The 72,089-nt window shown below is 45.2% G+C and overlaps 1 protein-coding gene across 1 annotated transcript; it reads left to right on the top strand.

Annotated features, from left to right (window-relative positions):
- Nucleotides 1-34,044: 34,044 nt before the first annotated feature.
- On the top strand, nucleotides 34,045-43,551 carry LOC134535760 (uncharacterized). The gene is made up of 2 exons (XM_063375000.1): nucleotides 34,045-34,137; nucleotides 40,638-43,551. The coding sequence occupies exon 2, from the start codon at nucleotides 41,224-41,226 to the stop codon at nucleotides 42,619-42,621; it is 1,398 nt and encodes a 465-aa protein (XP_063231070.1). The 5' UTR covers nucleotides 34,045-34,137; nucleotides 40,638-41,223; the 3' UTR covers nucleotides 42,622-43,551.
- Nucleotides 43,552-72,089: the final 28,538 nt, after the last annotated feature.

Genomic DNA, 72,089 nt, shown 5'->3' with positions numbered 1-72,089 from the left:
GTCACAACAGTGGGAAAATGGAATATTACTGGGAGACAGTGGATATGGATTTAAAAAGTGGCTTATTATACCAAATATCCCAGTACAAATACCTCGGACAAATGCTCTTACAAGTTTTCTTCGAGCCTTTAAATCTACAAGACGACTGGTGGAAAATGCACTTGGTATTTTAAAAGAGAAGTTCCCATGCCTTAATCATCTGAGAATGCAGCCAGTGTCAGCATGTAACATTATCTTGTCTTGTATAATTGTGCATAACATTGAGAAACGCCTAGGATCAGAGGTGTGTGAACCATATGAAAACGATGAAAATGTAGAAGGCGAGGATGGGGAAGCTCATGAGGATGTTGACGCAGCTGATCCAGAGGCTATTGCAGTATTGCAAGAACTGATACATGTGTTTGAACATTAAGTGGTTTCTTTGTTTTTAGCCATATACATATCAATGAGTTTGCTTTGTATCATGCACTGACATTTCCATTATAATTAAATCAACAAATATTTATCCGCTATTACAAAAACTGAAACGAATAATTAGGTACAAAATATACATAACTATTAAAAATTAACGTAAGCTTCTCTTGAAATGTCCGTTTAATTATTTTGGTTTCATTACACAAGATTATATACATCAGATGTTAATGTGTAGAACATATATATTAGTTATTTTTACATGTATTGTTAACAATGACAATAGCATCTTCAATTACACTGTTTGAAGCACCAAATTGCAACATTTCGGTGTTAACAGGAAATATTTTTGAATTAGTCAAATGAGCTGTAAATTCAGATGACGGAAGGCCTGCTTCTTTCTCCATTTTCAGTAACTCTAGATCCATTTTATATGTTTCTCGTTTTGCTGTTTCGAGTTTCTGTACCAGTAATAACGTTTGCAGTTTAATTTTTTTTGTTCTTAACAATTCATATTCCTTCTTTGCAGAGTTTATGTTTCTTTTCCTTGTGTTGCCACCTGTGCTTGCAGATGGTGTTTGATAAGTACCGCTCAAATTGTCAGATGCATTTGAACACGTTGGTTCAGCAACACCATCTGCATTATTTACAATAACTTCTCCAGTCTGATTTCCTAAATCCTCGTGGTATGCGAATGTAATTGCAGCAATGTCAGTCCCAGAAGATTCAGGAGCCATTATTCCTTCAAGAACAGGTGATTCTTTTCCAATAATGTCCATGATAATATGATCTGACTCGTCATAAATACATTTCTTCCCACCTGCACTTCCCGTCTTTGTTCTGTTATCTTTTTTCTCCTGGGCATGAAAAAGATTTAGGTTTTAGTAATTGAATTATAATATACATCCTATATCACTTAGGCGTGTTCCATTGCTAGCACAGGCAGATACAAAAGATCTAATTTTTTTTAATTTTTTATTTTTATTTCTTAAACCATATTAATTAGACTACTGATGCCAAATATGAAGTGTCATACTATATTAGCGGCTACTTGTTGCAAACACATGAAGGTAATTGTTAATTCTACCTACTCATTGAATATCGGCTAAACTATTGATAATATAAGCAATATTTATTAAAGAAAAATGCCTCTTTTGTTACGAAAATGAGTAGCCTGTAAAAATGTGCATGTGGCACATGTTTATTTTTTTCCGATTTTCGTAGATTTTCTGTTCCACAATCAAAACAAGCTAAATGTTACATGCAATTTGTACACAGAGACTAATCTAACATAACATCACCAAACATAACCTAACTTAACCCAACCTAACATAGGTTTATTTACATTAGATTATGTATGCTTACGTTAAGTTTGTTAAGGTTTGGTTACTTTTGGTAAGGTTACATTATGTGACGTTAGGTTGGTTTAGGTTATGTTAGGTTAGTATCTGTGTACGAATTATAAGTCCATACATTTCTTTTGCTTGTGGAAATTAGAAAATCTACGAAAATCTAAAAAATAAACATCTATAACATGCTCTTTTTGTCTCTCGCGACAACTTTTCGTAACAAAAGAAGCAATTTCATTAATACACCTTGCTTCTATTATCAATAGTTTAGCCGGTATACCATGAGTAGCTATACCTAAAAATTATTCACATGAATAACATGCCCCTGTGTCCATACCTAACCTATTAATAATCTGGTACCCATACAATTTATACTTACAATCGTTCTCTTGCGCCAGTTTTGCCATGTAGTATCCCTAAGATACTTCCAATCCCTTGTAAAGGCTCCGATGGCTTTCGCTTTTTCAGTTACGCGTTTCCATGTGTCCATTTTCTGTTCATGTGTCAAACTGCATGCAAATCTTCCAAACAACACCTCCTTTTCCTCACGAATGAGGTTTAAAATACTTATCTTATACACACTGTTCATTGTACTGTATGTGTGCAGGTTATATATGTCGCATAAATATTTTACTGCTTACTTTGTTGTGGTACAAATCGATTGTTCTTGAAAAGCAAAGGTATGGCAGGGTTCGATTATCGCACGCACCACTTGAAAGCCAAATCATGTTTTGACATACACGTGGCCGCGGGCGATCACTAAACAAACATCACTAAAAAAAAATTTTGACCTACAATTAACTGTCACATACGGTCGTGTTTATGAGACAGTTGTTTTTAATTGTAGCTATTTAAGATTATTTGCCTGCCAACCTCTTTTTATATGAAACGTACACTTGTAATTACAAATTGACATATTTGTAAATTTTGACATAATTGTCGCATATGTCACGCCTGTCGAGTTTTATGAAATAGGGCCCAGGTAGGTCCCTGAGCGAGGCTGGTCTGGACGCCCCGACCTTCCTCGCTTTAGGAGACATAAATGCTAAACACAGAGAGTGGAACAGCAGGCGAGCCACACCGAATGGTACAATTCTTTATAACCACCAACTAAATCACAACTACCAAATTCATGCTCCCATGGAGCCCACACACGACACAGGGCGTGTGGGGGTTCTCCCAGATGTTCTAGACATCGTTATTAATAAACGTGTGAACTCGGGATTCGAACTCGAAGTTGTACACGACTTAACGTCTGACCACTTCCCTGTTCACTTAATTTTTGACGACGCAAATGTCGAATCGAAACCACCTCGTAAAGTCAGGGATTACAAAAATGCAGATTGGGTTAGTTTTAAAAATTTTTTTGTCATTAAATCTTTCAGAACTTGATGAAATAAATAATAGTGATAATCTCAAAAACGCTATAACCAATTTTACCGTGAAAATTCAAGACGGAATTAGCCAGTGCATCCCAGAAAAGGAGGTTAAGTTAGTGCATGACGAGCTGCCAGCATACATTTGCGATATGATATCGCAAAAGAACAGACTGCGCCGCGAATACACACGGCGACGCACGCACATTATCAAACGCAGAATCAACGAGCTTCAAACTGCTATATCAGATGAACTCTCGTTGTGGCGTAGCAGCCAGTGGGAAGCCAAAATCGCAAAGCTCAATGTACAGGACTGGAGTGCCTGGGCAATGACTAAGCGAATTTTGAATAAATTTGATAAAATTCCACCCCTCCAAACAAATAATGGACTTGCATTTCTTCCCCAGGACAAGGCGCATGCTTTCGCAAGCACCTTAGAAACAGCATTCCAGCCCAATTTGCAGCCTAGTGACAGGCCATTCACAGCACAAATTTACCGCGAACTCCGCGCTAAACTGCACCAGCCCACTATCTCTGAGCCTCTCCCCACCCAGGCCCAAGAAATTAAGCGCGCTATCAAGAATATGAAGCCGCGAAAAGCCCCTGGGAACGACGGCATACAAGCAGTTGTTCTCAAACAGCTTCCAGACGAAGCCTTAGAATATCTGGCTGAATGCATTAATGCAATGCTCAGACTGAATATTTTTCCCTCCCAGTGGAAGGAAGCTAAAGTAATAGTCTTCCACAAGCCGGGCAAGGACAAAACACTGCCCCAGAATTACAGGCCAATAAGCCTCTTAAGTACTGTGTCTAAAGTTGCGGAGCGCATAATTTTACACAGACTCAAAGTACACATACGCGAACAAAACTTGCTGCCAAATGAGCAATTTGGCTTTCGCAGTGCTCATTCGACTACCCACCAACTGGTCCGTCTTACCGAAGAGATAACCAGCGCATTCAACGTCCAAGACTACGTAGTTGCTACGTTTCTCGATGTAGAAAAGGTCTTTGATAGAGTTTTTCATGCAGGGCTCATACATAAAATGTATGAAGCAAACTTCCCGGATTGCTACACTAAACTCATAGCATCCTATCTAGCAGGCAGAACCTTTAGAGTGTCATCTGAAGGGGCAACGTCTGACCTAAAATTAATTAAAGCCGGAGTGCCGCAGGGCAGCATCCTAGGCCCTGTACTATTTAATATATATGTACGCGACATGCCTCGCCCCGCACACAGACTAGTCAAGCTAGGCTGCTATGCAGACGACACTGTACTGTATAGCAGATCTCATAACCTACAGCTAGCCACTACCAGGCTCCAGACTGCGCTCACTGAAATTGAACACTGGTGTACAGCCTGGCGCATAAAAGTAAACACGACCAAGTCTGAGGCGATTGTGTTTACACGCAAAAACCTCCCGCCAGCCGACAACAGGCCGCAACTACGCCTATTTGATGAGCCAATCCCTCACAAGGACGTAGTTAAATACCTAGGAGTCCACATGGATAGGAAGCTCCTGTGGAGACAGCACATTGACATTAAACAAACCCAAGCTCAGGTTAGAATGCGCGCATTATATCCTGTAATGAGCAGGCGATGTGGCAGCACAATCAAAAACGGATTACTGCTCTACAAAGCTCTCATACGCCCGATAATCACGTATGCAACCCCAGTCTGGGCTACTGCAGCGTACTGCCATCTAATAAAACTGCAGCGAGTTCAGAACAGGTGCATTCGAATCGCTGCAGACGCCCAGATATACTGTCCAGTAGAGAACTTGCACAGTGAAACTAACACTGAAACTTTGCAAGACTTTTATATCCGCACAACCCAAAATTTTTACGATAAATGCGTAAATAACTTAAATCCGCATATTTCCTCCCTTGGAAACTATGATCCAAATGATACACAGAAGTATAAGCTGCCGAAATCAATCCTGGCGCACCGCCCCCTGATTGGCCGAGCCTGACAGCCAATCAGCGCACGTCCCCCTCCAAACAAAACCAGTTCTCGCGTCACCCAAGCAGCTCATAGAACATGCTATGAGTAGAGCCTTCCCACTAGGCTTACACGGCGCCCACCAGTCAACACACTATTACACGCACGACCAACCTGTTTGAATGCTAATTCAAAATGGTCGAAGCATGTGGGTGGTGGTTCGGCTCCCAGGAGCTCACTGCCTGACATGTTAGGGCTGACTCTCTATGACTGATGGGCATGGCCGGCCTGGTTGGTTTCACCCCCAGTGCTGGTTGTGTTTCTGAAAGACATGAGATTTTGAATTACTGGCTACTGCTTTCGCATAGGCATCTAACCTGCGAGGTTTCACTTCAATTCATGGCTTATTTAAATAATTAAATTATTTAAACCCACACAAGGCAGCTCGAAACTTAGATTAAAATTTATTTAAATACTCGGAGGGCTGAGTAATTTAAATAATAGTAAATTAGATGCTACTCTGCTGTGCCGCCAGCTGTCAGTGCAAATAAACACCGTTGAAGCTGACCTTGCCAACGAGTGGAATGCTGCAGCAAATGGTGGGTGCAGTAGGGTGGTATATTATATTATATTACATTCTATTTTAAGTATAATATTAAGTATTAATTAATAGGATTCCGACCGTGTGCCTGACCACGTCCTGCGGTGCAAATATGCAACATTGGACTAGCCAATGATTGACATGCCCAGGCTGGCAGCATCATGTGTCGGAATTAAGGCCCCCACACCCCCACTACACTCGTTGCGCCGATCGCTGAACCAGTCGTGTTTTTGACCCAGCGGGGTTCTAATGAAACCAGTCGCGTTTTGGCCCATCGGGGCTCTAATGAACTACAAACATGTGCCCTGACTGACCCTTAGATTAAAGCATATTCAGTGAGCAGCCTCACTACTGAATAATAGGTGTCTGACCATCTGCCTGACCACGTCCTGCGGTGCAAATAAGCAACATTGGACTAGCCGATGATTGACATGCCCAGGCTGGCAGTACAATGTGTCGGACATGCATGACCGTGGCAGCTGGGGCAACCTGGGTGCTGCGGCCATATAATTATAATTATAGTTGTAATTGCATTTTTCTCTCTTTCAGCTAACCTGGCTGGCTGGCAGCCTGGCGGGAAACGACGAAGTCGCCCCCTAAAAACCAGTCCAACCAAAACCAAAATGCGGACAGTAATGTCCAAGTGCCCGCCCTTGCTTAGTAGACATATTCTACTCTTCCAACTCTTCTTCCTGAGCCATCCTTCTACTCCCGCTACCAACCAGCATGAAATTAATGCATGAATTTTTTCATCCCGCATGTCAGTGCCCAGGGTTTTCCCTGTGTCTATGCAGGTTTTACCTAGGCCCAACTTATCTAGTATAGTCTAGAATAGTCAAGTGAGGGGAGTTAGTCATGGCGCCAATTGCTGCCATGGCTGGCCAATCCCCCTCCTTAGCACATATGCATGTTCCCTTTTCTGCATGGTACCCCCTGCATGATTAGAGCGTATAGGCTTCGGCCTGAGACGCACTTAGAGTCTCTCCCTAACCCGGACCCCTCCCAATACACTTAATTTAACTTAGGTTAGGAAAAAAAAAAAAATTCAAAAATGAGGAGGCCTGGCTGCAGTGGAGAGAGTATGTCTCGAGGAACTGCTCTACGAGACCTTCAAGCCACAGCGTGAATTGAAGAGTTGCAGAGAGCCACATTAGTGCTGCACAGCCCGCCGAAGCTTACCTGTGCGCTTCTAAGCGTGTAGGGGTAACAGCTGCACTGCCGACTCACGACAATACAGCCACCAGCAGCACTGCTTACACCCAGGGTGCAGCACCCTTTGGCCTAGCCGCGACCCTGGCTAACTAGTCCCAGGGAAGCTGTCAGTGGGTGAGGCGAGTGTAGTTAGGCTGCAACTGACATCTGACAACATGGACGCAACAACGTCAGCGCCGCAACCGAGAGACACTGGCGATGGCGAATGGCAGACTATGCCTGACAAGCACCTTAAGCGAAACCACGAAGCAATGGACGGCCAGGACGAAGGCCCTCCGCCCCCTGCGCCCGCGGCAGCGACCAAACCCGGCCGGAACCAGATCAAGCCGCTGTATGTAATTGTGGACGCCACCCACAATTACCCGGCAATCTACCGCGCCCTGAAGGAGTCCCTTCAGGACAAATTCACTGTGTACAACCGCGGCCGTGACCAGCTCCAAATACAGACAGCGAGTGTGCCCGAATACCAGACGGCGATCAGGCCCCTTAAGGCCATTGATTCCCAGTTTTCTGTCCTGCAGAAGGACGAAATTCCCAACAAGTTCATTTTCGGGGGCGTCCACAGGGAGATTCCAGCCGAATTCATCTCCGAAACCTTCTAGGACATGCGGCTGCCTGTGCAGTCGTTCTGATTCCTGGAGAACAGGCACACACGCCAGAAATGTGACAAGCTCGTCGTAGAAGTCCCTCAGACTTGCGACAGCGACAAAATTCTTGGCACCCGAGAATTCGCGGGCATGAACATTAGAGTGGAGAGCTACCGCCACCCGGAAGGACCAAACCAGTGCAGCAACTGCTAGCATTTTACCCACGTGGGTAGGGGCTGCAACTCAAAGCCCGTCTGCTGCTAGTGCAGCGGTCTGCACCACGCCCCCGAATGCCCGCATGGGGCCACCGCGAGTATGTTCGCTTCGCCAATTGTAAAGGGCAGCATGCAGCCAACTACCGGGGCTGCTCGGTATTCAAGGCCGAGTCATGCTGCCATCTGCCGCCGCAAACACGACGCGAACCTTGCAACCCGCGCCAGTGCTCAGGCCCACCAGGACCACCCAGGCACCGCCCCTGTGACCCCCAACGCCACCTCACCTGGGGCAATACCTTCCCCTAGCCGCGCAGAACAGGTTTGCGCCCCTCACGCAGGAGCCGGCCTACCACGAGACTGACTGGCCAGTCTATGCCAACGACTATCGGCCATGCCGACAGTATCAGGGCCAGCCCAAACTGCACTCTTCAAAAAACACACGAACGGCCACAAGAAAGGCAAGGGCGCTTCCCGCCAGCCACGCGACACACCTGCGCCTCCCGCACCGCAGCCACCGACCAAAACGCACAGCAAGCAGCAGCAGCCCCCCCCCCTCCTGCTCAGCCGCAGCAGGCCTCACCTGCACCTGCCGACGCAATGGCAGTTGACGCCACCCCTGGGCCATCATCGGTGCCCCAGCCTACGCCCGCGCCCGTACCAAAGCAACAACCAGTGCTAGAGGATTTCCTACAGGTCTTGAAGATATCTGAGATCTTCAAGTCAGACCCTAACCTGGCCGCGACCATTATGCCATTGTGCCCACTCATGGCCATATGATGCAACCCGCAAATGGAGCTGTCAGAAAAAATACAGGCCACAATGGGTTCCGTAAAGCTACTCACTGCTCGCCTCAGTTTCAGCACATAATTCCGGTCCGAACCAAACAATCGGCCGGCAATACTAGTCTATACAAAATCCTTTACTGGAATGAACGTGGAATTAAAAATAAAATACCAGAATTTACTTATCACCTAAATAACTGTAAAATTGATATCGCAGCAATTAATGAAACATGTTTGCACCAGGCAGACCGATTTACTATACTTAATTTTGTCATACATAGGCACGATAGGGATAATGGCGCCGGACGAGGAGGCGTTGCTTTAGCTGAACATAGGCGCATTAAACATACAGAATGCCAGCTCCCACAGTTCCCTAATTTAGAAGCTGTAGGCATTAACCTGGTTATTAATAGGCAGCAAGTAAAGCTAATATCCAAATATGCTAAGCCAGGCCGATCACTCACAGTGGCAGACCTGGAGGCTTTATATAGTATGGGTCCGTGTTTCCTGGCTGTCGGGGACATAAATGCTAAGCATATAGATAGAGTGGAACTGCAGGCGCACTACAGCTAAAGGTAGACTGCTCTATACACATCAACTTAACAGAAATTATCATGTGCATGCTCCCTCAGAGCCTACTCATTAAACAGGCCGAATAAATTGTTTTCCTGGCATTCTGGACATAGTCATTAACAAGCATTTTAACACAGGTTTCGAGCTTGAAGTGGTACATGAAATGTCCTCATACCACTTTCCAGTTCACATTATATTTGACAATGCGAACACAGAAACCAACACGCCCCGCAAAATTAAAGACTACCACCGCGCCGATTGGAGGGGCTTCCAAAATCACTTAATACATGCCTTGACTGATGCGACAGAGCTTAATATCACTACAGGCAACAAATTATAGGCAGCGATAGCTGACCTCACAACAAAAATACAGGATGTGATAACTGCGTGCATACCAGAAAAGGAGATTAATTTAGAGCACAATGAACTGCCAGCATACATCTCACAATTAATAGCACAAAAAATCCACCTACATAGACGGTACACAATACACAGGCAGGCCGAAACCAAGAGCCGAATAAATGAATTACAGACAGTAATATATGAAGAAATAGCCCTCTGGCGCGACCGCACATTGGAAAACAAAATTTCTAAACTTAAAATCCAGGACAATAGCGACTGGACTATGACGAAACGCATACTCAATAAATCACAGAAAATTCCTCCCCTCCAAACTGACACAGGAATAGCTTTAAAACCAGCGGACATGGCAGAAGCCTTTGTACAAACACTAGAAACTGCATTCCAGCCGCACAACCAGCCTTCCGATAGGCAATTCACTGCACACACATACAGGGAACTACGCACTAAATTACAACAACCAGTGATAGTGGAACCGGCTCCCACCTTCGCACAAGAAATTAAAAGGGTCATAAAGCGAATGAAACCCAGAAAAGCACCCGGAAAAGATAGCATCCAAGCTATTGTTTTAAAACAATTCTCAGACGAAACACTGGAATACTTATTTAGCCGCGTGTATTAATGCAATATTAGTATTACAGCACTTCCCTACGCAATGGAAAGAGGCAAATGTCATAGTCTTTCATAAACCAGGGAAAAACAAATCACTCCCGCAAAATAACAGACCAATAAGTCTATTAAGTACGCTGTCAAAAGTAGCCGAACGTATTATATTACACAGGTTAAAAATACACATATACGTGAACACAACATTCTGCCCAACGAGCAGTTTGGTTTTCGCGCAGCGCACTCTACAATACCGCCACTAGTTCGCCTCACAGAGGAAATAACTAGCGCATACAATGTCGAAGATTATGTAATTGCTACATTCCTACATGTTGAAAAAGCATTCGACAGAGTCTTTCACGCAGGTTTAATATACAAATTGTACGAAACAGGCTTCCCTGATTGTTATGTAAAATTAGTAGCATCATACCTGGCCAACAGAACATTTAGAGTCACCACGGAAGGCACTAAATCCACACTTAAGCACATAAATGCTGGCATACCACAAGGCAGCATTTTAGGCCCTGTCTTATTTAATGTATATGTAAGTGATATACCCAAGCCAGAGCACCGCCTCGTGAAGTTAGGCTGCTATGCAGACGACATGGTTCTGTATAGCAGATCACATAATCTGCGCCTAGCTACGACTAGACTGCAAACCGTGCTAGATACGATGCAACAGTGGTGCACAAAATGGCGCACAAAAATTAACACCATCAAATCCGAGGTAGTATTATTTACACGAAAAAATCTGCCGCAACCAAACAGGCCACAGCTTACCTTGTTTGGCGAAAATATACCGCACAAGGATGCAGCTAAATACCTAGAGTCATTATGGACCGCAAACAACTATGGAGAAACCATGAAACACCCCCAGAACTTACCAAGAAATAAAAGGTAAAGGGAGGTGGCGTTGTAAGAAAGAAAAGGAATAGTGTGTGATGCTAGTTTTAACTGGCCAAATAAAAATCAACATCAACAACTTTCTCTTTCAAAACTAATTACAACACAAAACAGTTAAATAAAAAAAATATTAAAAAGGGAAAAACCAACAATATGCACGTATAAAAAAGCATTAACAGCCAAAAAAGGGGCCAAGGGCATTAAACTCTGAGAGGGTCCAGGCGGCTCCACTGCATTCACATGCATTTGCTTCAAAAAACAAGACCATACCCATCAGTGACTTCACTCATAAAGAAACCTCTTTCTTGTCCCTCCCCTGGGTGCACCCCTAAAACAATTCCCTTGATCCCCACAGAATTATTATACAAAAAAAATTACAATGTTATTATAAATAGATTTACTAATCTCAGGTGATAATTTTAAATCAAAATTTTATAATAAATAAATATTTATACAACACAGTACTAAGTTTCAAAAAGGCAACATAATAGAATCGACTGGTGACATTCAACATTAACCAAAAACAAATACGAATAATATCTAAGATATGGTAATAAATAAGAATAATGGTTTAGTGGACCAAACCTCAAAACAAATTCATTTGTGCCTCAAAAATCTCTAGCGCAAAAATAAAATTTACACCACATTTTATAAGTTTGTACTCATTGGCCAGGATTTACAAAATCCTCGTATTAAATTTACTAACCATACTCCGCTGCACAGGACTGATAATAGTTCACCAGATAACCAGAAAATAAATAATATAAAAATATGATAAAATATTTATCATTAAAAGAATATATAACATATATATATATATAATTGATTGCATTTCACAGCACAAAACCTTCATTTACCAAGACAGTATTAGACAGCGACGTTATCAGAACTATAAATTATAAATTCAATTCGCAAAGTGCGTAAAAAGATACTGATTTACTGGGGTGTACCCTGAAAGGCTCAAAATTTTACAACAACAAAAAATTTAAGCAACAACAACACAATTTAATATATATCAGACGCGCCATCGTAACCTCCCCAAAAGGGAAAAACAACGAATACCTCGTCCAATAAGCGACGATCGAAAACCCTAAGAGAATCAGCAAGTCTACAAAAAATATATAGGCCTATTATATAATTACGACGAATATTCCCAACACAAAAAGCAAAAAAAAAAAAAAAAAAGACTTCCAACACTTACAGTTTTCTAGAAGCCTCTACAACGACGAACAGCCTTTAAAATTGCATCCCGCAATTTACTACTGTTTGCACAAAAATTAAGAGCACCAACTCGAAACCTGAAGTATCTTGCATGCCTCAGTAGATTTCACCTTCCTCACGCCACAGACCCGTTGTCAGAAGACTGCGGACAACTTTAGAACATCCCTTCTAGTCTTCAATCGCCCCAGTAGACATCTCCGTGCCCCTAGCATAATCTTGGTTACCAAACTGTTATTGGAAAAATTTTACAATAAATTGGACTTATAATCTCGTAGCAGATACACGGGATGTACGCTCGTAGACCCATTAAATGGGACACCACAACTTTGGCCTATTCTCGTACATTACCAACACACACGTTTGCAAAACGTAATTACGTAGATCCGTATTACAGTATTTCAAAACAAAAAAAAAAGGCTGCACAATCTCGGACTCCATCAACACATTTCCTTGATGATGCTCGTCGATAACTCTTCTCCATCAAAAGTTCAACAGCCATCCATTTTAACCATTGCTTGCTGAAACTAAGCTGGCGCTCCCTCAAATTTTTCATGGCAAGACTTGCCTCTCTCACGCCGCTTTTCCAACTCTCCTCCTCACAACACCTCAACCTCGTCACACCAAAGTGGCCGAGGCGACAAGACTAACCACTTCTCCCAGCAGTCGCCAGAGAAACCACTTCTCCCACAGCTGACCATACAGTTGCCAACCCAAAAGCCGCGTGCGTAAAAACCGCAACTCTTCAGGGATTACAAAACTCACCGCCGTGCGGCGCCACCAGGCAGAAACCGCAACAAAAATCGGCGTTGGCATACAAAAAAGGAACGCGTCCACTAACCGCACGCATCATCAGTCAACCAACAAAAACACAAAGAGAAAAAAATGGAAAAGGGGAGGGACACTCAGAATGAGTGTCACAACCACATAGAAACCAAGCGCGGCCAATCCAATGGTAGAATGTGCTCACTCTACCCAATAATAAATAGGCGCCTAGGAGGCACTATGTACAACGGTTTGGCCCTGTATACTGCCCTCATTCGACCCATAATTACATATGCAGCCCCTGTATGGGCTACAGCAGCCAACTCACATCTACTAAAATTGCAGCGAATACAAAACAGATGCATTCGTATCGCCACAGACACCCCCAGATACAGCCCAGTCGAAGCTCTCCATAGGGAAACGGACACGGAGACATTACACGATTTCTACATCCGAACTACACAAACATTTTATGATAAATGTGCAACAAACCAAAACCCACTTTTTTCATCCCTTGGACAATATGACCCATGTGAAATAATTAAGTTTAAGCGACCGAAAATGGTACTCGCGCACCGACCACCGTAGTGCCCTGTCATTGGCCGGACCCTACGGCCAATCACAGCGCGCATACGTGGCCACCCAGCCGCGATCGCCACAGCTTAACCAGTTCTGCACAAGCACCCGGGCTGAGCAGTCACGTATTTTACAGTGTCGTCGTGCATGAAGAGCGAAGAAGAGGGGAAGGCAAAAGACGGATGGGTCGAGGCAGACGGCTGCCTCCAAACCCCCCCCCCCTCAACCCAAGGGTTAAAACCCCGGGGCACCACGGGAGTCAGCGCACGGTAACGTGAATGATGCCACGCCACGTGGTGGCCTGTGTAGCACATGTAAATCACAGAGTGTGCGTGAGCGAGTGTGAGAGAGAGTGTGTGTTTATTGTTACGTGTGTGCGAGAGTGTGTTAGAGAAAACATTGAGTGTGCGTTTGTGAGTGTGTGCGTGAGTGTGAGGGTGGATTATTGATACGAGTGCGTGAGAGGGTTGTCTTTGAAAATGTGTGTGTGTGCATGAGAGGGAGTGCGAGGGCGGTGCTGAATATGAGAGTACGTGTATGAGAGCGTGGCTGCGTGCGCAAACGCCCCCCACCCCCGCACCGCATACTCCTGGCCGTGGCACCGGGAGTAGCACAAACAACAGCCAGCGACATGGGGCGCAAAACCAAGCAAAACGCGTCACGCTCTTTTCCAGGAACTAGTACACACAAATCAAATAAGGGGAAGCAGTCCCTCGACACCACTGCGCCACTCAGGGCACGCAATTCAGTACGCAGCTCCTCCGGCAGCTCCGACAGTGTGGACGTGGACGTGTCCGTTGTCTCGCCAGACCAACTGACTAGCGCAGACACTCAATCACAGACAAACCTGATGGACGAGGCAGACCTGCGAGACCTCTCAGGCCTGTTCGCAAAGACAATGGACAAAACCAACACAACCAGGGATGACGTGGCAGCACATGACACGCTGCCCGTGGCGGGCAGCAGTCAGGACAGTGTGCAGTGTGTCACTCCAGCCCCCGGCATCACCAACCAGAGGGACGTAAGCACGGGCCGCAAGCGCCCCCTCTCCTCCCCGGCCACCCCTGACTCGCCACCAGGTGGCTGCGGCAGTGCGTATCGGCAGACACCGACACCGACAGGACAATCCACACCGCGAATGACGAGCGACCAGGCCCCCGACCGAGCAACAGGCCTGGACGAATTCAAAGAGCCCAAACGTAATATCAGACAGCGAAACAAAAAATGCAAACCACAAGCGGCACGCAGCCCTTCAGGCGATGCCACAGACGCATCCACGACAACAACACAACCAACACAGACACGTGACCGCCTGTCCCTAAGCGCCGAAAGGTACGACTTTGAAGTTCATGACGGAAACTGCTACCAGCAGGCCAACCAACTTTTTAAAGACCACTGCAAAGCAGGACATACAGTGACACTGACAAAAGGTAACAAACTACGTATGCGAGTCACGACACAAGAGGACCACACAAAGATAAGCACGGAGCTGCGCAAAACAAATATTCCAATAGTCTGGCACCCGGCCGTACGTACCAAGCCAGTGTACGTAGTCATACGCCACGTGCTACCATGCGTCACTCCGCAAGAGCTGCTGGAGGCGCTGCAGAGTGACGATATACCAGCAGAGGACTTCCAACAGTTCACTAAAGGGAGGGGGGACCATAACTCAGGACAAGAGAAAGACCGGTTACCAGTATTCAAGTCTAGACGACCACAAAGGTTCCCGGTGGAAGAACTGTTAAGCAGGCACAGGATGGGCCACTTGCGATGTGCGTTCGAGCCGTACAAGCCACTATCACCGGACTTTCCGCAGTGCCACAGGTGTCAGCTGTGGCAGCATACCAGGAACGGCTGCAACATACCACCCAAATGCCTGAAATGTGCCAAGCCACACATGACCACAGAATGCACAAAACTGTGCACGGAGCCCACAACCTGTGCAAACTGCGGTGGGCCCCCACCTGGCAAATTACAAGCAATACCCAGTGTACCAGGCGCTGGTACAAAAATCGCTGAAACCGCGCAAACCAGCACTAGACAAGACGCAGAAAATGGCAGGACAAACAATAATTGCAGCACAAAAAAGGTCACGTGCATGGGACAGCGTGCACACAGCAGGCGAAACACGTGGGCGAGAGTCCACACAGTTTCGCGGAAGCGAAGCGAGCGCCCTCCCCTCCTGCCAGCCAGGTCACGTGGCCCAGTCGGAGGCGGAGCGCAGCGGCCACGTGGAAGGGCCCACCCCTTCCCCCCCCAATACACCCATCACAGCCCCTGCGCCGAGAGTGCCGAGAGAGGGGAGGGCCGGCCGGCGCCAGGCTGTCTGGAGGGCGCTCCGGCCCCTGCTCTCACGCGGCGCGAGCAGTGCGCGCCACAGAAGACCACGGGCGTGCCCGCCAGCACAGAGACGTCGCTGCTGGCAGAAGTACTCCAGATCATTGCTGAGCAGGACCTCCCAAACTGATACTATTTTTTGAGCCTCTAATGACACAAATAAGGACCGCAGACAGCGACGTAAACAAAACAAGTCTAGCACTCCAGGCACTGATAACATACTTTCAGGACAAGTGATGGCTGACGCAACACAGACTGACGGACAAGCAGACACGCGGACCAGTGGACAGCTGAACGTACTTTACTGGAATGCAAACGGACTAAGGACACAGCTCCGTGAACTAGGACAAGTACTGCACACGTACAGCATTGCAGTGGCACTAATCACAGAGACAGTGATGACACAGACAAGCCGTGCCAACCTGCCCGGGTACACCACGTACAGGGAGGACTCGGGGCGCGGCGTGGCGGTGCTGGTGAAGAACGGACTAAGACACTACCAGGCGCCGCGACCGCAGCTGCGCAGCATGGAGAGCCTGGCTGTGGTTATCCCCGCAGCTGGGGGCAAGATACTGCTGGCAGCGGTGTATCAGTCGCCAGGCAAGCCACTGCAAGACCCGGACCTGACAGTAATGACATCCCGCAACCACACTTTCGTGCTAGCGGGTGACTTAAACACTAAACACACCAACTGTCACTCCCGGAGCATAAACACCGCAGGCAGACGACTGGATGACTACGCTGCTACCAACGGCTACACAGTACTGGCCCCCGAGACCCCCACGCACTACCCGTACCAGGGGGGACAAGGTGACGTACTCGACATAATGATCACTAACATCACGAGTCACACTTTCCCCTTGACGTCACTCAGTGAACTGGACAGCGACCATAACCCGGTACTGTGCAAAATGACCACACAAACGCACGCAATACTCAACACAATGCTCAGACTAATACACAAAACGGACTGGACTATGTACAAGATGCTGGTGGATGACATTTGACTACCCCATGACGGACATAGTGACACAGGACGACGTGGACGCGGCCGTGGGATGCTTCACGGCCACAATCAAACAGGCGGAAAAGAGTGCCACAACATCGGCACCACCCCGGATGCGCCTCAGAGAGGAACACCCGGAGGTGGAGATACTGATAGGCCACAAGAACGCGGCGAGACACGAGTACCAACACACCAGACTGCTAACACACACAAATATGTACAACCGACTGAAGACAAAACTGAGACAGCTGTCACACAGACTCAGAGCGACTGAATGGGAGGAAAAATTATGCTCACTGAACAACAGCAAAGGAGGGGTGTGGAGGCTAGCCGCATCACTCAAAGGGGACCCGGCACGCCGGCCAATCCCCGCCATCCGTGGAGTGCGCGTCATGGCCTACTCTCCAGGGGACAAAGCAGAGGCCATAGCAGAGACACTAGAACGACAGTTTATGCCCAACGATGACCCACAAGACGACGACTTCACTGACGAGACCGAGGGGAGGGTCCACAGACAGCTCAGCAGACTGGTGGCGCCGCCCCTTGACGAGCAAGAGCACGTCACTTCAGCCGAGGTGAGGCACGCGCTCAGGGAGCTGCCGCCGGGGAAGGCACCGGGAGTGGACAGAGTGTCCAACATGATGCTGAAGAAACTCCCTGACAAGGCGGTGACCTTCCTGGCGCTGCTGCTCACAGCGATCCTGCGCACCGGGTACTTCCCGCAGGCATGGAAACAGGCCCATGTCAACACGCTGCCAAAGCCTGGGAAGGACCCGGTGTTCCCGCAGAACCGCAGGCCAATCAGCCTCCTGAGCGCGCTCAGCAACTTGGCTGAGAAGACATACCTCACTCGGTTGAAGTACCATGCGGCGGAGCTGGGAGTGATCCCGGATTTTCAGTTTGGTTTCCGGGAAGGGCACTCCACGGCTCACCCGCAGGCCAGGCTCACTGAAGCAGCCACCCAGGTCTTCAACGCCAGAGAACACATGCTCGCAGTGTTCCTGGAAGTTGAGAAGGCCTTCGACAAGGTCTGGCACTATGGCCTCCTCACCAAGTTGCACGACTGGCCGTTCCCGCCGAGGTATGTCCTCCTTGTTGCCAGTTTTCTAGCGGACGGTCCTTCAGAGTGAAGGTAGAGGGGGCCCTCTCAGAGCCCAGGCCCATCACGAGCGGAGTGCCCCAGGGGGCGAGACTCAGTCCCTTCCTGTACGCACTGTATGTGGCAGACATTCCAACATCACCTGACACCACGACGCAGCTCTTCGCGGATGATACTGCCATATACGCGACAGGGGGGACGTCGGGGGCCTCCGTGACGTCATGCAGGACCACCTGCGTGTCCTGGAGGAGTGGCTGGAGCGCTGGCGAATTAAGGCCAATGCCGACAAGTCAGCCTCAGTCCTCTTCACCCATCGCAGGCTGCAGCCCCCCGCACCTCTCACACTATTTGACACCGCCATTCCTGTGGCACACGGCCAAATACCTGGGCCTCAAACTGGATTCACAGCTACTCTGGTACAACCACATTCAGGGCAAAGTAGCACGGTGCCGACAGATGGTGGGCGCGCTGTACCCCCTCCTGAAGGGGAGGTCGCTGCCCGGACGAAGGCCCGCGTATACCAAGCCATCATCCGCCCAGCTATGCTCTATGGCGTGGAAACATGGGGCTACGCAGCCCACCACGTCATAAAGCCAGTTCAAATAGCGCAAAACAGAGTACTGCGACTCATCACCGGGTGCAGCCGATACACACGTACCACCACACTCCATGAAATCACCCGCATTTATAACATAGCACACACCATTGTCACACAAAATGCACGCTTCTACGGGAACGCAGAGGCCCACAGAAACGCCCTGGTGCGAGAGCTTGGAGACTACGACCCAGACGAGGAAGTATCCTACCGCAGACCACGACTACCAGCCCCTGACTAAGAAAGATGCAACAGGACAGACAACTAAATGACAAGACACAGTACAACACAGAGGGCGACAAAACGCATCACGCAAGAGCACAGGAGGGCGGGGGTCCCCCGCTGCGGGGGCCCGGCGGCAGGCACGCAGCAGGGGAAGACCCAAAGGACTGGACACCCCTGTTACAATTCCTGTGCGACGTGTGGTACCCGCGAGGGCGGCCGAGGCATGCCCTCCACAGCACAATTCGGCCGCGGACGCAACTCCAGGCAGCTGTGGCTATGGCGCGGGCGGCTCGCTTCAAAACCAGGCCGGCCAGCGCCATTTGTAAAGGCCAAACTAAGTCCTGAGGGAATAGGGGTGTCACAGCCTAAATCATGTCAGCGAGGGCCTTGCCCAGGCCCGCGGGGGGGGGGGGTGGCTGGGGGGGTCCAGCCTGGCTGGCCCCTCCTACCGCGCCCCCATGTATGTGCCTCCCCTGTGTGCCGAAACTCGACTCACAGACCAATACGAAATGAAATACGAAAACCAGCAGCGACTGCCAGCAGAAGAAGCACAGGTGCGAAAAGTGTGTCCCCTCCCCCCCCCCGCCCACCGCAGGAGTGTTACCCCTGTCACAACGTCACAATAAATCACAACCCACCATCATTCAAATATATCACTCACACAAACACACACAATCCCTCACTCACATACTCACAGTCACTCACACACACACTCAAACATCACAGCATGCAGCAAGCTAAATCCCCGCACAGGGATCAAAACCATTTCACATAAATTCCAAAACATAATACACAAACACAAAACAAGAGGTTAGGGGAGGCAGAACGCGGCCTGGGACTCTTAGCGTGCCCGTGGTTCGAGGCCAAAGACAGGCACTCGGGCCGGCGGCTCGCCAACGGCAATGATGACAGTATCAGTTCCGCGATGCACATGTCGCAGACTGTGTTGTCAGCATTAGCAACTGATCTGAGCCGTCACTTAGTTTTAGGATATAACTTAGTTATAAGTCTCAGCTGGCTGGCAGCTGGGTGGGAAACGACTAAGTCGCCCCCAAAAAACCACCCAAGAGGACACAACTGTGCAAGTGCCCAAACCCTGCATGGTAGACTCTTTCTACTCTAGCCAACTCTTCTTCCTGAACCATCCTCTTTTTCCCGTAGCCAACCAGCTCGTCATTAATGCATGCAATTGCATCCCGCATGACAGTGCACAGCGTTTTCTTTCTGTCTATGGAGGTTTTACCTGGGCCCAACTTATTTAGTTATAGTTTAGAGTTAAGAAGGGAAGTAATTCATGACGCCAATCGCAGCCATGGTTGGCCAATCCCCCAACAAGCACACGATGCATGCTCCCTTGTCTGCATGGCTTAAACCCAGCATGAATAGGCGTAAAGGCTTTGGCCTGGGACGCACCTAGAGTCTTCCCTAACTCAGATACCTTCCAAACAAAATACACTTAGTTTTAGTTAAGTTAGGAAAAAAAAATTATCTAACCGAGAAAAAGATGAGTTCCAACTGCACTTCTTTGGAGGACGGACGTCTCCAGGGGCTACTCGTCGAGAACATCGAGATCGACGCTTCAGCTGTGGCTAGCACATCTTAGGGCTACCCATTGCTCGATGCTAAGCAGTGGTTAGCACTTCTAAGTGCTACCCAGCACTCGATGCTAAGCTGTGGTTAGCACTTCTTAGTGCTACCCAGCAGTCGTGAAAGGTGCCTGTGTACTAAATGCACACAGGCGGTAATGGTTAGTGGAGTAAATTTAATTTTGACGACCGACGAGCTTGGCAACACCCGGGGAGTTAGATCCCCTGTAGCCTAGCCTGAACCCGGCTAACTAGCCACGGGGGATATTCAGTGGGTGGACCCGAGTGTCAGGAGACGAACATTGACATGACAAGCGAATCTGTCGAGATGGCAGTAAGCGAGGCCCCTTCAGGGCCGAGCAATGATGAATCCAGTGGCTGGACAGTAGCCACTGGCAAGCGTGCGAAGTGCCTGCCAACAAAGGTGTCCAGAGCAGGCAGTGATGACGAGGAGGGCCCAGCCCTCCGCCCCAGCACCCAACCGTCACGACCAAAACCGCCAAGAGGGCGCCTCGCATCAAGCCCCTGTTCGTCTTCCTCGACCAGGGGCAGCAGTAACCGAGGGTGTACAGCGCCCTTAAACAGGCTGTTACCGAGAAGTTCATGTGGCAAAACCGCTGAAGTGAGGAAATACAAGTAAATGTAGCATCAGTCCCCAAATACCACAGGGCAGTAAAAGCCCTGCAAGCAATCTTTGTGCAGCACTCCGTCCTCCTTCAGAGGAACGAAGTATCCAAAAAGTTCGTGTTGCGCGGGGTGCACTGCCACACACCATTCGAGTTCCTCCAGGAGTAATTCAGCGCCCTCAATCTGCTGGTCCAGAACCACTAGTTCCTGGAGAACCGGCAGCGACACGAAAAGTGCGATGCACTAGTCATCGAGGTGCCTCAGAGCTGCGACTCTGAGCGCATCTATGGACTTTGAGCGCATCCATGGTCTTGAGGAGTTCGCCGGCATGCTTATGCGTGTCGACGACTACAGTCGCCCCTCAGGCCCCTCCCAATGCAGCGTCTGCCAATGCTACAATCATGTTGGCAAGGCCTGCCACGCGGTCTCTGTGTGCCGGTGGTGCAGTGGACCACACCGCACTCCCAACTGCCACAATAGGGGAAACCTCGACTACAAAAAGTGCGCCCACTGTAAGGAGGCACACTGTACAAACTATAAGGGCTGCCAGGTCTACAAGAAGTAGACCCGCTGGCACCTCTCGCCCCAGGTGCGCAAGCAGCGCGAGCAGCAGTCTCGCCGCGACTTGTGCGACAACAGGCGGGCTGCAATGCAACCCCAGCCGTAACAGTCGCTAAGGGCCCCTCAGGGCTACTTCGGCCCCCCGAGGCAAAACCCCTCGGCAAAACCCCTCGGGAACCCTGAGGTACCCCCGTCCGCAGAGCTTCGGCGACTACCTGCAGCAGGCAGGTCGCAACTGATTTGCGCCCCTCGAGCAGAACTGCGAGCCCAGCCACAATGCGCTGTACTACCCAGTGCTGGCGAACAACCCCTGGCAGGGAAAACCAAGGGTTTAGGAAGCACCCGACGGGCCATAAAAATCGCCAGTGCAAGCCCCCACGACCCACCCAGGACAGACCCCGCAGCCTGGACCGAACAGGCCGCGACAGCCTGCCCAGGAGAAGCTCGTGGCAGCCAAGGCTGCACCAGCTCCGGCGATCGCACGACCGCGCTCACCCGGCCGCAGGTAGATCCCACACCTGAGGCAAGCATGGCAGTGGACGCAGCACCAGTGCTGCTAACTGCACCGCCTGCGCTTCAGGCGGCAGCCAGCCACGAAACCAGGCCTGGCCGACTTCCAGAAAGTGCTCGAGCAGTCTCGCACTTTTAACACAGATCCAAATCTGATGGCCACAATTGCCCCATGTGCCAGCTTATGGTTATATGGTGCGAACCATCTGTCTCACTAAAAGAAAAAGTCCATGCGATGATGTGCTTCGTCCTGTCACTGGCCGCGAAGCTCAATGGCAGCCCCTAGCCTTTTAAATAGTACTAGCAAAGTTTTCGAAAAAATATTATTAAAACGACTTAAAGAGCACTCCGACCAACACAACATTATCCCAGATAACCAATTCGGTTTTTCGGAGTGGCCACTCCACATCTCATCCATTAATCAAGCTTGTTGAAGATGCCACTGATGGATTTAACTCACGAGCAAAGTTTACAGTAGCAACTATGTTAGATGCGGAGAAAGCTTTCGACAAAGTTTGGATTCCTGGCCTAATTTATAAATTGGTTACTTTTATTTATGGGGCCGAAAATTTTTTGTCGCGATAGATGGGGCGAAGTCATCTATTCGGGTACTCACAGCTGGGGTAACACAGGGCTCCCCCCTCCCCTCTTCTTTATAATGTGTATACCGCCGATATACCACGCGAACATGCCCATGTACAGCTCTATGCGGATGACACTGCGGTAGTTTACCAACCCTCCAATTTAAATTTTGCGCTAACTATTGTCCAAAGGCAATTCACGTCACTTGAACAGTGGTACACTCGCTGGCGCATAAAAATTAATGGAGCTAAGTCTACCACTATAATTTTAACAAAAAATGCACAGTTCCTGATCGCGAACTAAAAATATTTAATCAAGGAATTCCATACGAAAAATCGGTCCGATATTTAGGCCTAACTCTTGACTCAAGTCTCACCTGGAAGCATCAAGTCAATAAAGTTTCAGGGATTACACTCGGCACTTTAAGAACCTTATACCAAATGTTTAAGGCCCCTCAATTCCCTAGAAGGAAAAAACTTCAATTATATCTACAAATAGTTCGCCCTGAACTTCTCTATGCTTACGAGATATATGGCTATGCAGCCACGCCACACATAAAGAAGCTCTAAATAGCACAAAATAGATTCTTGCGAGTAATTGCCGATTGCGCCTGGTATACTAGTAATTTAGAAGTACATCAGCTCATTAAAGTCGAATATGTTTCGGAATTTATAAAACGTCAAAATAGGTCATTTTATGGCCAACTCCCGGCACATCCTAATGTTTTTATAAATAATATCTCCGACTACGACCCAGCTGTCCAGCGACAATTTAAAAAACAACGACTTGCCTAAGCCAAAGCCACAGATATCCCAGTGCACGAAACACCAAGGCAAGAATAAACAACCATTGTTAGGACCAGCGGGGCTCTAAAATCGTACATACACAAAATTAGCAGTGTTGCCCGGCCAATTACTGTCCATGTCATTGGCGAAAGTATACACCGTTGAAACTGGTCTTGCCAACGAGTGGCATGCCTGGGCTGGCAGTGCCGAGTACTAGGCACACGCGCCCGGATCCTTTTGGCCCATGCAGGGCCCTAAATATATGCGTTCAAGCCGTCCACTACCCGTCCATTAGTCCCAGCTAGTTGTTTTCCCCAAGTATATTTTAAAAATAAAATTACAGACATCATCGCAGTGTTAATTAATACTATGCGTTATTTCCCTCGCCGGACTAAACCTACACGATTATATGTCTTCTGGGTCAGCCGGGTATGTGCGCCCTTGGAGCTTTACACTACACTCAAACAAAGAGATTAATTAGGCCACTTTTGTGCAAAACTATATACGCCTCTAAATACAGACATCACAACACTTCCATGCATCACTTAGCCAACTAACTGAGGGGAAAGGGTGACCTCCCCCTGCCTGACATCTATACTATTAAAAATAGAGAGCCAAGCAACATGCGACAGCTATTTTACTACCTGCTGGCCCGTGAGGCACTTTTAATCTTAAAATCGCACACTTTGCGCCCCGTCATCGTTTCCAATGATTGTGATGGGGTCGCCATATTTATATTGGCAACCACATAGCAAATTATGGGAACATAATAGTTCCTGGTATCGCTGTCACACGCTCCCGACCGAGCATATGAGGAAACGGCGCGATTCTTGTTAGCTCCGTAGATTCATCGCGACCTCGGAGCTGTTCGGATCGTCGGAGTGCGGCTCTGCCTACTTCTGCGCTTCGCACCGCTTCGCTAGCTCGTGGACACGAGGGTGGCAGCCGACCTGCAAGTTGACTTTAGAAAACTCGACAGGTCTACAGCCTAGCCCGTTTGGGTCAGCGGCGACCCCCCTTACACCGATTAGGGATTCGTTTGTACTAGACCACACGTTCTTAAAGCAGACACAGACATTCCTGTAACCATCCCTCCCCCCCGGTCCAACACCTGCACCCAGGGACCGGCTGAGGAAGGTGCCAGTGGCATGCAGGAGCAGGGAATGCCGGCCCTGTCAATCCCAGACAACCTACAGCCCGGCGCAGCCCTAATCAGTTACGAGGGAGGTACATTTCAGGTCCAGGTATTTACCCATACTGAAACTGACACCGCACCCCCAGGAGCACACGAACATGGACACGTCCATCTCTGTCCCTCCCACCTACTCCGCACCTGTCATGCTCCCCGCGAGCGACATGGCGAAGTTCAGGGCCTGGCTGCATGCCCAAGAGAAGGAGAAAAACGTGCTGAAGCAGAGAAAGGAAGAACAGGAAAAACAACTGAATGGACAACACAGCGAAAGATGCGGCGGACAACAGACCAGCAGTCAGGCCTCCTGAAATTACAATTCCGAATCGTTTCGCCACGCTCGCGAAAGCAGACGCTTCCAGAACCACGGCAGGGCCCTCCAGCGCCCCCCCCCCTAACACTCGTTCAGCTACAGCCAATCAGGATGCAGCTGCTCCCACCCCCATCACGCACCAGGCATGCCGCGGGCCTGCGCAAACGCGCGCTCAGGCTGGTCATTCCAGACCAGTCCCTGTACAGCCAGCTTGTGTCTCGCATGCGATCGCTAGCCCCAGGGGCCACGCAGATTTTTCTCGTGCGCGAGGGGATGCAGATTGCGTGCGAGCACATCCAAGCATACAATTCGCTAAAACAATACCTGGACTCGGTCCCCATCCCCTACTACACTTTCTGTACCTCCTCTAAGCTGCCTCAGAAAGTTGTCGTAAGAATGGCACACGCCACACCTATCGATTCAGTCAGGGAAGACCTGGAGGCACGCGGGTACACAATCTTAGATGTTTATTAGTTCCAAAAGAAATGCGCAGACCCTGCCGATCTCACCTAAACCTGGGAGGAACAACTACCGCTTTTCAGCGTCACCGCCGCAAAAAAAAAAAAAAACCTCCCTCGCCTCACGTGACTTACAACCATCAACATGACCCAAACTCAGCAAAAATCCAAACTGTGCAAAATGCAAGGGCAAAGGCGTGCACTAGGGGAACTCCAAACTTTGCCCTGAATACTTGAAATACGTGCAATTCCGACAGGACCTGGCATCTTCGCGCGCAGAACTAGCACAGCCTCTTGCACCACAGACAACTCCAGCTCACTACCATCTCCTGCCTCCTCCCGCACCCACAAGGCCAGTGCTACCAACATTCTCTTTCGCACAGGCGGCGATCAATGCAAAACAAGTCATTGAACCACAACACACACCAGCACCCACCCCCCTCCCATCATCCACCCTCCCACTCACAAGCTCCTTCCGCACCTCAAAGCTCCCTCGGCGACTGTGCTGGCATCAAATCCTCATGTCCGACCTATGGGACCTTATGAACTTCCTGTGTGATGCCAACTTCGCCGCCTTCATGGCACACATGAAGCCCTACATGCTCCTTGCCAACACAGCCACCGATCCTTCAATGAAAACCCTCCTACTGGTGCAGGCCCTGACAACATTCACCGGGGCCGTTTAATGGTAACACACACTCCTGCCTCGAACCCAGGTACCCTTTCCATCCTTTACTGGAATGCCAACGGAATAGTTACACAGCTGTACGAACTTGAGAGAGTTCTTGAGGAGTACGGAGTGGAAGTGGCCTTAATTAATGAGACATTTCTGAAACCTACAAAAAGATGCAATATTAAAAACTATATAACTTACCGCACAGATAGAGTGTATTTCGGAGAGGGAACATTAATTCTAGTCCACAACAGACTTCAACACCATATAAATAAAACTTCAGTAACCAGCCACATAGAAAATATGTCAATAAATGTTCGCACAAATACCGGCCCCATAAATTTAGTCGCAGCCTACAACCCACCAAATAATTATCTGCTAGCTTAAGATCTTTAAGAAATATTAAACCAACCATACACATTCCTAATAGCTGGAGATCTGATTGCTAAACACAAACAGTGGAAAAGTAGAATCAATAATCGCAAAGGAGCAGCAGTGTTCAGCGACCACTCACTGCATAATAAATACTTAGTCCGTGCGCAGACCACTCCCACTCACTTCCCCGGGGCTGTCAGCCATCAACCAGACATAAAAGATATATTACTAACTAATATTCCTAATATAAATATTAACCTAAAAGTCCTGCCGGAACTAGATTCTGACCACATGCCTTTACACTGCGTCATAGAAACCAACTTTTTAAAACACACAAATCCAGTACTTTGCTGAACTCCGGTCGTCAATTGAGATAATTTTGAAATAGAAATAGAGTAAATATTCGAAAATAATAATCTCTTAATAACATCTAAAGAACAAATAGACCACGTGGCAGAAATAATTCAAAATACGTTTTTAAACACTGTTAAAAAACACACACCACGTTTTTAAACGCCAATTTTAGACGCCAATTTCTAATGCATGCATTTCCGGAAGCTGACCTTCTATTAATTAACAAAAGACAAGCATGTCATAAATATCAAAAGTTTTGTACACTTAAAACAAAAATTAATATTACGCACTTAACACAACTTAAACACGAACTTAAAAAACTAAAAATACATAATTGGGAAAACTTTGTAGCGGAACTCTCAGAACGCATGAATAAATTTTGGAAAATGCAAAAGTACTAAGAAACACAACTAGTGAGTGAGTGAGTGAGTGAGTGAGATTGTGGGGGCGCGTCGGCAGCTAAGGCCATTAGCACCCACATATTTGTATATAGTAAACAAAACAAAGAACGACAGTTAAAATTGCCCCACAGGGGAAATGACAACGACCAGGTAAACAGATAAAAACTGGTAAAAAGTGCCCACAGGGGAATAAACAACATTCAAATAATAACAGTTAAAAATCCCGCTTGGGGAAAGACGATCAAATACAAAAGGCTAAAAAGTCCCGACAAGGGTAAGAACAACAATCAAATAAAAACCTTAGAATGAGGGAGTAACAACGACCAATTAAAAGATTAAAAAAGGTCACCACAATTAAATAGCACGATAAAATAAAACCAGTTAAAAGACCCCACAGGGGAAATGTCAACAAACACGTTAAAACAGAGTAACCTATCCCACAAGGGAATAGCAACAATCAAGTAAAAACACTTAAAAACAGAGACAGCTACACAAGCAGAATGCTCAGAATAAAAGGTTACTAGAAGTAAAATTACATGGACATCACAACACATTAAAAAGGCCCACAGTACGTAAGAAGTGGAGTACACAGCTCAATGGTGAGCTCCCCTCACTGAGCAATCCTGAAAGTGTACAGGAAGATAGAGCGGGCCTGGTGATAATGCACTCCAGAAGGATGTGGCGTACAGTCAGGGGAATGCCGCAGTGGTCACTCTCTGGCGGTGGTGCCCCCTGCAGTAGGTACCAGTGAGTAAGGCTGGTGTGGCCTATTCGCAGCTTGGTCATGATTGTGTCCTCCCTGCGAGTGAGATGGTCGGCGAAGCAATGGCGGCGTGGTGTCTCGCAGATGGAGCGGAGCTTGTTGTTCAGAGGGAGGGAATGCCACTCCCTCTGCCAGGCAGTCCAAACAATCTCCCGGGACGCCAGCAAACCATCGCATACAGGGACACTGTGTATGCTAGGCGGAAGTCCACAAGCTTCCTTTGCTGCTCGATCTGCAGCTTCGTTGCCAGGTATGCCTACATGCCCAGGTACCCACAGGAACTCAACCCGAGTACCCCTTAGTTCCACGTCGCGCAGTTTCTGGCGAATCAGGAAAAGAACAGGGTGCGAAGTCGATCCAGACTGGAGCGCCGAAAGTGCGCTCACAGAGTCGGAGCACACCAGATACCGACGGTGTGTGCCTCCACCGATATAACCCAGGGCCTTTAAAATGGCGTAGAGTTCGGAAGTTAGGACACTACAAATAGGGTGTAGCCCAAACAAAAAAAATTCCTGGCCGTAAATAAAAGAACACCCCACATTCCTATCCGAGCATGACACGTCCGTGTACAGGCAGTAAAATCCACAGAATTTGTCACACATAAGGTCTTGAAAAATCGCTCTGTACACAAACGGTGGTGTAGACGGCTTTGCCCATCTCGCCAGGTCGAGGTGTACCACCGGCTCATGTTGCACCCAATTTTTTTTCATGTTGGACAGGTGGTAGCATGTTATGCGGAAGCGCTGTGTTTGCCCAAGCGGTGTGTGCTCGAACACACGCCGGCCTGGTAACAGGTGGTTTCGCTGCATACAGTTCTAAACAAGGGGGGTGCAGAAACGACATTTGGTGGGGATGTGAGGGGTCGGAACGGACACGCGCTCCATACGAGAGTAGCAGGAGGTCTCGCCTATACTGCAGTGGCAGTTCACCAGCTTCCACATGGAGGCTCACGACCGGGCTGGTACGGAATGCACCGGTAGCGATGCGGAGACCAGCATGGTGAACGTTTGCCAACTGCTTTAACACAGATGGCCGTGCCGAAGAGTATGCCACACATCCGTAGTCGATCTTACTCCGGATCAGAGCGTGATACAAACGAAGCAGGGTCATTCGGTCCGCGCCCCAATCTCGACTACTCACCAATTTAAGGAAATTGAGCCCTTTGCCACAACGAACTTTCAGGTCTTTAATGTGAGGCAACCAAGTCAGTTTGTGATAAAACATGAGTCCCAGAAATTTTACCGTACTAGGGACTGGTATTACTGAGCCATATAGTTGAATCGCAGGGGCAGGGAAGAGACTGCATTTTCGGGAAAAATGCATTACCTGAGTCTTGGCAGGGGAAAACCTGTAGCCTTTAGAGTCCGCCCAGCTCTCCAGTCGCCGCACCGCAAGCTGGATTTGTCGCTCAGCCATGGCGAACGTGGCTGAGCAGCAAAAGATGGCAAAATCATCCACGTACAAAGCGTATTGCACTGGAGGGCAGACGGCAGACACAATGCTGTTGATGGCAACTGCAAAGAGGGTGACGCTCAGCACACTTCCCTGTGGGACACCGTTCTTCTGTACGTACACACGGGAGAGAGAAGTGCCATTACGAACCTGAAAGAAACGATGTTGCATAAAATGTGAGATAAAAAGAGTTAGATAGCCTCGAAGGCCCCAGTCATACAGTTGTTGAAGAATACTAAACCGCCATGTTGTGTCGTAAGCCTTTTCAAGGTCAAAGTAGACAGCGATAACATTCTGTCTGTGAAGGAAGGCGTCCTGTACCAGTGCTTCCAAGTTCACAAGGTGGTCGACAGTCGAGCGATTACGCCTGAAGCCACATTGGAGGTGAGAGGAGCCGCCACGCTTAAGGCAATTCACCAGGAGGGAATTCACCATTCTCTCCATGGTCTTGCATATGCAACTGGTAAGTGAGATAGGGCGGTAGTTGGATGCCTCAGATTTGTCCTTCCCTGGCTTTAAAATAGGTACCAAAATCGATGTACACCAGGCGGAGGGGAAAGTCCTGGATATCCATATGTTATTAAATAATTGTAATAAAGCAGCCTTTCCTGTCACCGACATATTCTTCAACATTGAGTAATGTACGCCGTCTGGGCCGGCCGATGACTGCCTCGAGTGAGACAGTGCATTCTCCAGCTCTGTGAGCGTGAATGGGAGGTTATAGTCTTCCTCGCTAGAGGAACGGAAGTCCACTCCGGCACCCTCGTGACGCGCTTTGAGGTTTTGGAAGGCGGGAGGATACCGCGCACTGCTCGAGACTTCGGAAAAGGCGTGGCCGAGTTGGTTGGCTATGTCCATTTCATTTAGCACAAGAGTACCATGTATTCGGAGATAAGGGTTTTAGGTGGAGGTATTGTGTCCATTTAGCTTCCGAATAGTGGCCCAAATATGCTGACTTGTGTTTTAAACATTTAATTGTGTAATAAACTCTCTCCAGGAATTGCGTCTGCTCTCACGAATGGTACGTAGTGCTCGTGCCCTGCAAATGCGGAATACTTCCAAGCACTGTTGTGTCAGTCGGGCCGTAAACCGTCGGAGTGTTCGCCGTCTGGCACGGATAGCATCACAACACTGGTCATTCCACTAGGGTGTGCGACGCCGACCGGTAGGCGAAGATTTAGGGATGGATATCTCTCCCGCAGATACCAACATTGTGGTGAATTGCTCCACCGCCATGTCCACATCTGGATTGAGGGTGGTGGGCACATGGAGGTTATAGCGGAATTTTACCCAGTCCGCTTTCTTAATCACCCATCGAGACAGAAGGTTTGGTGAGTGATTCGTCAGGGTCTCCAGAAAGATCGGGTAGTGATCACTTCCACAGAGGTCGTTGTGAACAGACCAATCAAAATGGGTGATCAAAGCAGGACTACAGAAGGACAAGTCAATGCAGGAGGAAGAGCCAGTGTCAGAGGTAAAATGAGTAGCAGAACCGGTGTTTAACAGGTCCAATATGCTACCTGTCAAGATTCCTTCGATCACTCGGCCTCTGCTGTCCCGACGCGAGGAGCCCCACAGCTCATTGTGTGCATTGAAATCACCAACAACAATGAACGGTGGTGGTAGCTGCGAGAGAAGATCCTCAAATTTAGCACAATGTAAGCTTTGGGTGGGGGGTATGTACACGCAGCACACCGTGATCAAGATGCAGATGTAGCTGCGAACCGCCACTGCCTGAATTGGGGAACGGAGAGTAATTGCTTCATGAGATGCGGTGTCCAGTGCAATCATACTCACGCCACTGCATGCTTGGTCAGCCTGCAGGTAGTCCACGCGATAGAATGTATGCCCTCTAATAGAGGGTGAGTCAGTAGGACGGAAATGAGTCTCTTGCAAGCAGGTAAGCAAGGGTGTGCGCGAGGCGAGAAGCAGGTGCAGTTCAGTGAGGTTGCAGAAGTACCCTCTGCAATTCCATTGGTGAAGAGTCATAAACATATTGAAGGGGGGTGGGAGGTTACTTATTTTATTTTCCCCTTATGTCTGTTGAGTACTGGTTTAAATGCATTTGATTCAGTGTCTGTTTCCTCAAAAGGGATGTCGTCAGATACCATCGCTGTATCAACTTCAGAAGTCAAAGGGGTAGGTTGGTGGGATGGCATGCAGCGGGTCGCCTTCCTTTCACCTGCACTGGTACCGGCTGAAGTGGGAGGAGTTGAAACCTTTGCGTTTCCAACCCGCTTCGGTTGAGACTTTCCTGTTGAGGCCTTTGTGGTGGTCCGCTTTTCCTGATTAGTAGAGAGGGCGCACTGTGTGCTGACTGTTGCTGTCCTGGCATTCGGGGGAGGAGTAGTCTTTGGTGAAACTGTCAGTGGATCAGTCTGTGTTCCCACGTCGGAAGTCTGCGTGAACGCGTCTTTCGTCAGTGGGAGGGAGGCCACTACCTTGCTAAATGGCACTAATGGCTGGGGGCCACGAAGCATCGAAAAAAGTTATCTTTTCTTCCACTCGCAGCTTTTTGATAGCCTGTTCGTCTCGGAAGACTGGGCATTCCTTAGACCATACTGGGTGTCCTTGATGGCAGTGTACACAACTCAGTAGTTTGCTGCATAGAGGCAAATCAGAAGGATGCTGTGGTTCAGAGCACTTCGGGCAAACCTCAGGGTTCTTGCAATGGGCGGAAGAGTGACCGTATTTCTGGCAGTTGTAGCAGCGGAGCGGAGACGGAACAAACTGTTTAACCCTTACATTCAGGTAGCCTACCTTTAAGGTAGGAAGGAGGTCCCGGATACCTAATGTAAGGATAAGAGTAGCTGTAGGAGACAGAACACCATCAGATTTTTTAAATACCCTGCGAACATGGACTACATACTGGGGCATCAATTCGTTCAATAGTTCTGTATCAGGTACATCGAGCCGGTCTGAAAACCAAATGACGCCCTTGCACGTGTTCAGCGACACGGGCTTTACCTCAACGGGGAACCTGACGGTCGCCCCGTTGAACATATTCATCACAAGCAGCCCACCCGTCTGGGCGGCATTTGATGTCTCCAACAGGATGTCCTTTCGGTCATTAATCTTTTTGCAGTCTTTGACGGAACCACAAGCTGCACCATCAACCACTCTCTGCAGTTCAAAGTGGGACACCTTTTGAAAGGTGTGCCCCTCGAGACCCTGGATAACCAAAAAACGAGGGGTGGGGAGCTTAACAGCGGTCAAGGTGGATTTGCCCGTGTTGCTGTCCGATGAATCGCTTGTGTCAGCTTTCCGCAATCTTTTGTTGTGGCTGTTTAGGGTGCCACCCTGAGTGCTTTTAGAAGCCATGGTGAGAGACCCCCTAATAGGACTGTCGGCGTCAGCCTGCCGTTCGGGGGGAAGAAGAATAGAAGCCAGCAGTTAAAACACCCCACGGTTTGTGCCGCTGGGAGGGGGACCAACCTCCCACAGGCCTAAGCTGTACATAGGAGAAGCTACCCTTCACCGCTATTCACTGTAAATCACTGGCCCAGTAGCACATTAGCATGTGCACCGGGCCAAACCAGGGACAAGTCGTACATCCGGGGCAATGCCAGTTTTATTCCCCTACCTGGGAAAACCTCCCAGGCTCCCCAATATAGAGGTCACCCTAGGTGCCATTTCAGGGGACTTGTGGTTGATTATGTCGTAAGCACCTAATTATTTTAGTTATTTTGGGTTAGTATTAGAAATATAAAAATACTATAACTATAATTCTGGTATTAAATTGTATTTTAAGCATAAGGTGAATAATGAGTAATGTTTCAATAGAGTGTTTCATGTCTTGTGTATCGAACGATGAGTATGTCTGTCGAAGGTTTACAAGCCTTCTACGTCAGTTGGCTAACCAAATGTTAGTTATGTGTGGTGGTTCAAACAGACTGTTTACTGCAGAGGAAACTACGCATCACAAGGTTCAACAATGACTGAATCCTTGGACTGAACATGAAACGAGTGTGTAAATGAAAACGACGAATCACGAGAAAGGGTGGGGAGAGAGTGCGCTCTGCCCCGGCAGAAGGAAGCGGACGGAAGAAAGGGTGTGTCGGGAGACTCCCTAGGAGGAGGTCCTAGGATGGGGACTGAGAGCTTTGTCAGAAGGAACAGACTGTAGAATCTTAAGTTTGTACTTGTAATTTCTATGTATCAAGAAGTGGATGTAAAAGCTTTGTAGAGTTTAAGACTTGTAACGAGCCAAGAATGAAGAATAATAATAAGAGTAGTCCTGTCTGCAGTAGTAAGTTATTGCTTTTAATCGCTCCGCTGCCCCACATAGCCTCACCTATAAGGAACCAGCCGCTCGGTCACGACATTATGGTGTCAGATGTGGGGTTTCAGTGAGTGAATACTGCGTAAGGACAGTCGAATACAAATCTACGAGAGAATAAGAGAGAAGGGAAAATCGTCCGTCACTGGTATCAGAACACCGCATCCCAGGAGCGACGGCGAGTCAGAGTGTTTGAAGAAGATATCAACTTCCGCGAGGCAGCGACTGGACTACTGATAATCAGCGAGGAAAAGCCAACAACGTATCGAAACAACATCAACAACGAAGACGACGTAAAGCCCCACTTGTCATACTCCAAGAGTCCAAGAGGATGTTGACATAGAAGATAGGAACAGCCAACGCCGCCAGCCGAAGATAGCCCCGCAGTAGGGAAGAGGCGACAGCTGCAGATGGCAGCACGTGGGACGACCAACCGGAGCTACGTGTGAAGAGCTGAGGGCCATGGGTACCCTCACGAAATTTATTATAATAAGGTCAGTACGGCTAATACGTTAAGCATGATACCTACAGTTTGGTATAAATAGGAGGGTTACGTTTACTCCACAATTATGGCTGACAGTAACGAGGAAAGTGAAACTGGGGAAGTTTTTATTTCCATAACAGAGGCGTTAAAGTTGATAAATCAACCATTTGATGGTACAAAAAACAAACTCAAAGAATTTTGCGATAATGTTGACACGGCTTTTGAACTAGTGAACCCAGAACATCATAGAGTGCTGTTAAAGTTCGTAAAATCAAAAATAGTTGGGGACGCGAAAGCCAAAATTTTAGTCCGCGAAAACACTGATACTTGGGAAGAGGTAAAAGAAATTTTAGAGGAGAATTATGCGGTTCGCAGAACTTTAGATTTCTACGCTTGTCGGTTATTTAATGCTCGACAGGGATCACATGAGCCTGTTGTAAACTGGGGTAGCCGAGTCGATACAATGGTAACTGAACTTAAGGAGGCGGCCTTAAAGGTATGCACCCGCCCGCAAGAAAACGGGGCAATGGCCTTAATACAACATTTGGCTAGAGCCTGCTTCGTACAAGGGTTATCTGATGAAAGAATTCAAACAGTTATTCGGAGCAAGGGCGCTCAAATTGAGACTCTAGGGTTAGCTGTAGAATCGGCACTAGAGGAGGAGTCGAATCTTTTGTCTCTTAAGGAGAGAATTAGACCCCCAATGTTAAAAGTAGGAGATACGGTAACAAGAAGGCCCAGTTGCTCGAATTGCGGAAAAGGCGGACACACACTAGAAAAATGTTTCTTACGAAAACCCGATAAAAATAAAGGATGGAAAAAATATGTACACGTAGGAGAGCTATTTTGTAAAAATTGTAACACTACAGGACACACAGACGCGAATTGTCGACGTAAACAAAGAGATGACAGAAAGACTTTTCAGCCCCACAAAGAGGAGAGAAACAGGGGAAACTCCACATGCTTTGAGTGCGGTAAACCGGGACATTATGCCCGAAACTGCTTTAACAAACACGGAAAATACAACAATACCAATTTTGCCAAAGGAAATGATTACCCAAATCAGTACAGGTATGACCAAAGAAATCACAAGGAATTAGGATATATTAACAAAGGAGGGCGAGAGGATAGACCTTCCTATACCGAATCGCGATTATGGAAACATGGGGAAAACGCGGGAAACTACGAGCAGCGGTATATGCACCCTAAGGAGCCGAACACAGACAGCTGCAATAGAAAATCTAGAATAGAGTATGAACAAAGTAATAACGATGCTATCTGTACCAAGAGTAGTATAGTTTCTTTAAAGCTAGACGAAATACATGAAGCAGTAGACTGCCTTATAGACACAGGGTCCGACATAACACTAATCAGAGAGAATGTTCTAAATAAGAGTATCCTATCGGCCAGTGATAAAAGGGAGAAGACTAAGATTCGCGGTTTAGCCACCAATGTAATGGCTACAAAAGGGACTGTTAATTTAAATTTTTGTTTACCATCTTCCACAGTAAGATATAAATGTCACATTATAGAATCCTGTCCTCATGCATGTATTTTGGGCAAAGATTTTCTAAGTTTTACTAAATCTGTTGTTGATTTCGAATATAATAGACTGATAATCAACAAGGAGCAAATCCCCTTTTGTGAAGAAGATCATGCTGTCAAAAATATGAGAATTCATGTACCAGCTAGGTGCGAAAAAATAGTGTAATTAAATGCTAGCAACGTAGGATTAAGACTAGTAGAAAAACGAGAAATAGAAAAGGGAGTTTATCTAGGAGATGGATTGACGGAAGTGATAAATGGCAAATGTTTATGTTCTATATTAAATACTAACGAACACGAAGTAGAAGTAGATATGCCCGTCGTTGAATTAGAGGAAATACCCTCTACAGCGAAATTGTTGAGTATTCAAAATTCCGATAGGGAAAGGAAAGAGAAATTGGAATCGATGTTAAGGGTAGAACATCTACACGACACAGAAAATAAACAATTGCTAAAATTATGCAAAGAGTTTGTAGACATTTTTTACTTGCCCGGTGATACACTCACATGTACTCCGACCATTGAACATAGTATCCCTACAGGTGCTGAGACGAGGCCCATTAATGTAAAACCATATCGTATTCCGGAAATTCACAAGGAGGAAATTAAAAAACAAGAGACACAGATGTTAGAACAGGGTATTATCAAACCCAGTCTGAGCCCTTGGAACGCGCCTATATTAGTGATTCCAAAAAAACGAGACGCTTCCAATCAACAGAAATGGAGGGTCGTTGTAGATTTTAGAAAACTGAATCTTGTGTCAGTGGACTCGGTGTATCAGATGCTGAATATTACAGAAATATTAGATCAATTAGGACAAGCAAAATATTTCTCGACCCTAGATTTGGCTAGTAGTTATTTGCAGGTAAGGATGAAACAGGAAGATCAACCCAAAACCGCATTTAGTACCCCGACGGGTCACTATGAGATGTGCAGAATGATGTTTGGGTTAAAGGGAGCTCCTGCGACCTTTACGAGATTAATGAACACTGTTTTGTCAGGACTAAATGGAATTAAATGTCTTGTTTACTTAGATGATATCATAATACATGGCCAATCAGTAGAGATACATAACGATCGGTTAAGAGAGGTTTTCACTAGAATGAGAGAGCATAACCTTAAGCTACAACCTGATAAATGCGAGTTTTTACGCACGGAGGAAACGTTTTTAGGACACATGATTAGCGACGATGGCGTGAAACCAGATCCGGAGAAAGTGATCAAAGTACAGGGATACCCTAGACCAAAGAACGCGGATTAGCCTCGTATTACCGAAGATTTATACCGAACTTCAGCAAAATTGCAAAACCCCTCTACAACCTTGTAAAAAGTGACGTTCCCTTTATCTGGGGAGACGAACAGGAAACTGCATTTAACATCCTAAAAGAAATCCTGACCTCAGAACCAATTTTACAGTATCCGGATTTTAATAAACCGTTTATCGTGACGACAGACGCTAGCAAACTAGCTATAGGAGCCATTTTGTCCCAAGGAGAAGTAGGTAAGGACAAGCCCGTCGCCTATGCCAGCCGTATGTTGAATAAGGCAGAGGTCAATTACTTGACGACTGAGCGCGAAATGTTAGCGATAGTGTGGGCTGTAAAATATTTCAGGCCCTATCTATTAGGTCGCCATTTCATGGTGATAACCGACAATAAACCTCTACAATATGTTTTTAACGTAAAAGACCCTAGTTCCAGGTTGTTAAGATGGCGGTTAAAATTGGAAGAATATTCATATGAGATTAAACACAGAGCCGGTAAAACTATCATGCATTCCGATGCGCTGAGTAGGCTTTGCGAAGTAAAAGAAATGGAGGAATTGACAACAGACGAATCTCACTCTGTAGAGGATAACACTGAGAAGCGAGAGGGTGAATTATCCACGGAAAGGAAACGGGAAATTATTAAGGAATTTCACAACACACCGATAGGAGGCCATCAAGGGATCGCCCGAACATACGACCGAATAAAACAATATTATAAGTGGAACGGGATGAAAACAGACATAGAAACCTATATTAGAAGGTGCGACTCTTGCCAAAGGAATAAATTAACGCGACCTTAGATAAAAATGCCGCTTGAAATTACGGACACGCCTAATGTAGTATGGGAAAATGTGCTCTCGACATTGTGGGACCACTAGTTGAGACTGCCAATAATCATAAATATTTACTAATTTAGCTTCCGTATGTATTTGGCCGCAAAACTCGGAAAGTATACGATGGTTTGGATTGAAATTTTTACAGAACATTGCATCTTAACAGAAGAGTGTTTATATGAAATAAAAGTTTGGGAAAATCCACCGGAAAAGTCGGAAAAAAAAGTTTCTATAACTAAATATCATGGTCACCCAACTTAGTTGTGACCACGCTCGACGATGCTGTACCATATTGTCGAAGTTCAAGCACATCAGGCTACTCGACCATTGTGCCTTGACGACTATAATTTACACAAATATGTATATATATATATATTTCAAGAAAGAATAAAAAACTTTATTTAATTTGAAAGTATATTCTTTCGACTCTATTGATAAAAATACGTTTAAATTAAAAAATACATTTCGTACAATACATTTGAAAATTAAATAATTCTTATCTTATATATTGCTATTATAATTTGTTATAATCACGTACGTTGTTATGATAATTGTTCGTCCAGGAAAATACACCGAGACTCCTTCAAGAACAAAATATAGTATATAATACTATCATACAAGCTGTGGCCAACCAATCCGGTGGATTGTACTTTTTGGATGCTCCAGGTGGAACTGGAAAAACATTCTTAATTTCCTTAATCCTTGCTACGATCCGTTCAAATGGCCATATTGCATTAGCTCTTGCTTCCTCGGGTATTGCTGCAACATTAATGGAAGGAGGTAGAACAGCGCATTCAGCTCTTAAACTATCACTAAACATGCAATGCACAGAAAGTCCAACATGTAACATTTCAAAAACATCAGGAATGGGAAAAGTTCTTCAGACGTGCAAAATCATTGTATGGGAAGAGTGTACAATGGCTCACAAAAAGTCATTGGAAGCATTAGACCATACACTGAAATATTTGCGAAATAATCCAGATCCATTTGGGGGAGTGTTGGTGTTACTATCCGGTGATTTCAGGCAAACGCTCCCAGTGATACCTCGCTCAACACCTGCTGATGAATTGCATGCCTGCTTAAAATATTCAAATTTTTGGAGCACAGTAAAAAAAAATGCATTTAACCACGAATATGCGAGTTAAACTTCAGAACGATCCAACAGCAGTCATATTTTCAAGACAATTAATTGAAGTTGGTAACGGCACTGTACCTACAAATCCAGAAACAGGAAAAATCAGCTTATCATCTGATTTATGCAACATCGTAGATTCAAAAGAGGAATTAGTAGACAAGGTATTCCAAAACATCGAAACAAAATTCAATAATCATGCATGGTTGAGCGAAAGAGCCATTCTAGCGGCTAAAAATGTTGACGTACACGATATGAACAATAGTATTATAAACAGAATCGAAGGTGAAACAATGACATACAAATCTATTGATTCAGTAGTGCACCAAAATGAAGCAGTGAACTTTCCAACGGAATTTCTCAATTCACTCGATGTTCCAGGATTACCACCACATATTTTGAATTTGAAAATTGGTGTGCCAATTATATTGCTTCGAAATATCTGTCAGCCTAAATTATGTAATGATACACGATTAGTAGTTAAAAAATTAATGGATAATCTTATTGAAGCAACAATTTTGATTGGACTTCATAAAGGTGAAGACGTATTACTTCCACGAATGCCACTTATTCCGACAGATATGGCGTTCGAGTTCAAACGACTTCAATTTCCAATACGCCTTGCGTTCGCTATGACCATCAATAAAGCACAAGGACAATCTTTGCAAGTGTGCGGTTTGAATTTAGAAAATGAATGCTTCTCTCATGGACAGTTATATGTCGGGTGCTCCAGAGTCGGTAAACCATCTGATCTATATGTTTATGCAAAAAAATGGGAAAACAAGGAATGTAGTCCTTCCATTAGCTTTACAATAAAAATATTTAAGCTAAACACATTTTTATTTCTTCTATTACATTCCACAGCCATGCACAGTAAAATATTAAATTAAACAATGAATTAATATTAAACTGTGCCACAGCAAAGCGTGGCCAGGTTTAGCTAGTCATAAATATTTACTAACGTTTCAAGATCTATTATCCAAGTATACGGTAGCCATACCCCTTTTCGACCAAACAGCCGAATCGGTGGCGCGAGCTTTTGTGAACGAAATAATACCAAACTATGGTATACCACAAGTGATAATCTCAGATCAAGGAAGCAATTTTACAAGTGATCTGTTTAAGAAGGTGTGTAAATTGTTAAAAATTGCCAAAATCAAAACAACTGCCTATCACCCTCAATCTAATGGGAGTCTAGAGAGATGGCACCGTTCCCTCACTGAATTTTTAAGACACTTCATCGCCACCAACCAACTCGATTGGGACGAATGGATAAATTATGCCACTTTTGTCCATAACACTACGCCTGATAGGTCCACGGGATTTACACCCCATGAATTATTATTTGGTACATTACTTAATATTCCTGGCATCCTACAGAAGGACTTTATAGAAAAGAATTATTATTATGAAGATTATGTCAAAACCTTAAAAACAAAATTGCAAGAGACTTTCAAATTAGCAAAAAAACATTTAATCATCTCTAAAGAAATAAATAAAAGGAATTATGATCAACATGTGAACCAGCACATTTTTCATATTGGTGATCAAGTCCTTCTGTATGACGAGACTGTCAGAAGAGGTAGGTCCAAGAAACTGTCCAGCCAATATGTAGGCCCCTATAATGTTGTAAAAGTAGAAGGAGTAAATATAACCATCCTTACCAAACGTAAGAAGCTTGTAAAGGTACATGCAAACAGGTTAAAGCCGTACTTTTAATTGGTATGTTACAGTCAACTCATTTTTACCCTGTTGCTGAACCCTGAACATGTGAGTGGAGTGTCATCAAGACTAGACATTCAAATCACTAAAATTGAAGAAACTTCGGGACTGTACTACGAATATAACGGCAATGGACGATTGTATAATACTGAATGGAGATTAATCTCCTATTTCAATTTAAGTCAGCCTGAAAATAATTATAATACGATAAGACGATATGTAAGTGTTGTAAATGAATTATGTAATAAGGAAATTCCGGTGTATAAGGGTAAAACTCTATGTTCTAATACTATAACAAAATTATCAAACAGGTTAGACGCCACTGCGCGCACCATAGAAATTATAGGAGGTATAACCAAAGACCATGTTAGTCCTAGAGTAAAAAGAAGTTTCTATCCATTTAACCTAATAGGGCAATTGAGTAAAGTGATTTTTGGTACGCTAGACGAAGATGCAGAATTTTATAATAATAAAATTACGAAACTTGAGAGCGAACAATTAGACTTTCTTAAGCTGAGTAAGGAACAAATTTTTATTGTAAAATCGACCTTGCAAACCATGAACCGAACTGTTAAAGACTTAAATGAGAATCAGTAAATGTTAGCTGACCAACTAGTAAAACTTACAGATAAGATAAACCGCATAAACTCGAATGTAACCGACGCTTTATCTCATCATAACCTACGAATACGAGGAAACGAGCATTTGACTCTATTAAATCAAGAAATTGAAACCCTTTCATTTCAATGTGAATCTATTTTGAATTCCATAATAAATGCATTTAAAGGGATTTTAAACCCCCATATTATAACACCACAAAAAATCGTTGAATATTTCAATGCATTTCAATCTACTCATTCTCGAGAATTTAATCTACCATTACCAGAAGGAACAATCAAAGATAGTTCCCTTCTTAACCTGATGGAGCTGGAAGTGTTTAGCAAAAGGAACATTTTATGTTATGTAATTAGACTACCAGTAACTGATCATTTAATTTTTGATATATATAGAATCATTCCATTGCCTGTAAAAATGAAAACTGCCACAAACAAATATGTTTTCATAGATCCGGAAACGGATTATATTATGATGGAACACTCAAAACAGTACTACGCAAAAATAAGCAAGTATGAATTGAGTAAGTGTAAAGTAATAACTAAAACTCTTAGAGTGTGTAGACAAACCTTTCCATTGATCAATACTTATGCACGGGAAGATTGTGCAGCCAAATTATTGTATACTACAGGTCCTATACCTAGCAATTGTATTAAGAAAATAGTAGAGCTAAAGCAGACCCTTTGGATTCAGCTAGAGCACAATGAATGGATATATATTGCACCAGATAAAGAAAAAATTACTATAGTTTTCGATCAAACTGGACCTTTTGACGCAACAGTGGAAGACACTGGCAAACTTAAGTTTATAAGTGCATGTAAAGGTTACGGTACCAACATCTTTATATCCTCCCAACTGGAGTTAACTACTAACACTAGCACAAAAGATGTTATTCCCAAAATAAATCTTGACATAGATTGTTGTGATGAAACAAACTATAAAGTAACACTTGAGAAATTAAAAACAAAGTTACATTTGAAACCTACAATAACTCGGTTAGACGATTTGAAGATTGCCGGTCACAAAATAGAGGAAGTAGAGCATATGATAAATGAAGAGGAATGGAAAATAAAACACACAAACGTGATTTCACGAGTATCTGTAATGTCCTATATCATTATCATATCATTAAGTTGTATTTTATGTATATATTGTTGTATAAAATGTGGATGTTGTAAAACTATTGTCGGTAATTGCTACAAGAGGTGTAAGGACGGTGATTGCTGTAATTGTAAAACCATATGTTTTAAACCAACAATTGTAAACACATACAGACCTAGGGAAAGCAATGAGCTGGTCCATTCCGTTAACGAAAGCCAGCTAGAGGAAAGGATCGAATTGAGAGGAAACAGTTTATGGAGAACTCAGACTAGTCGTTGATGGCTAAGTCCCATTTCAAACTAAGAGAGGTGTAAAGAAACAATTGTATTTTCTTTAATTGTTTCTTTTTCCCCCGCAAGGGAGGTGTCGTAAGCACCTAGTTATTTTAGTTATTTTGGGTTAGTATTAGAAATATAAAAATACTATAACTATAATTCTGGTATTAAATTGTATTATAAGCATAAGGTGAATAATGAGTAATGTTTCAATAGAGTGTTTCATGTCTTGTGTATCGAACGATGAGTATGCCTTTCGAAGGTTTACAAGCCTTCTACGTCAGTTGGCTAACCAAATGTTAGTTATGTGTGGTGGTTCAAACAGACTGTTTACTGCAGAGGAAACTACGCATCACAAGGTTCAACAATGACTGAATCCTTGGACTGAACATGAAACGAGTGTGTAAATGAAAACGACGAATCACGAGAAAGGGTGGGGAGATAGTGAGCTCTGCCCCGGCAGAAGGAAGCGGACGGAAGAAAGGGTGTGTCGGGAGACTCCCTAGGAGGAGGTCCTAGGATGGGGACTGAGAGCTTTGTCAGAAGGAACAGACTTGTAGAATCTTAAATTTGTACTTGTAATTTCTATGTATCAAGAAGTGGATGTAAAAGCTTTGTAGAGTTTAATACTTGTAACGAGCCAAGAATGAAGAAGAATAATAATAAGAGTTGTCCTGTCTGCAGTAGTAAGTTATTGCTTTTAATCGCTCCGCTGCCCCACATAGCCTCATCTATAAGGAACCAGCCGCTCGGTCACGACAATTACACCGGCCTCCCCTGCACAGCGGTAACACGTCGCCCCAGCAGGTATGGCTGTGGGGTCAGGTCGGCCCCACAGACCCCCCTGCCAGGGCGGCACTAGTGGTGCTACGTGGGTGTACATGTGCATGGATACGGGCTCCGCACCTAAACTTGCCTGCTGGGACAGTGAGAAGGGTTCACTAAACCGTCACTAGCAAAGGCACCACGTGTGGTCACACAAGTTGGAGGCAGCACTCAAATGCGAGGAGAGGCCCTCATTAGGAAGGAATACATCGCCCTGGCCTGAGACGATGCCGAGGTAAGAAAAGGTACGACGGGACCCGGTGAGGTGAAAAGAGAAAGATGACGAGATAGAGAAGAAGAAAAAGGAAACATGAGGTGAAGGTCCGAATACATTGCAGGTCCCGAACGCATCCCGATTAGTCGCCTTGTACGACAAGCACGGGTCGGCTGTGGTGATATTCTAACCCGTACACCACACGGGTAAGAAACACAACCAAAAACAAAATTCCAACCCGGTTCAATCCCTGACAGGTGCACTTCTTTATGATCCAATAGACAAGTCAAACGCAATAGCAGATTGCTACGATAACAGTTTACACCAAATAATGACATAGGGGACCCGATTTTTACGCAGCTTTTAGAAAACGTAAATAATTTTAATAAAACTCCTTCCACTTCCATTCCCGATCCAATCGCTCTCCCAGAACTAATCAGCATTATTAAACATGTAAAACTAAACAAAGCCCCGGGAGAGGATAAAATCATATACCAACTTATCAAAAATCTGCCATTAAATGCAGTATCCGCAATAACAGATCAGTTCATATACTCTCGTATCAGCACTTCCCCAGCTACTGGAAAACAGCCAATATTATCACTCTTCCAAAACCGGGTAAAAACCCAAAACAACCGAAAACAGACGCCCTATTTCTCTGCTCAGTTCAATAAGTAAATTTTTTGAAAACTACTTTTAACCAGGCTCCAAACACATGCGGCAGTGCACAAAATAATCCCAGACATGCAATTTGGTTTTCGCTGAGCTCACTCCACAGTTCATGCACTCACGAAATTTACTACAGAAACCATGGCTGCCATGCTGAAAAAATAATTCATCATTGCTGTATTTTTATATGTCGCAAAAGCTTACGGTAAAGTCTGGATCCCGGGGCTCATACAAAAATTAATATCGTTCAATTTCCCGTATTGCTATATTCACTTATTAAACAGTTACTTTCAAAACAGAAAATTTTAAGTAACAATTGACAAAGGTCAGTCTTCCATCCGGCCAATCACAGCAGGTGTACCGCAAGGCTCGGCAATTTCGCCATTCCTGTACAACATGTACACGGCAGACATCCCAGTCACTCACTCCACCATCCAAATGTATGCTGATGACACAATAATTTTCACTCACGACCCTAGCCTTCCCTACGCTGTTCTCCGCACTCAACTTCAACTTAACGATTTAGAACATTGGTTCACCAATTGGAAAATTAAAACAAACCCGGCCAAGCCTAGGCTTTAAATCTCACCACACGCAGGCTCAAAGCTTCTACAAATGTAACATAAAATAATATAATAATTCCTTATACCGAAACTGCCACGTATTAAGGATTAATCATAGATAGTAAACTTAGATGGACTACACACATACACAAAGTGCGGGGGGCAGCAATGGCCAAACTTTCCCAACTGTATTTTCTCCTAAAGAGCACTAAACTTCCACGCCACTTAAAACAGCTCCTTTACATTTCTTCTGTTCGGTCTGCGTTTATGTACGGAAATGAAGTCTGGGGAAATGTAACGAACTATCAAAAACAAATACTTCAAGTAATTCAAAATAAATCTCTTGGAATAATCGGCGATGCGCCCCATACACATGGACAATAGATTTACACAGCCGAATTAAAATTCCTCTCGTAAAACATTACTTGCACTTCCATAATAATAAATTCTATAAGAAACTTGCACTTCATGCTAACCCGGAAATTAAGCGCATAGGCGACTACAACCCCGACATAAATCGCCATTTAAAACGCCCAAAAATGACACCTAAATAATATTTGAAATAGCCGCAAAAACTTCGTGCTCCTCTCACATTTTGTAGCGCGGTTCATATAATTAATACTATTATTACTTTACGTTATATTCAACTTAATTATGTAACACAGCTTAACTGTCTGCCCTTGGCGCCACCTACATCATAATTCTAGTCGTAAAATCGTGAATCTCACCAAACTTACGGCAAAATTTAAGACATGCCACAAGGCCAGACCTACATTCTTCCAAATTTTAACAGCCACCACCGGGGCAGGGATGTTTTACTCTACCTCCCCTTCCTTCCCTGGTAGGCAGGACAGTAAGGGAGAACCAAAGGGAATGGAAGGGGACTGAAACTGTGGCAAGCAGTCGTCCTCTCCGCACATTCAGCTGGGAATTCAGCCCATACCACAACTAAAGCCTCTCATTCCCCCCATCTTATAATGATGACAATTTGGGAGGACAAGATCCCTGCCGGGCTTGTACCTCCCCCGCGCTGAGGAGCTGCGCCTCAGTGATGAAAAACCGGCGGTCGCTATTAGCTCACTTCCATCCTAGCTACCGAGTCGAGAGCATCGTCGGAGTGCGGCCCGCCTCCTCACTGCGCATCGCTTAGCTTCGTTAGCTCCGCGGACATAAGAGTGACAGCCGACCTGAGGGAGGTTATAAATTCCAAAAGGTCAACTCGAGCCTAGCCCGTTTGGGTCAGCGGCGAGTCCTCTTTCACCGAGATAGAATCACATTTACTTCAGACTGCCCCTAACAAGTACCGAACACAGGACGCTCCTGTGGCTTCCCGCCCCTCCCACGACTGGGCCTCAGGGCCGGCTCTGATGGGGGTTAGCGGAATGAGCGAGCAAGACCTCCCAGACAGTTCCATGCCAGAAAATCTACCGTCCGGCGCAGCCTATCCTGGCGGCAGTTCTCAGCCTGTTAGGCACAGCACTCAGTTTGTGCATACTCCCTCCCATGAAACTACATTCACAATCATGGACACAGCTAACTATCCTGACTCGGACTCCGAATCTGTTGCCTCTAGGTCCTCAGTAAATTCACTAACAATACCAGCTGAATTGTACAAAGAATATTTGCGGGATTGCACAAGGAAGGAAAAGGAGCACCACAAGACAACTCACGAATGGAATCAGCAAACAAAAAGGCAACGGAAAATTCCGCAGGCGGCCGCGCCTCAGCGTCTCGTGGTTTCGAACCACTACGTGCCACTCGCTGACACAGCGGACCCCCCTCCACCAACCCCGGCAGGGTCCCGCGTGAGCCAGCGCCTCTCAGTTCTCAGAATCAATCATAAGCCCCCAACCCCGGCTCTACCACACGCGCGACTGCACCAGATGCATCAACCACACAGGAAGTGAACTCACAGGACACTGCAGCCTCCCCTGGCATACAGGGAGTTGCAACACAGCCTACCACCCCGCGCGCTAAGAAAATCAGTAAACACGCTCTGAGGCTGGTCATCCTAGACACCAGTCTCTATAACCAGTTCGTAACTCACGTGCGAGCCTTGGCCCCTGGCGACGCGCAAATAGCTCTTGTGCGGGAGAGAGTCCAGATCGCTTGCGAGCACGAGCAGGCCTACAAACAAATAAAACAATTCCTTGATTCGGCACCCATTCCATATTTCACGTTCAGCACGGCCTCAGAGCTTCCACAAAAAGTGATTATAAAAATGCCAAAGCAAACACCAACAGATGCGATCAAAGAGGACCTCGAGGCGCGCGGTGTATATCAGTTCAAAGCAAGAATCACAGACCCTGTCGATCCCACTCACACCTGGGAGGAGCCTCTTCCCCGCTTCTGTGTTACTGCAAGCAAAAACGACACACTGCCACCACTCACGACACCATCAGTCATTAACATGACAAAAGTTGTAGTCACGCAGTACAAAAAACGTGTAACAGATGTAGCCCAATGCAATAACTGCTGGCAGTTTTTGCATACTAAGAACTTCTGCCGCCTGGCAACTCGCTGCAAACACTGCGCCGGGCCCCACACACACACCGCCTGCCCAAATCTTGAAAAGAACCCAAATTGCGCTAACTGCAAAGGAAAATGAATTCATGAGGGAAACTCCAAAATTTGCCCAGTGTACCTAAAATATGTCCAGGCCAGACAGGACTTAGCGAATTCGCGCGCAGAGAAACTTCAGCAGAGTGTCCATTAGATCTCGCCAGCCAGCTTCCCATTTCTTACAACAGCTCCACCTTCAAAACCAGTTCGACCCACAGTTTCTTTCGCCCAGGCGGCTGGTAACAGCACAAAAACAGGCGATCCCACAGCCCACCCCTCCACTCCCCGCCTCGCCACAGGACCATACTCTCTCGGCGACTGTAGTGGCATTCCGTCCGCACTCCCAGACCTACAAGACCTACTGCAATTCCTTCGTGATGCCAACTTTGCTACCTTCATGGCACACATGAAACCATACATGCTTCTCCCCAATACAGTTTCCGATCCCTCAATGATAACCATCCTGCTCGTTCAGGCCCCGACAACCTTCACGGGCTGCGAATAAGGTCGTAACTTGCCTGACAGTACCGTCAATACCTGTTCCTACGCCAAGGGAATCCAGCACCGCGTCTCAATTCACGGAAAAAAACCGCGGCTAGCCGGCAGTGCGGATTGAGCTGTGATTGGCTAGAGCCAAAGACACACAGCCAATCAGAGCGAAGCATCGACTTCGACACAATCTAGCCAGTTTTCTCATCTCAAAAATTCACAGTATTTTCTCGTACACACAAATATACTAGTAAATATATTTATAAATAAACAGGTAATAAAATTAATATTCTACAAATCCGCACAAAGATTAATAATTAATATCTTAGCAGGGAAAAACTGAGCAAATAATTGGCCACAGCCAATTACCTTCCACAACTAACGAAGCACCGACTTCGTCAAAGTTAGGCCATTAAAATCAATTTAAATTCCACTCTAATTAATTAATAAATTAATAAAATAAATAAATCAACTAATTATTACTATTCTTATTATTTTTGGAGAATTGGTCGCATTCCCCGATCACCGACTAGCTTGTAACTAATAATTTTCGGCTAAATGCTTAAATTCACATGCAATAAAGACCCACAATAATCCAAATTTCCGAACGTCTTAGGGCAAACGTGCAGGTGGGTAATCCTACTCTCACCCTCATCCTCAGTGGGCAGAGGGGGGGAGAAAAACAAAAGGAAACCTTTGGCAAAGGGAACGGGGGGGGGGAGGGGCTATCCCTCTCATTCCCTCCATCCTATTACGATGACAATTTGGGAGGACAAGAGCCCTGCCGGGCTTGTACCTCCCCCGCGCTGAGGGGCTGCGCCCCAGTGATGGAAAACCGGCGGAGCTCAGTCGCCCGCCAAACCCTAGACGTGTGCACACGCGCTAGTTACCGAAAGAATAGTTACGGACTAGCGGAAACAAATCTGCCAATGTGCTTCTCACAAGAAAGGCAGTGTGGGCCCAATTGTACCACACAATGACATGCGAACCACACGCATATATGCTGGCAGTTCATTTAATTTAAGTTATATTTCTATTAAACCTAAATTATATTTAATTTAAGGCCCCCCTCACACCCAGCGACCCTAATATTTTCACACAACCGTAGCCTACGATAGCGTAGATGCTGAGGGTAGGGCCTCGCGATGAAGAACTGGATAATTTCACTAACCGACTTCGGTCAACCTGTTGCTCTATCCACTCCTGAGTGCAGGCTCAATGCACCAGCTCGCGAAAAAGCACGATTAAATTAAAGCTACCAAACTAAACATATTTTTTAATGTTTATTTTATGTTAATTTAATGTTTCTTTAAATTAGTTTGAATTCAACAGCGTACACAATTTTTTCCCCTTCTTAAATTAGTCTACGCTGGCTGCCAGCCTGCTGGAAACGACAAGTCGCCCCCGAAACAACCAGTGCCACCAAACAAAATGCGTACAAAATGTCCAAGCTCCCGCCCATTTGCATAGTAGTCTTTCTACTCTGTCAAACTCTTCTTCCAGAACCATCCATCTGTTTCCTGTAACCAACCTGCTTGTAATTAATGCATGAAATTTTGCATCCCGCATGTCAGTGCCCAGTGTTTTCCCTGTGTCTATGCAGGTTTTATCTGGGCCCAACTTTTTTAACTTAGAATAGTCAGTGAGGGGAGTTAGTCATGGCTAAAACGTTGCCATGGCTGGCCAATCCCCTCCTAGCACCTGATGCATGCTTCCTCTCCTGCATGGTTCATAACCTTCATGCTTAGAGTGTATAGGCTTCGGCCTGAGACGCACTTAGAGAATTCCCTACTCAGACCCCTCCCAAATAAACTCAGCAATTAGTTAGGTTAGGAAAAAAATTCTATATATATATAAATAACAATTTAAAAAAATACAAGCTACAGATAACTTCAGCTTAATTAACTCCAATTCTTTCGATTCAAAATGGTCCGAAGCACGTAGGTGTATATACAGACCCCTCGGGTTCACTGCCTGTCTTGTTAGGACTGACTTCCTATGTCTGAAGGGCGCGACTCGCCTGGCAGGTTTCACCTCCAGTGCCAGCCGCGTTTCGGAAGGGCATGGGATGTTGAATCATAATAATAAAATTCACTCCTGCCTCACCACTTAATGATAACAAATTTATTTTCGTAAATTCTCTGCATCTCTCTCTCCTAGCTAATTCAAAATGGTCCGAAGCACGCAGGTGCAGTATCAGCTCCCGGCAGTTCTCTCCCTGTTGTGTTAGGGCTGACTCCCTATGTCTGAAGGGCGCGACCCGCCTGGCAGGCTTCATCTCTAGTGCCGGCCGCGTTTCGGAAAGGCATGGGATTTTGAATTAACAAAGTTAGTTAAGTAAATTTCTCATCTACTATATAAAAATAAGTCGGGTTTTCCTTCCTGACGCTATAACTCCAGAACGCACGAACCGATTTCCACGGTTTTGCCGTCATTGGAAAGGTCTCGGGCTCCGTGAGGTTTATAGCAAAGAAAATTCAGGAAAAATTCAGGACAAACCAACATTTTAAGTAGATGGCGCCGGTGCGTGATACATTGTTTGACAGCTACTCATTGTTCTCTGCTCAGTTAATTTCATGTGACAAACCGGTATTGTGTTCACTGTGAAATTGTGAAAAAAAAAGAAAAAAAAATAAGTTATTCGTTTCCTAACATTTCAATTGGAAACCATCAAATCAACTACTCATTGTTCTCTGCTCAGTTAATTTCATGTGACAAACCGGTATTGTGTTTACTGTGAAATTGTGAAAAAAAAGAAGAAAAAAAATAAGTTATTCGTTTCCTAACATTTCAATTGGAAACCATCAAATCAACTACTCATTGTTCTCTGCTCAGTTAATTTCATGTGACAAACCTGTATTATGTTTACTGTGAAATTGTGAAGAAAAAAAGAAAAAAATAATAAGTTATTCATTTCCTAACATTTCAATTGGAAACCATCAAATCAACTACTCATTGTTCTCTGCCCAGTTAATTTCATGTGACAAACCGGTATTGTGTTTACTGTGAAATTGTGAAAAAAAAGTAAAAAAAAAACATATAACGTATATTGTGCAAATTTTTATTCAATTTCAACAGCAGACATTTGTCTTTAAGGTCGTAAGTTGAACTGTGTAAAATATGTGGATCGTGCATTTGAGGTTAAATTCACCACTCTGTCCATAGCCCAAAATGCCTAGAGGACGACGTGCCAACATCGGCCGCCGCACAAGACATGCAAGCCAGCAACAAGTGTATTCACAGAACTTAAGCGAAGAAAGACAAAATATAATAAGAGAAAATGCCCGATTGAGACAACGCGTGAGCACACGAAGATCATTGGCATCATATAATCGCTTGGCATTCCAATATGGTCCCACTGCGAACTACAGTGATGATGAAAATTTAGATATTGGACCAATGACGACTATATGCCGATATTGCAATGCGTTAAAGTTCAAAAGAGAAACGGCTGGATTGTGCTGCGCAAGTGGAAAAGTCAAACTGGATCCATTACTTACACCACCACAGCCACTGAAACCATTGTTCGATGGAAGTGATCCCGATTCCAGCCATTTTCTTCAACACATCCTTGAATACAATAACTGCTTTCGCATGACTTCCTTTAGAGCTAATATCATTCCAGAAGGCGGCTTCATGCCGACTTGCAAGGTAAAGTATCACTCACACCAACACAATGAATTGCAATACATAACAACTACATATAAACCACACACTACACCATCACACGATCAGAAGTTACACCGTATTCTTAAACAAATGATTGTTTGCAATTACAGATACAAGGACAAATATATCATTTGCATGGTTCAATGGTGCCAACACCAGATGAACCGCATCAATTTCTGCAAATATATTTCATTTCGTCGATGGTGGATCAGCTGAATGTGCGGTGCAATATACAGGGAACACAACAGTTAAAGAGACGAATTATTGAACAGTTGCAAGCATTTTTTCACGCTAATAATGCTGTGGTTGATATGTTCAAAACAGCATTGGAACGAATGCCATCGGATACGGACAAATTTGTCATAAGAGCGGATTGTACCCCAACAGGTGAACATGTGCGAAGATTCAATGCACCCACCGTTAATGATGTTGCTGCAATTATTGTTGGCGATCCAACTAAATCACGAGACATTGTCGTTCAGCGAAGAAGCAATATCATGCATCGTGTAAACGAGACACATCGTTTGTACGATGCGTTACAATATCCAATCATTTATTGGCAAGGGCAAGACGAATACGACATCACGTTGAAGATGGTCGATCCAATTACAGGTACAATATTCACACACAAATTATTGCTATTATTGCTATTAATGGTTTCCATTAACAATTCATTTAATTTTGCATTTTCAGGCGTATCAACGAATAAAAATCTAAGCGCAATGAATTACTATGCGTATCGTATGATGATTCGTACACATGAGGAGAATGTCATTCTGAAGTGCCGTCGGCTATTCCAGCAATTCGCTGTCGACATGTATGTCACAGTCGAGACCGAACGTTTAGCGTTCATCCGATTCAATCAGGCAAAGCTACGATCTGAGGACTATATACACTTGCGTGATGCTATTCATTCAGATGGTGATGTTCAGAAAATTGGACGTCTGACGATTCTCCCATCATCTTATATCGGAAGCCCACGCCACATGCACGAATACGCTCAAGATGCTATGACGTACGTGCGAAATTATGGAACTCCGGATTTATTTATTACGTTCACATGCAATCCGAAGTGGACGGAAATTGAACGTGAGTTGGAACCGGGCCAAAACCGCAAGATCGCCATGACATAATCGCCAGAGTATTTCAGCAAAACTCAAGGTTATGATGGATGTGCTTACTAAGTATCGAGTTTTTGGTGACACGCGTTGTTATATGTACTCGGTGGAATGGCAGAAGCGTGGACTACCGCATGCTCATATCCTAATTTGGTTGCTGAACAAATTACATTCAAATGAAGTGGATGACATCATATCAGCTGAAATTCCTGATCCAGTCACTGATCCCCATCTACACGACATTGTGACGACACAGATGGTGCATGGACCGTGCGGTGCATTAAATCCATTATCGCCTTGCATGGCAGATGGAAAGTGCACAAAACGATATCCGCGACCGTTAGTTGCTGAAACAGTCACAGGGAACGATGGATATCCAGTTTATCGTCGGCGTTCAAAAGAAGATAATGGTCGAACTATCAAAGTTAAAGTTCAAAATCAAGAGATTGAGATCGGAAATGAATTCATTGTACCATATTGCCCGCTGCTATCACGAATTTTCGAAACACATGCAAACGTTGAGAGTTGTCATTCGGCCAAATCAATCAAATATTTGTGCAAGTACGTCACAAAAGGCAGCGACATGGTTGTGTTTGGTATTGCGTCGGAAAATGCGAATGACGAAATCAGAAACTTCCAAATGGGCAGATACGTCAGTACTAATGAAGCACTGTGGCGATTATTGTCATTTCAAATTCATGAAAGATATCCCACAGTTGTACATTTAGCAGTGCATTTGGAAAATGGCCAAAGAGTTTACTTCACTGAGGCTAATGCGGCACAACGAGCTGAGAGACCACCATCGACAACATTGACTAGCTTCTTTGCAATGTGTGAAGCAGATCCATTCGCAGCGACGCTGATGTACCTTGAAATGCCCAAGTATTATACTTGGAATCAATCAACAAAGAAATTCCAACGTCGCAAACAAGGAACCCCAGTTCCAGATTGGCCACAGGTGTTTTCCACTGATGCACTAGGTCGTATGTATACTGTTCATCCTAGAAATGATGAATGTTTTTATTTGCGACTGCTGTTGGTAAATGTACGTGGACCAAATTCATTTGCGCATTTGAAAACTGTGAATGGCCACCAATGCCAAACATATCGAAAAGCATGTCAACTATTGGGTTTGCTGGAGAACGATTCTCATTGGGATTTAACCCTTGCGGATTCAGTTGTTTCATCAAATGCGTACCAAATACGAACTCTGTTCGCAATTATCATCACCACATGTTTTCCTTCACAACCAATTCAGTTATGGAACAAATACAAAGACGACATATGTGAAGATATCTTGCATCGCTTGCGCATTCAAACGAATAATCCTGACATCCAAATAACCGATGAAATCTACAATGAAGGATTGATTCTGATTGAGGATCAATGCTTGACTATTGCAAACAAGCTACTGATTGAAGTAGGAATGATTGCGCCAAATCGATCGATGCACGATGCATTCAACCAAGAATTAAATCGAGAGCTGCAATACAATGTTGATACATTGCAGGAATTCGTTCGAAATAATGTGCCGTTGCTAAATGAACAGCAAAAACAAGTATACGAAACATTAATGCAAGCGGTGGACAATAATACTGGTGGTCTATTCTTCCTGGACGCGCCTGGAGGAACAGGGAAAACATTTGTCATTTCATTGATTTTGGCCACTATTCGATCAAGATGTGACATAGCTTTGGCGTTAGCATCATCTGGAATTGCGGCGACTCTTCTAGATGGCGGTCGTACTGCACATTCTGCGCTTAAGTTGCCACTCAATTTAAACACAATTGATACTCCAACATGCAATATTTCCCGATCCAGTGCAATGGGAAAATTGTTGATGCAATGCAAGCTCATTGTTTGGGATGAGTGCACAATGGCACATAAGAAATCACTTGAAGCACTTAACTTCACACTGAAGGATCTTCGGCGAAATAACAACATCTTTGGCGGCTTGATGATATTGTTGGTAGGCGATTTCAGGCAGACGTTGCCAGTAATTCCCCGTGGAACGCCTGCAGATGAATTGAATGCTTGCCTGAAGGCATCACCTTTATGGAATAACGTAAAAACATTATCGCTAACCACTAATATGAGAGTTCAACTTCAAAATGATCAAAGTGCTGCACAATTTTCCAAACAATTGTTAGATGTTGGAAATGTAAAAGTCCCAGTTGATGGGACATCTGTATTAATTACTCTTACCAACGACTTTTGCCGATTTGTAGACTCTCAATTAGCTCTTATTGAAAATGTTTTCCCAAACATTAGTGAGAATTATCATAATTATGCTTGGTTAAGTCAACGAGCAATTCTTGCCGCAAAGAATAATAATGTACACGCACTGAATTTCACCATTCAATCAAAAATTTCTGGCGATTTGGTGACATACAAATCCGTTGATTCCATAACAAATCCCGATGATGTAGTAAATTATCCAACGGAGTTTTTGAACTCTCTGGAGTTACCAGGATTTCCACCACATAACTTGCTACTCAAAGTTGGTACAATTATTATGATATTGCGTAATTTGAATCCACCGCGACTTTGCAACGGTACTCGACTTTCGGTAAAAAGACTTATGCCGAATTTGATTGAGGCAACCATTATTAACGGAAAGTACGCAGGTGAAAATGTATGTATTCCTCGAATACCAATGATTCCGACTGATCTTCCGTTTGACTTCAAACGATTGCAATTTCCAGTTCGCCTTGCGTTCGCAATGACAATTAACAAGTCGCAAGGCCAATCGCTTAGTGTTTGCGGAATAAATTTAGAAAATCATTGTTTTTCACATGGGCAGTTATACGTTGCGTGTTCACGAGTTGGGAAACCATCCGCTTTGTTTGTGTTAACGTCAGACCAAAAAACAAAAAATGTGGTTTACCAAAGAGCACTTCAATGAAACGGATAATTTGCGGACACGTATAACGCTTCGATTCAGTATTTACTTTGGATTCACTTTCATTTACTTAGAGAAGGTCAACTAAATAACACTTCATTTTTGTTATCAAAATGAATTCATTACTGTTGTGAAATGAAATAAAAATTTTCCTTTTCAAATATAAAACAAAAAAAAATTTTTCTTCATCTTTTAATCACCAAACGAAATGTTACATAAAACGAAGCTATCTGGTGGCGAAACGGAGTTCGCCGGGTTTGCTAGTCACCTAATAAATATCATTACCTTCCCCGGGGTACGTAAAATTATACAGACGCACCACTACAACACGGACGACAATCCACACACACGTCGTAGCACCTTGTCAAGGCAGAATCATGCAGGTGAACTGGTAGAGGGAGCTGCCCCAGCCCTCGCTGGGAATCCAGGCCGAGAGGCATGCATGCCTTTCAGGGCAGGTCTCTGAGGGCATGTACAGTAGTTTTAAATCTAGATTTAATAAAAAAATATAAAAAAATATATAAAATAATTCAAAAAATTCTGGACGAGGGCATTTCTCCGTCCAAATAATAATAAAATAGGACGACCTTCATTGGGAATACAATCCACAAACCCACTTTCTATTTTACAGGTTCTAGCAGACAACAGCCAGGGGGCTAGCTTCAGCAATACTGGCTTAGCCTAATTTTGACCGAGCTATGTTGGAACGCAACAGTTCGGTAACTAAGGCGCCAGAAGTTTACTAATCCATGTAATTTCTTTTACCGTTTCACCAACACTACCACACGATTATATGCCTGCGCGAGTGTCGGCCTTAACTACTTGTTACATGCACTAATGGGCTAACTACCCATGTATGTTCTGTGTTCCCAGGGGTTCGTAGGAGCGGCTCGCACAGCTTTCCACTACACGCCACACCCGAGTTTAACAAGGTCACTTGAAATTACAGCACACTGACAAGCCTCTAATGCACACCAACACGACATTACATCATGCCAGTTAGCCGATCTAACTGATGGGGAGCTTCACTCCCCCGCCGAATTAGGTACACGTAACTTTTAAAGCATTACACAACCTACCAGCGCACACACAAGCCCGAGTGCCAAACCTATCCAACAAGACAAGCACCCGCGCCGTCGATTCAAATGATTCTACACAAGTGTGGGGTGCACCTGATTTACTATGCACTTAGCGATTTATAGAAACTTCGGTTTCTGGCCTCGCCCACGCTTACTGCCCCTGATGGCAATATGATAAATCGGCGGCCGCGGAGTGTCCCATTCATTCTTAACCGCGCACTGGTCAGAGTAGGACATCCTATCTCTTAGCCCAGCTTGGCGTTCCAACAAAGGAAGCCCAGGTCAGTGGCCAGTGCGTAAGGTGCTAGGTCGGTCAGGTAGGATGCGGCGAATAAATACGAACAAAAACGTTAGATAGTTCGTACTACACGCCTGCTGTGTGCCCTGCTTTTTTCAAGTCGGGGCACTTAGTAACTGCATTGGCGAGCATATATGCTCCCTCAGAGCCAACTCATGATAGTGGAGCAATAAGGCAAACTCCAGACATATTAGATATTGTACTAAATAAGAGAGTTCACACGGGTTTCGAACTCAAAATCGTTCACGAAATGTCATCCGATTACTTCCAAGTTCACTTAATTTTCGATGACGCGGATACTGACATCAATCCACCGAGAAAAGTAAAAGACTATAAAAAAGCAGACTGGAGAGGTTTTCAGGCAAGATTAATTGACAATTTACCTGCAGCCGATGCTGCCAACTTTTAAACTAAAGAAAATATAGATTCAGCAGTAATTGAACTTACAGAACAAATACAGCTTGCAATGAACTCCTGCATTACAGAAAAGGAGGTTATTTTTAAGCAGGATGAACTGCCGGCGTATATTAGAGACTTAATTACTCAGAAAAAAATACTAAGGCGCGAATTTAGCAGGCATCGACAACGGGATATTAAACGGCACATTATGAACTAAAAAAAATCATTTCCGACGAAATTACATTATGGAGGATTAGCCAATGGGATGAAAAAGTTTCCAAACTCCAGGTACAAGATAATATCACCTGGAATATGACAAAGCGATTTCTCAGTAAAACAGAAAAAATACCTCTGCTGCAGATCCCCACTGGTGTCGCCTTCACCCCGATAGATAAAGCTCAAGAATTCGCGAATACACTCGAACTAGCTTTCACGCCAAATCTCGAGCCCTGCGACCCGCGATTTACTGCTGAAATCTATAGGGAAATAAAGTTAAAATTAAATCAACCCCTAACCACAGAGCCTTATTTAACTCAATCGCAAGAAGTTAACCAAGCCATTAAGCGAATGAAACAACATAAGGCCCCTGGAAACGATGGAATCCAGGCAATTGTACTTAAGAAGCTGCCAGAAGAAATTATTGAGTATCTGGCACACTAATAAATGCTATATTTTATTTACAATACTTCCCTTCGCAATGGAAAGAAGCGAACGTTATAGTTTTTAAAAAACCCGGTAAAGATAAAACTCTCCCACAACACTATAGACCAATTAGTTTACTAAATATATTATCAAAGGTGGCTGAGTATATCATTCTTCAAAGACTCAACACCCACATTAAAAATAATAATGTTTTACCTAACGAACAATTTGGTTTCCGTAGCGAGCATTCCACAACACATCAACTAGTGCGAATGACAGAACAAATAATTGATACATTCACCTGGAATCAATATAGTATAGCAACATTTATAGATGAAGAAAAAGCATTTGACAAAGTATTTCATTAGGGATTAATATATAAACTCTATCAAGCAGGCTTTCCCGACTGTTATATAAAACAACTAGCCTCATATTTAAGCGATATATCATTCAGAGTTACGACTGAAGGGGCTCAGTCAGATGTAAAGCACATCAAAGCAGGAGTCCCGCAAGGCAGTATATTAGGACCTGTATTATTCACTATTTTCATTTACGACATGCCTAGACCTGAACATAGATATGTACAATTAGGATTATATGCAGACGACACGGTTCACTTAAATTTAGCAGCTGAAAGGTTCCAAACCGCATTAAATTTATTTGAAAATTGGTGTACAAAATGGCGAATTAAAGTAAATCCAACAAAGTCAGAAGCCATAGTATTCACGCGTAAACATCTACCGGAATTAGAAAATAGACCACGCCTAACACTCTTTGATATCGTAATAGCGCATAAAAACGTAGTTAAATATCTAGGAGTACACATGGATAGAAAACTAATATGGTGTGATCACATAGAATTAAAAAGAAAGGCAGCTTTCGCAAGACTCATGACCCTATATCCAGTCATGAGTAGGCGACTCGGGAGCTCTGTTAAAAACGGCTTAGTAATATATAACACGCTCATTAAGCCCATTAAACATATGCGGCACCAGTCTGGGCAACTGCGGCTGAGAGCCATTTAATGAAGCTGCAGCGAATACAGACAAAAGAGCATTCGTATCGCGTCAGATGCGCCTGTGTATTGCCCCGTCAGGGCTATGCACAGGGAGCTTAAACTCGAACTATTGAAAGACTTTTATGTCAGGACTGCATAGAAATTCTATGATAAGTGTCACTTGAGTACAAATATGTATATTTCTTCTCTCGGAGACCGCGACCCGGAATTTTATCGCAAATACAAAATGCCTATTTCAATCCTGGCGCACAGGCCAACCTAGACGCTCTGGCCAATCACGTCGCACACAGGTTCATGCGCTAGGAACCCAGCCCTGTCTACACGGAAAACTTCCTACGCGAGTAATACTTTAAACAATAATTATTTAACTTATAAATACTAAATAAACAAGTAGGCTGCAATTATTCAGCAATGAAGAGCCTCGTACCGCGGCGAGTCTGCCATTGCGGTCGGTAAGATGAAACACCACACTCGTAGGGTGTCCAATCGGCTGCAAACAAGGCATGGCGGCGTTGCAGTGCGAGGCGAAGAAAAAATATAAAATATATAGTGACACATATCATAGTTAAATACTTTTAATCCTCAAATAGCTAGTAGGCTGTACTATACAGAAATAAGAGCCTCGTATGGCGGCGGGCCTTCCTTGCAGACAGCAAAATTATACACCGGCTAAATAGGGTGGCATGCTGTCTGTATGTATGGGCATGGCCATGCTAAAGTGCGAGGTGAAGAACTAAATTAACAACTAACTGTAGATTGCGTGCCATGACTGGAGGCGCTTGCCTGGGCATTCAGAGCAAATAAACACCCATCGAGTTGGGGATACCAATACGAGTGGCATGCTGTATGCTAATTGGCGGCGTCCTTCGAAAGTGGCACGTATATAAAACCCCAATTAATTAATAAAAATAATAAAATACGAAAGCTCTTTCTGCATGCGCCTTTAAACCTATTCACCGGCAGTTCTTTTACTATCACTAGTGATAAGACGTTAATACAATTACATTAGCCTATATTATATTACATAATATATATTTTTAAAAAATATTTAAACAATATTTTTAAAAAAATTTGAAAATAAAATAAAAAAACATAGTATTAGTAATACTAACTATAAAGTATCTTAAGGCATGTTTGCACGGCCTGCTCGTGACATGCATTTATTATAAAAAGCTTAGATGTTGGATGCTTATCTTCTTTCTTATAGTTTTAGGTGCTGCTGTCTGGAGCAGATGTGAGTGGTTTGTGTTTACACTCACCGCCAGGGGCGCTCGTTCCCCGGCCATTAATTCCAGTCCCGGAGAAGAACACAAAGCTGACTTTGAGTTCAAGTTCTCATCCCCCGCATGGTAGACTCTTTCTACTCTGACCAACTCTTCATCCAGACCATCCTCTGTCTCCTGTACCTACTTTCCTACATTTAATGCATGCAAATATGCATCCCGCATGACAGTGCCCAGAGTTTTCCCTGTGTCTATGCAGGTTTTACCTGGATCCATCTTAACTAGTAGTTTAGACTAGAGATAAGAGTGAGGGGAGTTAGTCATAGCAACAATCGCTGCCATGGCAGGCCAATCCCCTCCTAAGCACATGATGCATGCGACCCTCTCCCTGCATGGCTAATCCCAGCAGGACTAAGGTGTGATAGGCTTCAGCCTGAGACGCACTTAGGTCCCTCCCTAACCCGGACCCCTCCCAAACACACTTAGTTTTTAGTTAGGTTAGAAAAAAAATCCCAACTGTGAACACTTCAAGCTACACTTTTCCTGTGTAGGGAGCAGCGACGACACCACCCATAGTGCACGCTAGCCACGCTAACACAGCCCAGCAATAATATTCTCATCCTAGCCCGCGAGTGATCAGTCGTAACATCCCTAGCAGTGCTTACAAACTAAATAAAGTACTTTGCCACATAACTTACCTACCACTCAATCTTGATATTTATTTCAGTTACCTTCAAGCCCCCAGGGTCACCGCCCACAGTGCCTGGTCACCTAACTATTTAATAAATAACTTAAAAAAATGTAAATAAATATATAAATTTGTGTATTTGTAAGTCTGCTGCAGGTTGCGGCGGCATGCCCCGCTCATCCCAACGTCAGGCGCATCTGCCGCCACTACATGCCCTAGAGCTACTACACCTGCCACTGCGATGCTTGACCTCATCGCATTGACACCTAACCTTCCTATAGGCCGAATCTCCACTCCCATCACCCTCCTGGGCCCTATTTCATAAAACTCGACAGGCGTGACATATGCGACAATTATGTCAAAATTTACAAATATGTCAATTTGTAATTACAAGTGTACGTTTCATATAAAACGAGGTTTACAGGCAAAGAATCTTAAAAAGCTACAATTAAAAACAACTGTCTCATAAACACGACCGTATGTGACAATTAATTGTAGGTCAAATTTTTTTTGAGTGATGTGGCCAAAATAATAAAACTTACATTTCAAGACAAGCTTATGTTAATTTTCATTAGTTATGTATATTTTGTACCTAATTATTCGTTTCAGTTTTTGTAATCGTGGATAAATATTTGTTGATTTAATTATAATGGAAATGTCAGTGCATGATACAAAGCAAACTCATTGATATGTATATGGCTAAAAACAAAGAAACCACTTAATGTTCAAACACATGTATCAGTTCTTGCAATACTGCAATAGCCTCTGGATCAGCTGCGTCAACATCCTCATGAGCTTCCCCAGCGTCGCCTTCTACATTTTCATTGTTTTCATATGGTTCATACACCTCTGATCCTAGGCGTTTCTCAATGTTATGCACAATTATACAAGACAACATAATGTTACATGCTGACACTGGCTGTATGCTCAGATGATTAAGGAATGGGAACTTCTCTTTTAAAATACCAAGCGCATTTTCCACCAGTCGTCTCGTAGATTTAAAGGATCGAAGAAAACTTGTAAGAGCATTTGTCCGAGGTATTTGTACTGGGATATTTGGTGTAATAAGCCACTTTTTTAATCCATATCCACTGTCTCCCAGTAATATTGCATGTGGAAATGGTCTCCGTCCATTTTCCCACTGTTGTGACAACGATGAACATCGTATTACTCGTGCATCATGTACTGAACCGGGCCACCGAGCACTGGCATACAAAAATTCTAGGTTAGGTCCACACACTACCATTATATTGATTAAATGGTTGCCATTCCTGTCTACAAATGAGACTTCACTATCATGTGGGGCATCTATCTTGAACAATTACCCAACAACAACTCCAGCAACCCTTGGAATGTTTGCTACACTCATGAAAAGCTGTGGAATTGCTTGGACAGATTCAGTTGGCCAGTGAACCTCTTCTCCAAGAAAGGTGTGGACCAATAAGTGACATAACTTATTTACACATCGGTGGATAGTGGCTTTTGATAAGCCATGTGCATCTGCATTTACATGATATTGTGCTCCTGTGCCCAGCCAATGCAATGCGCACAAAAGTTGTTCTTAAACAGTAAGAGCATGATTTATTTTTGTTTCTGTCCGCAACTGTTGCCCTAACCTATTTATAATGTATTCAGCTGTTACCTTGCTAACGCGGAATTTCTCTTTGAAGACAAAGTCACTGAAATTGAAGGTTAGGTTAATCCGTGGCCTAAAAACTCTACGAACTCGTCTTTCTCTTTCTTCATCACTCCCGCTACTGCTAATGCTGCTACTACTGTCCATTATGTCCAATCACATCAAATTAACCCAATATTTTAACACACTATTGCACTGCTGTTATTACCAATCATTAGGTGACACTAAATGGTTTACCTGTCACTTCCACTCTGACAATTCTACAAATTTGTAAAATTGTTAAATACAATTTACATATCTGTGTTTCATAAAACAGTATTACCTGTCAGATGTGACACATTTGTCACATTTTTACCTGTCAGCTTTAAACTTTTACGAAACAGTTATATGTCAAATTGTCATACATTTATACATATTTGTCGTGACATATGTGTAGACTTGTCAAATTTTATGAAACGAACATATGTCGAATTGTAAATATGTCTGACAATTCATTGTCACCTGTCACCTGTAGAATTGTAACGTTTATGAAATAGGGCCATGGTCGATCGGACGTGGTAACATCTCTGCAACCGGGTTACAGGTTTCCTCCAGTGCGTCGCTGGTTTACTGTAACCATCCCTACTTGTTACATCCCTTAGGCTGCCGGGGCGTAAATTGCAGCGCCCCTGCAGTCAAATTTGCGCATAGATGCACGCGGGTCACCGTGGGCTCAACCCACTCCCGTGGGGGAGGTCACTGACCATATTTTACGGTATTACGAAAAGTGTATAGGCCTTCCACCTGGCATGGATTAGGAACCTCCCCTTAAATTCACTCCCATTTTGTAGGAGGGCCCACAATCATTTCGGTGGTGTGGGACTGACTTCAGCATGGAGGGGCTGTTTTAAAAAAAAGTGTCCCACGGAGAAAAGTTTTTGAGCTGCTCTTCGAGAACTTCGAGATCGACGCTTCAGCTATGGCTAGCACTTCTTAGTGCTACCCAGCGCTCGACACTAAGCTGTGGTTAGCAATTATTAGTGCTACCCAGCGGTTAATATAGGTGCCTGTGGATAAATGCGCACAGGCGGTAACAGGAAAGCGGAGTACGTGTAAGTGGTGCCGACCGACGAAATTGGCAACACCCAGGGAGTTAGATCCTCTTTAGCCTAGTAGTCCAGTCATTATAGTAAGTTCACCTCGGAATTCGAGATACCCAGCTGTAAGTCTCTAAATACTTGTATATTGACACCCTAAAAGTTGTCTCAAAACCTACATATGGTAGGGTGTACGCAACTATTAAATTTCAAGGTCAAAGGTCACAAAAATCGGTTTTTGCGCTTTTTTTGTAAATATCTCATTTCTAATGGGTTTTTTGCTATTTGTATTTATTATCAATATTGTAGAATACAAAATTCTCTACAAATTTTATTCAAAAATATTTTTCATACGGTGAACCGTTTTCGAGATAGAGGGCGGAGAGCGCGCGGTCACAGCATTACTTCAGGTCAACTGGTGCCTCCGGTCGAAAACGCGCCATATATAGTTGATGAACTATCGATAAATCAATCGATTATAAATATTTGTCAATTTTTATTAACTATTATATTATATTTTATCATTTTTTTCCTAACCTATCCACTTTTTATTCAGTAATTGTAATTGCAGAATTGTTAAAGAAAATATAGGAATTATATTTGAATTGTAACCTAATTAATATTAATAACTTCTTACATGATGAAAAAAAAACTAATAAATTATGAATTAATCTTTTTATTAAAAAATATCATTCAAACCATTTATTTTTATTAAAAGTAAAAAAATGGAATAAATGGTACAAAAACTACAATTTATAATTTTAATCATCTTCTTCCTCTTCATCGTCGTCTTCCGGCTGCTGGTAAATTTCAAACTGGTCTTCATTATCGTCTTCAACGACATTTCTCAAGTTCTTCCATGATTTTGGGGTCAAAGGTTCCATCTTCGTTAATGTCGCTCTGATATGGTAGAGCATTGAGACAAGCTTGCCCATTACATTGGCCACAAGCTAAAGAGCATTGCAAGCCCGCTTTCCTGCATCCGCATCGCGAACCACAACCACTTTTGCAGTTGCAGAAAATTGTATTTAGCAAATCTTCTGGAGCAGGTGGTAAAATTGTCATGATAGGCTCCAGAAAATCGTTTCGCATTGCCCAACCCCATACCTGGGGTTCCAAATCATTGCCTAACCAAGTTTGAACTTGATAATATATACGTTTGACGTAGTGGAAGGATTTTAAAATTTACAGATTTGAAAGAAGATGAACTTAATTATTTTCTATTTAAAATGTCATTAGTGTAAATGGGAATATAATTATATTATGATTTAAGTTTTTCCCTTAATTATTTTTTAATTTTAGGAAACGGTTATCAGTATTATTGAATAGATATAAATTTAATGCATGAAGAAAATGATAAAATATAATATAATAGTTAATAAAAATTAACAAATATTTATAATCGATTGATTTATCGATAGTTCATCAACTATATATGGCGCGTTTTCGACCGGAGGCACCGGTTGACCTGAAGTAATGCTGTGACCGCGCGCTCTCCGCCCTCTATCTCGAAAACGGTTCACCGTATGAAAAATTTTTTAGTTGCGTACACCCTACCATATGTAGGTTTTGAGACAACTTTTAGGGTGTCAATATACAAGTATTTACAGACTTACAGCTGGGTATCTTGAATTCCGAGATTCTTACCTAATTTAAGCTTAAATGACTGGACTATAGCCTGAACCCGGCTAACTAGCCCCGGGGGACGGTCAGTGGGTGGACCCGAGAGTCAGGAGACCGACTATGACTAGCGAATCTGTCGAGATGGCAGTAAGCGAGGACCCTTCAGGGCCGAGCAGCGACGAATCCAGTGGCTGGACAGTAGCCACTGGCAAGCGTGCGAAGCGCCTGCACACGGAGGTGTCCGGTGCGGGCAGTGATGACGAGGCGGGCCCCGCCCCCCGCCACCGGCAGCCAACCGTCACGACCGAGATAGCAAGAGGGCGCCTCGCATCAAGCCCCTGTTCGTGTTCCTCGACCAGGGGCACCAGTACCCGAGGGTGTACACCACTCTTAAACAGCCTGTTACCGAGAAGTTCACATGCCAAAACCATGACCGTGACGAAATACAAGTTAATGTAGAGTCAGTCCCCGACCACCACAGGGCAGTAAAAGCCCTGCCAGCAATCGGTGCGCAGCACTCCGTCCTCCTTCAGAGGGAAGAAGTGCCCAAAATGTTTGTGTAGCGCAGAGTGCACCGACACACACCATCCGAATTCCTCCAGGAGGAATTCAGCGCCATCAATCTGCCAGTCCAGAACCACTGGTTCTTGGAGAACCGGTAACGTGAGAAGTGCCTCAGAGCTGCGACTCCGAGCGCATCTACGGTTTGAAAAAGTTCGCCGACATTCTTGTGCGTGTCGACGACTACCGTCGCCCCTCAGGACCCTCCCAATGCAGTGTCTGCCAACGCTACAATCATGTTGGCAAGGCCTGCCATGCGACCTCTGTGTGCTGGTGGTGCAGCGGGCCATACCGGGCACCCGACTGCCCCAATAGGGGCGACCTCAACTACAAAAAGTGCGCACACTGTCAGGAGGCGCACTGCGCGAACTATAAGGGCTGCCAGGTCTACAAGAAGGAGACCCGCAGACACCTTCCCCCCCCCCCCCCCCCAAGGTGCACAAGCAGCGCGAGCAGCAGTCTCGCCGCGACTTGCGAGACAACAGGCGGGCTGCAATGCAGCCCCAGCCGCAACCGTCGCAAAGGGCCCCTCAGGGCTACTTCGGCCCCCCGAGGCAAAACCCCTCGGGAACCCCGAGGTACCCCCGTCCGCAGAGCTTCGGCGACTACCTGCAGCAGGCAGGTCGCAACTGATTTGCGCCCCTGGAGCAGCACTGCGAGCCCAGCTATAAGCTGGACTACTCAGTGCTGGCAATCAACCCCTGACAGCGAAAGCAGGGGTTTAGGAAGCACCCGACGGGCCATAAAAAAGGCCAGGGCAAGCCCCAGCGACCCAACCAGGACACGCCCCCGCAGCCTGGACTGGACAGGCCGCGACAGCCTGCCCAGTACAAGCACGTGGCAGCCAAGGCTGCACCAGCTCCGGCGAGGCGCACGACCGCGCTCACCCGGCCGCAGGTTGCCCCCGCACCTGAGGCCAGCATGGCGGTGGATGCAGCACCAGTGCTGCCAACTGCACCACCCGCGCCCCAAGAGCAGCCAGCCAAGAAACCAGGCCTGACCGACTTCCAGAAAGTGCTCGAGCAGTCATCGTACTTTCAACACAGATGCAAATCTGGCGGCCACAATTGTCCCCATGTGCCGCGACACATATTTTTACTAATGGAAAAAGTTGATGCGATGATGGGCTTTGTCCAAATCACTGGCTGCCAAGCTGAATGGCAGTCACTAGACAGGCCCCGTGTTGCATAACAACCCCGGCCGATAGGTTTAGTTTACATTCCCTCCTTTTTTGGAATGCACGTGAAATTAAACATTAATTACCGGAATTCAACCACCACTTGGAAAAATATAAAATCAAAAAAGCTGCGATTAACGAGACGCACTTGCAGCCAACAGACCGACTAACAATACTAAACTATACAGTTTATAGGTGCGACAGAGAACAAAATAGATGGGGAGGAGTAGCTCTGGTAGTTCACCGCAGCATTAAACACACTGCATGCCAGTTACCCATTTTTCAAAATTTAAAAGCTGTTGGAATAAATTTAAACATTAACCAACAAAACATAAACTCATCTCAATGTATGCTTCACCAGGTAGGTCCCTCAGTGTGGCGGATCTGGATGCCCTGTACGGGGCCGCTCCGAACTTCCTCGCTGTAGGTGACATAAATGCGAAACACCTGGAGTGGAATTGCAGGCGCGCGATGGCAAATGGTGGGCTTCTCTATGTGCATCAGCTCGATAAAAACTATCAAGTTCGTGCTCCTACTGAACCCACATTCGATTCAGGCAGACTGAACCAGTTGCCAGACATTCTAGATATCGTGCTTAACAAGTGTGTTACCTCGGGATTCGAACTCGAGGATGTACACGACATGTCTTCGACCATTTTCCTGTCCACCTAATTTCGACAATGCGAACATGGAAACCAACCCGCCACGTAAAATTCTGAATTACAAATACGCCGACTGGAAATGATTTAAAACTCAAGTCGTGCAAAATCTGTCAGACATCGCTGACATAATCGATAGCGATAGTTTAGACACCGCAATAACTAAATTTACTGCGAAAATCCAGGATGGTATACGCCAGTGCATCCCAGAGAAGGAGATCAAGTTAGTACACGACGAGCTGCCAGCATACATACGCGACTTGATATCGCACAAAAAAAGACTGAGTCGCGAATACACACGACGACGCACTCGCCAAACAAAACAAAGAATAAACGAACTACAAATCATTATTTCAGACGAAATTTCACTGTGGCGAAGCAGCCAGTGGGAAGCAAAAATCGCTAGACTAAATATTCAGGACGGGAGTGCCTGGACCATGACGAAGCGATTTTTGAATAAATCTGACAAAATTCCGTCCCTTGAAACCAATAATGGCCTAGCCTTCAAACCCCTAGACAAAGCACAAGCATTCGCTAATACGCTGGAAACAGCCTTTCAACAAAACATGGTGCCTTGCGATAGGCAATACACAGCGCAAATTTACCGCGAATTACGCGAAAAATTGTGCCAGCCCACTGTTTCTGAGCCGCTATTAACTCAGGCACAGGAAATCAAGCGAACTATTAGGAAAATGAAGCCGCGTAAAGCACCTGGGAATGACAGCATACAAGCTATCGTTCTCAAACAGCTCCCAGATGAATCCCCAGTATATTTAGCTGAATGCATTAATGCAATTCTCAGGCTTAGTATTTTACCTTCCCAGTGGAAGGAAACTAATGTAATAGTTTTCCACAAGCCAGGCAAAGTTAAAAAACTGCCCCAGAATTACAGACCAATTAGCCTGCTTAGTACTGTGTCGAAAATAGCCGAAAGCATAATACTGCATAGACTAAATTGCCACATTAACGAAAACAACTTGTTGCCTAATGAGCAATTCGGCTTTCGCGGTGCTCATTCGACAGTTCACCAGCTAGTGCGTCTCACTGAAGAGATCACTAGTGCATTTAACGTACGAGACTATGTTGTTGCGACGTACCTAGAAGTAGATAAAGGCTTTGACAGAGTGTTTCATGCAGGGCTTCTCTATAAACTATTTCAAGCTAATTTCCCTGACTGCTATGTCAAGTTAATCACGTCATACCTAGTAGGCAGAACTTTCAGAGTATCAACTGAAGGAGCCACATCAGACCTAAAACAGATCAGAGCAGGAGTGCCACAGGGCAGCATCCTAGGCCCTGTTCTATTCAATGTATACGTGCGAGACATGCCACGCCCCGCACATAGACTCGTCAATTTAGGCTGCTATGCGGACGATACTGTCCTATATAGCAGATCACACAACCTACAGCTGGCCACGACTAGTCTGCAAGTTGCGCTCACTGAGATAGAACAGTGGTGTACGACGTGGCGCATTAAAGTGAACACAACGAAGTCAGAAGCTATAGTGTTCACTCGTAAACACCTCCCGCCTGCAGACCCCAGGCCGCAACTGAGTTTGTTTAACGAGCACATTCCACAAAAGATGTGGTTAAAAACCTAGGTGTACACATGGATAGGAAATTAACATGGCGCCACCACATATATATTAAGCGAGCACCGGCTCAGACTAGACTGTGCTCCTTGTATCCAGTTATAAGTAAACGATGCGGCAGCAGAGTTAAAACTGGCCTACAGCTGTACAATTCCCTCATACGACCAATTATTACGTATGCAGCCATCTGTCTGGGCCACTGCTGCAAAGACACACTTAATAAAACTACAGCGCTTCAGAATAGATGCATTCGAATCGCTACAGACGGCCAAGTGTACTGCCCTGTCGAAGCATTGCATCGTAAAACCAGGTCCGAAACTTTGCATGACTTCTACATCCACACAACTCAGAGATTTTATGATAAATGTGTAAATAGTCTAAATCCACATATTACTTCTCTAGGGAACTATGATCCGGACGTAGAACAGAAGTATAAACGCCCGAAGTCACTCCTGGCGCACCGGCCGCGAGGTCTGTCGGCCAATCACAGCGAGCTGTGCGCGACCTCACTCCAACAAAACAAGTTCGCCTCCCGCGCGGAGCTCAGTCAGAAGCAACCTAGCCACCGAGTTTATCGGACGTCGGAGTGCGGCCTTGCCTCTTCACTTCGCGTCGCGTTGTAGCTCGCGGACATGTGACTGGCAGCCGGCCCGAGGTAGGTTTTTAATTCCAAAGGGTCACCTCGAGCTTAGCCTGTTAAGGTCAGCAACGTGCCAGTCATACAGCGATTAGGCTTCCCTTTTTTATTTTACTGCACACTACACAGGATGTTCCAGTGGAGTTCCCTCACTCCCAGCGACCAGGCCTCAGGGCCAGCCCTGGAGGGGGTCGGGGTCACGCCCGATCAGGAACTTCCTGTGATTTCCATACCAGGAAACTTACCACACGGCGCAGCCTTAGTACAATTTGACAGCGGTAGTTTTCAGGTCACTGTGCCTGACCAACCTGTACTGACAGCACCCTCCCAGGAAGTAATCAATATGGACTCGATCGATCAGGCAACTACCCACACAAAACAGCCGCCTACCGGCACAGTTACTCTGTCCAGCACAGACTACACGTCCTACTTGGAATGGCTGTGCAGCATGGAAATAAAAAAGAATGAATTTGAACGCAAAGAGGAGGAAAATGACGAACTGAATGGAGAGCACAGAGACAGAGGCAGCGAAAAATTCACCTGGCAGCCAGGACAAGAAACATTGTGGTTTCAAACTGTTTCGCGCCACTCGCTGAGAGCGCCACTTCCCCCCCCCCCCCCCCCCCCCCCCACCGAGGCATTAACCGCCCAAGCGCTCAGCGCTGACACATCAGCTCAGACTATCGCGCCCTCTCAGGGCATGCCCATACAAGGCGAGACGACCGCCACATCCAGCACGCCACGCGCCAACAGACCGCGTAAGCACTCTCTGAGGCTAGTAGTTCCGGACCAAAGTCTGTAAAACCAGCTCGTGTCTCGCATGCGAATTCTGGCCCCCGGGGGCGCACAAATAGTGCAAGTCCGCGAGGACTGAAAATCTCGTGCGAACACGAACAGGCATACTCGGCAATTAAGAAATACCTGGATTCAGTCCCGATTCCATACTTCGCATTTAGTACCGCCTCAGAACTCCCACAAAAGGTTGTAATCAGGATGCTCCGCTCTACACCGACTGAAGCAATCAAAGAGGACCTCGAGGTGTACCAATTTCATGCGAAATGTAGCGACCCTGCCGACCCCACTCACACCTGGGAGGAACCACTGCACCATTTCTGTCACAGCTTCCAAAAACGACACACTGCCTCCACTCACCTCACTCAAAAGTCGTCAACATGACCAAGGTCAAGGTAGCTCAATACAAGAAACGTGTGACCGACGTGGCCCAATGCATGAACTGCTGGCAGTTCATGCATACTAAAAATTTCTGTAAACTGGCAACTCGATGCAAACACTGCGCCGGGCCCCACACACACGCCGGCTGCCCTAACCTGGGAAAAAAACCCAAACTGTGCAAACTGTAATGGCAAAGGAGTGCACGAGGGCAACTCGAAACTCTGCCCTGAATATCTAAGGCTATTCCAAGTGCGACAAACCACGGTGTCTTCGCGCGCCGAGCTCACTTAGCCTCGTGCACCACAGAATTCGCCAGCAAATTTTTCGCAGATGCCTACTCGCCCGCCAGCACAAATGGTTCGACCCACGCTTTCCTTTGCAAAGGCAGCGCTAAACGTTCCTATTAAAAAGAAAACAAACATACAGCTTCCCACTCCTATGCGCAACCCACCAAACCTGCCTTCCGCACCTCCAAAACCGCCCTCCCCTCCTACCATTCCCACCTCCGGACCATCCTCTCTCGGCGACTGCACTGGCATCCAATCAGCCCTTTCCGACCTCCGAGACCTCATGAATTTCCTCCGTGACGCAAACTTCATGGCCTTTATGGCACACATGAAACCCTACATGCTCCTTGCCAACTCAGTCGCCGAACCGTCCATGAAAACCCTCCTGCTCGTGTAGGCCCTGACGACTTTCATGGGCTGCGAGTAATTGTAGCACATCGCACAGCAGCGCATCCTGGCACCCTTTCATTACTTTCCTGGAATGCAATGGCATTTTCACACGAACTGGAGCGGGTTTTGGAGACGTACGGCCCTTATTAACGAAATTTTCTAAAACCAAATAAACGTTATTCATTTAAAAATTATATCACCTACCGTACAGACAGAGTAACTTTTAGTGGAGGAACAATAATATTAATTCACAATAGAATACCACACCATCTAAATAAAACAATCGCAGCTACCCATATAGAA

The sequence above is a fragment of the Bacillus rossius genome, chromosome 10 (assembly GCF_032445375.1).
Source record: "Bacillus rossius redtenbacheri isolate Brsri chromosome 10, Brsri_v3, whole genome shotgun sequence".
Lineage (NCBI taxonomy): Eukaryota > Metazoa > Arthropoda > Insecta > Phasmatodea > Bacillidae > Bacillus > Bacillus rossius.
This window is presented reverse-complemented; position numbering and strand designations above follow the sequence as displayed.

Coding starts and splice junctions, on each gene's coding strand:
- LOC134535760 (XM_063375000.1), top strand. CDS start 41,224: ATGTTAGCTGACCAACTAGTAAAACTTACAGATAAGATAAACCGCATA.